Below are 72,089 nucleotides of genomic sequence, written 5' to 3' on the forward strand. Positions count from 1 at the left end.
GAGTCAAATTCCTTTTTTTCCTCAAAATCTCACCTAACTCGCTCAATTATGCTTTGGTAAAAACCAATTCACTGGTGAAATTTCTTCATGGCTTGGAAACTTTAACCTTTTAACTCACTTAAGCCTTGGAACAAACAAATTGCATGGTCTTGTCCCATCTTTCCCTGGTAGACTAACTAGCCTCACTCATTAGGACCTTTCAATGAGCAACTTTACAGGTCAAATCCCCTATTTTCTTTGGAACCTCACCAAGCTAACTAAGTTAAATCTTACTAGCAATTAATTTTCTGGTCACATTCCTTCTTTCCTTAGAAACCTTACCCAATTAGCTTCCCTAGCATTCGAAAATAATACATTTCATGGTTTTGTTCCTTACTCATTTACAAAACTCACAAATCTTATATATCTTTCTCTTTGTGACAATGAATTGAGTGGCACACTGAACTTTGACATGTTTCTTGGCTTGAAAATCTAGAGAAACTTTACTTATCGCATAACATGTTATCCATACTTGTTCGAACTAGCAGAAAGAATGCAACTGTTCCAAGGTTCTGAAGTTTAGGCTTGAGTTCATGCAATTTAACCAAATTCCCTAATTTTTTAAGGTATCAATGACAGGACCCACCTTGGGAACCCTTTTAGGATCTTCCGGGTGGTTCCGCCTAGTGAAGTTCTACCGGACAATCCTTGGAGAATATCCAATGGAACTTTACCTTAAAATGTGGACAACGGACACCAGCAATATCAATAATACCTCAATATATAAATATAAAATAATCCACAATAGCACAAGTCTACAATCGGCCTATAGTACCACAGGCTATAACTACACACAGAAGTAATATGGTCTCTACTGAGTCCAAAACATAGATCAGAGCATTCTAAGAGTGTTAACAAAGTTTAGAAGTACAAATAAGTAATAAATAAGTCCGGAGAGATAAAGGTAAGATAAGAAAAGATAAATACTGCTACTGTAGCTAAAGAACGAGGTTGCAACTGAGCGTAAGGTAAACTGCCACTAATTGCCTGGACCTGGAGGAACGAATTTAAAACAAATAAAACATGAGATAAAGAAATCTCAGTAAGTGGCATAGTATAATAGGAAAATAATAATTTATTTCTGTAAAAAAAATATTTCTCTCAAAACTTCTTATTCGTTCGAAAAGTTTTCCGTTTAAAAATCATTTCACAAAACCAGAACTTATATTCCAATTTAATATCATAAAACCGATGTTCAAGAGTATAAAGTGAACGATCATTGTAATATTATAAAATATCTTAATTAAGATATAAATATTGAGCATAAAATATTATAAATGCAGTTCCACAAAATATTTATAAACGTGTAGCAATAATCACAACATTTGAAAACCAACAATATACTCAAACATATACCATGTACCATTTGATGTACCAATCTGTAAACCGTGGGATACACCCACCTCATGATCCTTAATATCCGAAAGGTATCGTAGAAATAGTAAACCGTTGGGACGTATCCAACCTCATGGTCTGTAGCAATAAATATCCTATGAGCTGAACCCAACCTCACAATACTGTGGCAATAATAACCTGTGGGATAAACCCAACCTCACGTTCCGTGGCAATAATATCTTTTAGGCTGAACCCAACCTTATGGTACCGTGACAATAATAACTTATGGGATAAACCTAACCTCATGGTCCGTGGCAATAATATCTTTGGGCTGAACCCAACCTCATGGTACCGTGGCAGTAATAACCTGTGGGATATACCCAACCTCACGGTTCATGGCAATAATATCTTGTAGGCTGAACCCAACCTCATGGTACCCTGGCAAAACCCGCGCACTATAATATAATATAATATAATATAATACTGATCCAAGATATTGGCATTACATGGTACATCAATTTACAAATAAACAATATAGTATCCTTAAAACAATATTGTAAAAGCATATATATTTTTTTTCCAACCAATATTGTAACATTATTCAGAATAAATATTCCAATTCAATCACTTATTTAATTATTTCAAAAAAATTCAAATCATCATTTCATGAAAACCAGAAATACTACAGTGAAATATATTCACCAATAAACCAATTTTAAGCACTTAAAATTTATAAAAATATTTAAACATGCTTAAAATCATATAAATTTCAATCTACTCCTCAGATCAAATATATTCCAAATGATGTAAAATCTCAATTCAAATACCAGAATATTTAATTAACATAATTCTCAAGTTCTCTGCTTCACCTCCCCTGTAGGGTATGAACCCCCTTATAATACTATCTAAAGCTCCTTTTAGGGGAAGACGATTCTTTGGGGTGGGGGATCATCTGGATCAGATACTAAATATAAGGAAAGCTCATATCCCTCATGTTCAGGGTATGGAGCTAGCGTTGAACATCGTAAGCAGTTGATTCCCTGCATGGAGGTCATGAAGCTCATATCCCTCACCATGCCTGTGTGTAGAGTTTCAACATCTTTGAGAACAGGTATCTCGTTACTAGTTGTTACCTCTAGGAACGTATACCCCCGGCGGCCTTAAGAATCCATCTCAGGGTTAGAACTTGCAATACAAAGACTAACCATGGAGGTCATGAAGCTGCTGAATCGACCTCCGAGAAGGAAGAAGAACAAGAGCTACTGCGGTTGAGGAATAAGCTGTCGTGGCTGCACCTGTCAAGTTACACGATCTTTCTATTTGCCTGGTTTGATTAGGGTTTATTCCTGAGCACTTTTTTTAAATGCTTTGGTGGAGCTGGAGAAGCAAGGGTAGCCCTTATTAGTAAAGCTTCGGCTTTGCCTTTCTAATCGGCATCTTTTGATCGTTTCACTGTCATAATGGGAAAAATCCACTCCACTACCCTAGCCCATCTCCATCTGATCTGAAAAACTTTATGGGGTAGTTTCACTTTTCAATCGGTATATCTTTCTCACCTCAATAAGTATTTAAAGAAGGGGCAACCAAGGAGAAGAAGATCAGAAGAGAAGACAAAGACAAAGAAGCAGCTTCAAGATCTGATTGGTCCACGTGGCATGAACAGTGATTGATGAACAGTGAAATGCCACGTGTCAACTTCTGATTGGTCCACGTGGCATGAACAGTGTCACACAAGGGTTTTTATTTGTTAAAATTCTCGGGGAAGAGAGAGAGAAGAGAGAGAAAGAGAGAGAGGAGAGAGAAAGAGAGAGAGAGAGCCACCGCCGGCCACCGGAGTTTTCCACTGTTCCGGCCGAGTTACTGTACACGCACCGGACAGAAAGCTTGCCCACCTCATTTCCGGCAAAACCTCCAAATTTCACGGCGAACGGCCGCCGGACGCGCCCGGATCGGACGTCCGAAGTTTGGCGGCGATTTTTCCCCCTCCACCGCCGGCCACCGCGAATCGGCACTATTCCGGCCGATATACAGTACACGCGCCATACACCCAGCATCCTCTCCTCAAGTCCGGCCTACCCACCAAAAATCACGGCCATCGGACCACCGACGCGCCGGGATCGGAGCGTTTTCCGGCGAGGGGTCAAAAATCTTCAAACGGTGATTTCTCCGCCGTCTGACCTCCGTTTTGCTCACCGTCGGTCCCGTTGGATTGCTCTCCTCACGATCTACAAATCTGCAAAATTTCACAGCCAACGGCCACCGCTGGAAAATACTGTTCCGGTGACCGTGGCCGGTGACCGTGGCGGCCTGCCGGAAAATACTGTTCCGGCGAGTACCCGAAAATTCCGGCCAGCTCCAGTCCGCAGTGTTCGACCTCCTGAACCCAAATCCGACTTCCGTTTCCGCCAATTCGCGACGGTTTGGGAGAATTGCTGAGTCGAAACTCGAAAAGCTTTCCGGCGAGATTCCGACCCTGTCGGGTTCGATCACCGGAAAGTAAGACCGAATCCGTGATCCTCATCACGCGAGCTTCGATTCGGTATATAACTCGTAACCCTTAGATTTCGCTTGGTGTTCGCTCCCCGGGTATCTATTTGGGAATTTCCCGAATAAAATATTAATATTTTTGGTTTGTGCACTGTGGTTGTTTAGGTGCACGCGCGAGTAGTGGAGTGGATCCCGAGGAGGATCTTAGTTGATTTGCGCTCTCCAGGTGAGTGACCCACCTTCAAATTAATTTTGGGGAATTTAATTGATGAATATATTATGTGTGAATTAAATATTTGGAATTTAATTTCTATGTGACAAATATTTATTTGAATTATTGTGGAATTATTTGTGAATTTATCGGATTTAAGAAAATGTGTATTTCACCAATTTATGCCATGTGGAATTATTTTATGGTTTTGAGGATTTTGAAATTGGTGTGGTTTTAATGGTAAATTGGGCACGATTCGATTTTCAAATATTTCAAGGAAAATATTTGGTTATGTTGGTGATTTCGATTTTTATGAAATATGCCCATAAAATATTATGGGATTTGATTATGATATTTCGAGAAATTATTTATGCTTGGAAAAAATGTGGATATTTGAATTGATGGATTTGGGAGTTGGTGGATTTGAAAATCATGGGATTTATGGTATTAATTATAAGGAAATTGTGGAGAATTTCCCGGTTCAAGCGGATGGATTATGCCCGCTATGTTTATGAAAAATGTGAAATTTGTTTTATAATTTAAATTGTGGATTTTATGATTTTTAGATGCACCGTGCACGTACTGGTGTTCTGATTATGAGATATGGTATATGTGATATGGATATTGTGCACACGGATATGATTAGCGCGCAGGTGGGTGTGAGTAGCGCGCGGTTGATATTATGAGGGTGTCCTGTGGATGCCATCGGAGAGGGCGGCCACCCCCCATTGGCCGGGACACCAGGTTAGCAGCGGCGCAGTGGGATGCCACGCGACCGTATGCCGGTTTCTTTCTATAACCTCCTGTCTGGCGGTACCTTGGGATGCTGGGTACTGTTGGCGCCACTGGTATATAGTGGGTGCATCAAATGATTTTCAGAACTGTGTTTTAAAAATAAAATGTTTGGAAACTGAATTGGAATTAAAAATATAATTGTTACCGCTTCTGGTATTTAATTAATGTCTTGGTTTTCGGGGAATATGAATAAAGGGTTTTATGAAAATGTTTTAAAAGGGGAACCTTTCCACACTCTTAAATTCCGTTCCTCTAGGTTCCAGGTTGTCGGTGTTCATTCGGAGCGGACTTGATCTTCCTCGCTGTTTTATTTCGTGAAGTATCCTGTTCTTCTTTATTGCAGTTGTACTATTTCTTTCATTCTTGTTGTATTTATTATGCACTGGATTACTGTATTTATTTTGAAGTGCTGAAATTTGTGGAACCAACTTGTAGTACTGTGGGAGGAATAAGGGGACAATTTTAGAAGTGTGTTTTCAGTGCAGGTAAATTTGTGGTAAGTAAATCCCTTAGGGGAGGCTCTGCCGGATTTTCCGTTGGAGAGTTCGGTAGGGTTTCCCTGGGATCAGGGCTGTCTAGGGTTCCGGGGAAGGAATTCTGGACGGGTCCTGACAGTTGGTATCAGAGCTCTAGGTTCTAGTATTCCTAAGGGACTGTGCATTGTTGTGCATCCTATCCGTGTTTAATCTCTCGTTTTACCCATGTGAAAGCGTTCTTTCTGTTTGTCTCGAAGTAAATTCGTTGCCCGAGTTTGAATAACTCTAATCTTCGAGGGTGTCAATTAAGATCATCTAGCCTAACGGGAAATTCCTATGGCCTAGTCGATGGTCGAAGATGCCTTTTCTTTTTGAAGGTCAAGCTTATCATCGTGAATGGTATCCGTTTCGTTCATGGAGAAGAAGGATGATTGCCTAAGGATGTGTGTCGATCGATTTCAAGGCGTCAAAATATTTTCCCGATCGATTATCAAAATTTAAATGCTTTTCAAGGTGTTTTATTCAAGTATTTTTGGTTTGTGTTCATACATGTATCTGTATGTTATATTGTTTGATATTATACTGCACCATATGGAGGTGGCGAACCAATGTGGTCCATGTAGAGCTAGCCCCATGATCATGTTGCCTACGAGCCCGGGGAATTGGACGGCCAATATAGGCAACCACCCTGGTTTGTATTGGTAGCAGAGTGTCGGCGACAGTTGGAATCATGGATTACGTAACATGTAGAAGGTGTCGTACGTACCTCCATTACAAGCGTGCATATTTTATTTTATGCTATGGATTTTAAGATATGATTTTCAATGTGGAGTTTTAACAATTGCCTATGCAAGTTAGGTATATTTGAAAAATATATTTTATTATTTGTTTTATGTTATGGTTTTTCCAAAAGCGACTTAAGGTTAAGTATCGCCAATTAAGAATCCAAAGCAGGGTATCGTTGAGTTCAAAAAGGAGATCCTAAAGGAAGCACGTGATTCAATGTATGCGATACACCCCAAGGGTATAAAGACGTATGGAATGCTCACTGGATGACATGGTGGTTTGGCACGATAAAGGAAGTTGCAAGATCCGAATAAAGGTACTTAAGTCACCGACAAGTAAAGTAGGGAGATGTAAATATGGATTTCGTGCTTAAACTATCGTTCACAAAGAGAAGGTACGACAGCGTTTAGAGAATCAAGCAAGCTCCGGATAGCGACTAAAGTTCTACTTGGTGGTTGATGAGGTTAATGAGATGAGGATGATTCCTTAGGCATGGTTGGATGTTTAAGCATGGTTATTTTCATTCTAGAAGCTAAGATCTTGATATCTTATTTCCTTGGAGATTTAAGGTTCGTATTGATGGTGCTTCATCGATTCAAGGTGGTTAATATTGTTAGTGATAATTTACAATGATAAGAAGTGTGATTTTTGGGACGTAGTTAGAATTTAAGAAGTGTGGAATACTTTGTTGGGTTAAGGATCTAGTGATTTGTTCATAGTATTGGTGGTGATGCTAGAATTAAGATTTAAATTCCTTATTGCTTGAGGTGTGGATTCATGGAATTTATTTGAAATGAGGGAAACTTAGGGTTTTCAAGAATGGTATTTGGATGTTGTGAAATTTTATTCATGACCTTGATTTAGTTAAAAGAAAGATTGATGTTTGTCGAGGTTAAGACTATTGGTTAATCAATGAGGAGCAAGGGTTTTCTAATTGTAAGTACTAGGAGGGTAATCGAAGACAAGTGAATTAATCTCAACCTTAACTTGGTGACACCAGTATTTGAGGAAATTAGACTTAAGTTCTAATCTTACCTTTTAAAGTGCTGATCGAGTCACGAGAGTTGGTTGTTGGTTTAAGGATGCATGCTTTAGAAGCACCTTATGGTTAGCGTTCGACTATGACCAAGACTTGCAGATCGTGTTCTCGTGGACCAATTTGAATATCCTTAATTAGTGGGCATGAGAAGGAAAGTTGCACAAGAGGAAAGTTAAAGTCACTATTAGGGGTGATGGTAGTGTAGTGATCGTGGATAAGGCCTCTAGTATACTTGCTAAGTTACGCTGCCAACAAGTGGAAGCGGGAAAGCAGACATCGGCATGCAACGTAATTCATGTGTTGTTGCTACAAAAGAACATCGAATACCTGTCAGTCGAGGAAGTGATGTGGAAACTCGAGGCACTACTTGTATGGAGCCACGTGCCAAATCTATACCGACCACAAGAGCCTCAAGTATATTTTCACACAGAAGGAGTTAAATATGAGGCAAAGGTGATGGAAGGAGTTGGATGGAGCCCTTGTGTATAAAGGACGACTTTGCGTTTCGGATATCCCAGGACTCAAGAAGGAGATTTTGGAGGAGGCGCACAGCTCGATGTATGCGATGCATCCTGGGAGTACCAAGATGTACCGGACGCTTGTTAAGTATTATTGGTGGATTGGTATGAAGAGAGAAGTGGCAGATTTCGTATCAAAGTGTTTGATTTGTCAACAAGTGAAAGCAGAAAGACAGAAGCCTTTGGGCCTACTCCAATCTTTACCGATTCCCGTGTGGAAGTGGGAAGAACTCAACATGGACTTCGTATTCAAGCTTCCTTCCACACCTAGAAGGTACGACGGCATTTGGGTAATCATTGATCGTCTCACCAAGTCGGCACACTTCCTACCGGTACGAGAACGTTTTTCACCCGAGAAGTTAGCCCAGTTGTTCGTGCAAGGCATACGTGGGATCAGTTCAAGATGGCCTTCTCTACTGAGTTTTGTCCTCCTACCTACCGTGAAGCAAGAAGGAGAGAGTTCGAGGAACTACGACAGGGGAACATGACGGTGACAGAGTACGAGAGGAGATTCCGAGAACTATCAGAATTCTACATGTACCTAATTCCCGATGATCACACGAAGAAGGTGAGGTTCATAGACGGATTGAAAGAGAGCATCGGCTACACCCTTTCTGGATCAGTACATCCCACCTATCAGTCCGCCAGGGATGCAGCGCTCGAGCTAGAGAGACAGGAGGAGATACACAGACCCTCGAGGCGCAGATTATTCGAAGGTTCGTATAGCGGAGTACCTCGACAGGGGGCAGCCAAGAAAAGCCATAGCTCAGGCTCAGACAGTGATGGGTTAAGCCCACGAGGCAGATTCCAGAGGAGAGATAGTTATCGCATGCCCCAGCTAGCTCGCCATTCGATCAGTGTGGATGCAAGCTCGTATCAGCAGTCACGCATTAGTTCTCCGCGGATTTGTCCACTTTGTAGGGGGAATCATTCTGGGCAATGTCAGATGGATGGGTTATGCTTTCGGTGTGGGCAGCCAGGTCACATAAGGAGGGATTGCCCTTATGGTAGTGGCAGTGTGCTAGAAGCAGGTCGACGGACACAGCATACAGGGGTATTTCCAGGACAGAGTTCCCAGGGGAGTCAGCCAGTGGGAGTTTCTTCGGGATCAGTTCAGCCGTCTGCAGGATCGAGTCGAGGTAGAGGAAGGAGATCCTAGCAGACAAGTCAAGGCCGGGTGTTTGCTATGACGCAGCAGGGAGCCAGGACTACGCCCGACGATTTTACAGAAGAATCCTTGTGGCCTAGCCAGTTAATCAAGGAATGTTTCTTCTGCATCGAAGATCAAGTGATGGAAGCAGACCTGATCCTGTTGGATCTATCCGGACTTGAAGTAGTGTTGGGCATGGATTGGTTGGCAAGGAACTACTTAGTCGAGGAAGCGACATGGGAGCCCAAAGCGCAGGTGCGTGATCAGAACCCTTGTTTGTTCCAGTGACGCGCGGAAATTTCGAGGACGAAATTTTTGTAAGGGGGGAAGGCTGTAACACCCCGTCCCAAATCGCACCGGAATCCGTGCACGTTGACCGAGGTTGACTGTTGACCGTTGACCAAAGGGGTCAAAAGTTGACTTTTTGACTCGGTGGGAATTTCGAGATGACTAGGGTACCGTGGCGAAGTGCACGATGCCACGAGTTCGTAGACTGGTAGCACGTCGAAAACGGAGCTACGGTTTGGAAGTTATGGACGAAACAAGTTGCGGTCCAAACTGTCCAAGGGGTGCCGGAGTTGACTTTTTGTTTATGGGGAATTGAGCTTTGACTCATGCATGGTTGTGAAGTGCTCGTCGATACGAGTTCACAGACTAGCAGCACGCTCAAAACGGACATCCGGTTAAAAAGTTATGGACGTTTGAAGTTTACCGGATACCGTATTATTTTAATATTTTTTGGGTCGGTGAACAGTGAAATGCCACGTGTCAACTTCTGATTGGTCCACGTGGCATGAACAGTGTCACACAAGGGTTTTTATTTGTTAAAATTCTCGGGGAAGAGAGAGAGAGAAGAGAGAGAAAGAGAGAGAGGAGAGAGAAAGAGAGAGAGAGAGCCACCGCCGGCCACCGGAGTTTTCCACTGTTCCGGCCGAGTTACTGTACACGCACCGGACAGAAAGCTTGCCCACCTCATTTCCGGCAAAACCTCCAAATTTCACGGCGAACGGCCGCCGGACGCGCCCGGATCGGACGTCCGAAGTTTGGCGGCGATTTTTCCCCCTCCACCGCCGGCCACCGCGAATCGGCACTATTCCGGCCGATATACAGTACACGCGCCATACACCCAGCATCCTCTCCTCAAGTCCGGCCTACCCACCAAAAATCACGGCCATCGGACCACCGACGCGCCGGGATCGGAGCGTTTTCCGGCGAGGGGTCGAAAATCTTCAAACGGTGATTTCTCCGCCGTCCGACCTCCGTTTTGCTCACCGTCGGTCCCGTTGGATTGCTCTCCTCACGATCTACAAATCTGCAAAATTTCACAGCCAACGGCCACCGCTGGAAAATACTGTTCCTCATGTTCAGGGTATGGAGCTAGCGTTGAACATCGTAAGCAGTTGATTCCCTGCATGGAGGTCATGAAGCTCATATCCCTCACCATGCCTGTGTGTAGAGTTTCAACATCTTTGAGAACAGGTATCTCGTTACTAGTTGTTACCTCTAGGAACGTATACCCCCGGCGGCCTTAAGAATCCATCTCAGGGTTAGAACTTGCAATACAAAGACTAACCATGGAGGTCATGAAGCTGCTGAATCGACCTCCGAGAAGGAAGAAGAACAAGAGCTACTGCGGTTGAGGAATAAGCTGTCGTGGCTGCACCTGTCAAGTTACACGATCTTTCTATTTGCCTGGTTTGATTAGGGTTTATTCCTGAGCACTTTTTTTAAATGCTTTGGTGGAGCTGGAGAAGCAAGGGTAGCCCTTATTAGTAAAGCTTCGGCTTTGCCTTTCTAATCGGCATCTTTTGATCGTTTCACTGTCATAATGGGAAAACTCCACTCCACTACACTAGCCCATCTCCATCTGATCTGAAAAACTTTATGGGGTAGTTTCACTTTTCAATCGGTATATCTTTCTCACCTCAATAAGTATTTAAAGAAGGGGCAACCAAGGAGAAGAAGATCAGAAGAGAAGACAAAGACAAAGAAGCAGCTTCAAGATCTGATTGGTCCACGTGGCATGAACAGTGATTGATGAACAGTGAAATGCCACGTGTCAACTTCTGATTGGTCCACGTGGCATGAACAGTGTCACACAAGGGTTTTTATTTGTTAAAATTCTCGGGGAAGAGAGAGAGAAGAGAGAGAAAGAGAGAGAGGAGAGAGAAAGAGAGAGAGAGAGCCACCGCCGGCCACCGGAGTTTTCCACTGTTCCGGCCGAGTTACTGTACACGCACCGGACAGAAAGCTTGCCCACCTCATTTCCGGCAAAACCTCCAAATTTCACGGCGAACGGCCGCCGGACGCGCCCGGATCGGACGTCCGAAGTTTGGCGGCGATTTTTCCCCATCCACCGCCGGCCACCGCGAATCGGCACTATTCCGGCCGATATACAGTACACGCGCCTTACACCCAGCATCCTCTCCTCAAGTCCAGCCTACCCACCAAAAATCACGGCCATCGGACCACCGACGCGCCGGGATCGGAGCGTTTTCCGGCGAGGGGTCGAAAATCTTCAAACGGTGATTTCTCCGCCGTCCGACCTCCGTTTTGCTCACCGTCGGTCCCGTTGGATTGCTCTCCTCACGATATACAAATCTGCAAAATTTCACAGCCAACGGCCACCGCTGGAAAATACTGTTCCGGTGACCGTTGCCGGTGACCGTGGCGGCCTGCCGGAAAATACTGTTCCGGCGAGTACCCGAAAATTCCGGCCAGCTCCAGTCCGCAGTGTTCGACCTCCTGAACCCAAATCCGACTTCCGTTTCCGCCAATTCGCGACGGTTTGGAAGAATTGCGGAGTCGAAACTCGAAAAGCTTTCCGGCGAGATTCCGACCCTGTCGGGTTCGATCACCGGAAAGTAAGACCGAATCCGTGATCCTCATCACGCGAGCTTCGATTCGGTATATAACTCGTAACCCTTAGATTTCGCTTGGTGTTCGCTCCCCGGGTATCTATTTGGGAATTTCCCGAATAAAATATTAATATTTTTGGTTTGTGCACTGTGGTTGTTTAGTTGCACGCGCGAGTAGTGGAGTGGATCCCGAGGAGGATCTTAGTTGATTTGCGCTCTCCAGGTGAGTGACCCACCTTCAAATTAATTTTGGGGAATTTAATTGATGAATATATTATGTGTGAATTAAATATTTGGAATTTAATTTCTATGTGCCAAATATTTATTTGAATTATTGTGGAATTATTTGTGAATTTATCGGATTTAAGAAAATGTGTATTTCACCAATTTATGCCATGTGGAATTATTTTATGGTTTTGAGGATTTTGAAATTGGTGTGGTTTTAATGGTAAATTGGGCACGATTCGATTTTCAAATATTTCAAGGAAAATATTTGGTTATGTTGGTGATTTCGATTTTTATGAAATATGCCCATAAAATATTATGGGATTTGATTATGATATGTCGAGAAATTATTTATGCTTGGAAAAAATGTGGATATTTGAATTGATGGATTTGGGAGTTGGTGGATTTGAAAATCATGGGATTTATGGTATTAATTATAAGGAAATTGTGGAGAATTTCCCGGTTCAAGCGGATGGATTATGCCCGCTATGTTTATGAAAAATGTGAAATTTGTTTTATAATTTAAATTGTGGATTTTATGATTTTTAGATGCACCGTGCACGTACTGGTGTTCTGATTATGAGATATGGTATATGTGATATGGATATTGTGCACACGGATATGATTAGCGCGCAGGTGGGAGGTGTAGCGCGCGGTTGATATTATGAGGGTGTCCTGTGGATGCCATCGGAGAGGGCGGCCACCCCCCATTGGCCGGGACACCAGGTTAGCAGCGGCGCAGTGGGACGCCACGCGACCGTATGCCGGTTTCTTTCTATAACCTCCTGTCTGGCGGTACCTTGGGATGCTGGGTACTGTTGGCGCCACTGGTATATAGTGGGTGCATCAAATGATTTTCAGAACTGTGTTTTAAAAATAAAATGTTTGGAAACTGAATTGGAATTAAAAATATAATTGTTACCGCTTCTGGTATTTAATTAATGTCTTGGTTTTCGGGGAATATGAATAAAGGGTTTTATGAAAATGTTTTAAAAGGGGAACCTTTCCACACTCTTAAATTCCGTTCCTCTAGGTTCCAGGTTGTCGGTGTTCATTCGGAGCGGACTTGATCTTCCTCGCTGTTTTATTTCGTGAAGTATCCTGTTCTTCTTTATTGCAGTTGTACTATTTCTTTCATTCTTGTTGTATTTATTATGCACTGGATTACTGTATTTATTTTGAAGTGCTGAAATTTGTGGATCCAACTTGTAGTACTGTGGGAGGAATAAGGGGACAATTTTAGAAGTGTGTTTTCAGTGCAGGTAAATTTGTGGTAAGTAAATCCCTTAGGGGAGGCTCTGCCGGATTTTCCGTTGGAGAGTTCGGTAGGGTTTCCCTGGGATCAGGGCTGTCTAGGGTTCCGGGGAAGGAATTCTGGACGGGTCCTGACACCAGGAGTTGGAGCTAGAGCAAGAGTTAGTAAGCCAGCAAGGATAGAGCAAGTAGTAGAAGTCTTGAGTCCGCCAAACAACTAGTCAGCTAATCTTTCTAATCCATAAGCTAATGAGTAAGGAAGGAGATGAAGAAGCCACTGGTACTATTCATCTTTACTATATATGGATGACTCCTGCTTTCTCCCCAATGGAATGATCTGGACCCTTGCGAAAGGACCTCAAAATCCGATGGCCTTGACTGAAAAGCTCCCAATTAGGTCAGTAGCTGGCCAAGTAATTGATAGACCAAATAAGCACAGTAGCTGTTTAGAGCTGAAGGAACTCTATTTGGGATTCTATAGCCTACGCACTTGCCTTTAGGGGATCGAAGTTGGATGAATCTCTAGTAGTTCCTTCCATCGGCGTCATCGAACCACATTAGCAATCCAAAATAACTGGAAGCTCGAAACGATCAGTCAAAGGAATTGGTTCGTTTAGTTCAGGTCATGGTCAATGTCATCACTATCATCAATATCGTCACTATCAGCAATAAGAAAACCCTTTTTATCCAGGAACTTGTTCAGAAATACTGTAATGAAAGGAACATAGGAGTTTGTCACTAGGTATTTGACCAAATAGGATTGTCTAGTTCCTATAGAACCTACACTAAAATACCCTATTATCACTTAGGAGCCGTGAGAGATGAAAGTCCCATGCACAGTTTTGAATGAGAGAAAGAAGTGAGGAATCCTCTTTTCGACTCTGACTCTCCCACTCCAGTTGTTGCTTTTCTTTTTGTTACTTCCAAAGTAGCTGCTTCAGCTTCAGCCACTCGAATTTTCTATATTCCTGTCCACGAGGTCGAGTTTGACGAGCCTGAACACCCCGAAGGGGCCATCATCATCTTTCTGTATTCGGTCTCGGCAATAATGACGGTCTCCACACTAAAAACAACAACAAAAGCAAAAACATCTTTCACATAAAGGAAAAAGTTTTCTATCAAGTAAAGTTTAAAACAAAAGAAAAAAAGAGAAGGCTTGGATGCATGGCAAGATTAAATAAAAGAGAGGTATGACATACGGCAATGGTATATGAAATGAAAGGCTAGCAACAGAGTTGGAGATGAGCGCTAGACAATGGTTACTACTTCAGAAAGCACCTTAGCAATTTCCAATAATGCCCCTATCGACCTCAGTCTTGTTTTTTTTGAGCTTGAGTCTAAAACTTTACTATCTCATTAAAAGCCGAATATCCATATATATATATATATATATATTATATTTATGGAAGATAGTCAGGCCACTTCTAGCTGTTCCAGCAATTATGCCTGCTCTAGCCCTACCATCCACCCCTATCATCATAATATAAAAGGGTACTTTCGAGCTGATCTGTAACGGACAAAAGCGATCATTAGTTGGACTGGTCTGTGATTGGTCAAGGCGACCGAAAGGGCACATACCTCCTCCACATTCCACTATGAACTCGTCAAAATTTGAAATCATTAAAAATCTTATTAAAATCCACATAAAATGATAACTCGTGTAAGTGAAAGTAGATATTTTATATGCATAAAGCAACCATTTCAATCAATTTATATATACGTAAAATATCCAAAACACATATAAATTATTCTATATACTCAAAACATTTTAAAAATTATAAACATTCACTGTGCTGCAGATGCTCACTTATGCTTCTCTGCAGGATCGCCTACAGGCTCAACTCAAGTGCCTGTAATATAATAAAAATATTTCTTAGGCTCCAATAACTAAACCAAAGACTTTTTTTTTTACCACCAAATGTCTTAAATTAATTTATACTACTATAAAGTTATATAAATTGGACAATGAGCAGTCCAATTATAGAGCGTACCCTTAGGATCCGGTATCCAAAATTGGGGATTTTCATCTGAAGCCTAAACTTTCAAAATTGAACCTCCTAATGGGTTCTAATAATATCCAATTTCACTAATCAAAATTCAATTTTAACCAATTTGATCGATCTTGTCCAAGCACAGTCCAAATTTATTCAAAAATTAACTATTTGACCCAAAAATGGAAAAAATTATCAAACGATCTACAAAATTCACAAACTTTATATCAACGAAAAGCCCAAGAGACAAAAAACCCATCAATATAAAGTTTTGTTGTAGAGGCCATCATATGAAGCAATGATTTTGCTTACTCGATAACCATAACAAACAAAGGCAGGGTTATGCTTTATGAGAAGATCCAAGAAGTTTTCGTAGTCATTGACCTTTCAAGTAACAGATTTGAAGGATCAATTCCACAGAGCTTGGGGATCTTACAAGGGCTTCATGCGCTCAACCTTTCCATCAACATTCTCGAAGGTAATATCATATCATCCTTGGGAAACATACAAAGCTCGAATTGCTTAATCTCTCCAACAACAAGCTCTCAAGACATATCCCTCCATAGCTTGGCCAATTGACATTTCTTGGAGTGTTTAAGGTTTCTCATAACCATCTTAGAGGACCTATACCCCAAACGAATTAGCTTGAGACATTTGGTATCTATTCTTATGAGGTAAACATGGGATTATGTGGAAATCCATTGCCAAAAAAGTGTGAAATTTGGTACTAAAGAGAATAGCATAGAGAATGATGAAATAGAGGAAAAGCTTATTCTTTACATTAACTAATAACCAAAAATATATACACAGTGTTGTTACAAGAGATATAGTTAGCTATAATTATACAAGCTTATCCGACATTACAACAGATAGAGATAAGCACAAGATATAGAATAGTTAATCCTTATTATGCCCCCTCAAGATTATAGAGCACTGGCAAACATTAATCTTGGAATGAAAAGAAAGAAAAGGTTGCTTAGATAGAGGCTTGGTAAGCACATCGGCTAGCTGATCACCACTGGCAACATGCACAACATGTAAAGAACCATTTTGGACCCGCTCATGCACAAAATGAAAATCTGCAGCAACATGTTTCATATTGGAATGAAAAATAGGATCAGAGCAAAGATAAGTAGCACCCAGATTATCATAGTACACAACTGGTGGGTCAGGGGAAGGAACACCAAGTTCATTGAGGAGAGACCGAAGCCAAGATAATTCAATGGTGGCATTGGCAACAACTCTATATTCAGCCTCTTAAGAAGATCGGGACATAGATTTTTGCTTTTTAGAGGACTAAAAAACTGGATTACCATCAAGAGAAACAATGTAGGCAGTGGTGGAGCAACGATCATCTCTATCTCCTGCCCAATCTACAACAGAAAAGGCATGCAAAGTAAGAGGCGATGATCGGTGAAGAAACAAGCCAAGGTTACTTGTACCCTAAAGATAACGCAAGAGGCGCTTGAGAACGCTCCAATGGATTTCAGTGGGAGAATGCATATATTGAGTAAGTTTGTTGACTGAGTATGCAATATCCGGCCGGGTGATTGACAAACATTGCAAGCTGCCCACTATCTGCTGATAATTTGTAGAGTTGGCGAGCGGAGCACCATTATGTGCAAAAAGCACCTCATCGGCAAGAGGAGTAGCTACTGGTTTAGCATTAGTCGTATTGGTACGTTGCAGAAGATCAAGAACGTACTATTATTGGGAAAAGAAAAGACCAGGCTTGGAAGGAAGCACCTTACCACCTAGAAAATAGTGAAGGGGACCTAAGTCTTTGAGAGAAAAATGACCTGTAAGAGCACATATGAAAGACTGTAAAATAGGCCCCACGGGCTTGATATAATGCTCTTACAAGCCGTAAATGACTTTCTTGAGTTTACAGACATTAGTGGGATTATAAGAGTCGATAAAACCAGCAGGCTATTGCATAAAAACGTCCTCATCCAAGCTACCATTTAAGAAAGCATTGTTGACATCTAGCTGTCGAAGTGGCCAATCATTAGCCAAGGCAATGCTCAAGACAACTCGAATGGTAGCAGGCTTGATTACGGGACTGAACATCTCAGTATAATCGACACCAGGTTTTTGAGTATATCCTTTCGCAACTAGATGAGCTTTCAGCTGCTCCACAGAACCATCGGGATTACGTTTGATCCGAAAACCCATTTACTGCCTACTACATTATGCTGAGATTGGAGAGGAACAAGCTCCCACGTATCATTCTGCAGCAAAGCATTATATTCCTTATCCATAGCAATACGCCAAGCAGGAATAGATAAGGCCTTGGAAATAGATTTTGGTTCTTCAAGAAAGTCCGATGAATCAGTGGTAGCCAAGAAAAACTGGCGTTTTGGCTTGAAAATTTGGTTGAGGGACCTGGTTCTCATGGCATGGGTTCTCTTGGGAGGTGATAGAGGAGAGGATATGGAGGGTAAGGGGGACCGCAACATTAATGGTTGACTAGCTGGAGAAGACGTTGTTAGGTGTGCAGGTGATAAGCGGATGGGGCCAGACAGCAGTTGGGAGGACCCATGGATAGGTGAAGATGAATGGCGTGCACAGTTGGATCGAGAGAGAGATAATGGGGTCGAACATGGACTCTGCATGGGAGTAATATCTTATGTGGAGGAAGAAGTATTGTTTTTTGAATTGGAGAATATAGATGACTGACATAAAGAAGTAGGAGATGAGTTAGTAAATGGCACTAGTTGATGTGGTGGAGCCAAAAAAATGTAAGAGGAAGAAAGAGATTAAGTTGGAGAGGGAAACTATCCTTGTCATTAAAAAGAGATTGGAACAGAAAGATATGTTCTACAAAGGTGACATGTCGAGAGATAAAGACAACACCTTGAGACGGAGAAAAGCATCTATATCCATTCTGTGAAGGTAAGTATCCTAAGAAGACACATGGTTTGGAGCAGGACTCTAATTTATGTGAATTATATGGTCAAAGGAATGGATAACATAGACATCCAAATGTACGTAGAAAATTATAATTAGATAATTTATTAAATAATTTTTGAAAAGGATATTGATTTTTAAAGTGACAGTGGTCATCCTATTAATAAGAAACACGGCAGTGTGGAAAGCATAGGACCAAAATTTTAAAGGTAATTGGCATGTGAAAGTAAAGCTCGATGAGTTTCATGAATATGCCTATAACGACGTTCAGTAAAACCATTCTATTCTGGTGTATAGGGGGTAGTTAAAAAATGCGAAATCCCATGATTAGCAAAAAGAGGTTTTAATTTGATGAATTCCCCTCCATTGTCAGAATAAAAAAAAATTATTTTTGTTTGAAAATATTTTTCCACAACCTTTTTAAAATTTACAAAAACTAAAAAAACATCAGACTTATTTTTTAAAGGAAACAACCATATATACTTTGTAAAGTGATCAACAAAAAGCACATAATAACTATACCCATCATGAGATTTTATTTTGGAAGGTCCCCATACATCAGAATAAATAAATTGAAGTGGTCTAGAACTACTCATAGAAGACACACCAAATGGTAATTTGTGTGCTTTATTACAAACACATTCATTACAATTAAAATTTTTGGAGTGAGACACAAGAAGACAAAACTGAGACACCATGTTTCGTAAGACCTTGAAAGAGGGATGACCTAAACTAGAGTGCCAATCATACAGAGAGACTTTATTAGCCTAAAAGACAATAGGAGGGCCATTCATAAACACCATTACTGTGTGGTCCTTGAAGCAGTACTGACCCCGTCTGTAAATCCTTAACAAAAAAAAAAACAATGTGGCAAAATTCAATGGAAGTATTATTTGTCTGACAAAATTTGGAAACAGACAAAAGATTACTTTTCATTTCAGGAACACAAAGGATATCAGATAACAAAAAAGACTTTTGTGGAGTGTTGAGAGATGTAGAACCTGTATGAATTATGGATAGTTTATTACCATTTCCCACCGACATTTCATCAGTTCCATCATACTCTGAGTGAATTGCAAGGTTCTAGAAGTCTGTGGCTACATGGTGGGAAGCTCCTAAATCGAGTAACCATGTTGAATTAGGTGAAGAAGAAGTACCCGGTTGCTATCCAAGAATCCCAAGACCAGGTGGATTAACGTGATAAGCAAGAGGAGGTGGACGAGGCCAAAAACCTAGTGGATTAGATCGAGATGGCGAATATGTCCACTGTTGCTTAAGCAATGGGTAGAATCTTGCAGAATGACCGATTTGATCACACAACTGACATTTTCCTTTGTATGTGGTTGCACGACCAAAATTTGGAGGCCTCACAAATGAAGCTTAGGCAACTGATTGAGAAGATGGCTTAGATCCTTTCCGTGAGAAGGGCAGCCTAAATGAGGAACGATTGGCCACATGTACTATGATAGGAGTTGTGACAGATGAGAGAGAAAGCCATTTGAGGTAGGAATCATACTCGAGCAGTTGCTCATGAAGGTCATCAATTGAAACAGCAGAGTCTCTTATGCGATAGGCAGCAGAAATGTCTTTGAAATCAGAGGATAAGCCATTTAAAAAATAGAGAATGAGACTTTCATTCGAAACTAGTGAGCAAAGTAATGCTAGCTCTTTTGCTGTGGTTCGAATATCAAGAAGATACATTGTTATGTTCCAATGACCTTGGGCTAGAATACAATGTTCTTAAAGTCTCATTATATGAGATCCAGAGGGCTTGGCAAAATGAGTGGCCAATTTCTTCCATGCATCAGATGAAGTTGCAAGACCAGAAACCAAATACGAGACTTCCGGCGTGAGAGAGGCTTGAATATCATTGAGTAAGAATTTATCTTGCCGAATCTAGAAGGAATACTGAGGATTTGGTTTGATAATAAGGCCAGAATCAATTGTTTCAGTGATGGTCGGTGGAGGACATGGATATGATCCATCAACAAAACCAAATAGATCATAGGCAATTAAAAGAGAATAAAATTGAGCTCTCCATGGAAAGTAGGTAGAAGCCATAAGCTTCAAGGGTGCCTAAGAGGCAACATTTAGAACAACAAGATTTTGGTCTCGAATAGATGGTTTGGTCAAAACAACAACAGAGGAATTGAGATCAATTTGGACGGTAGAAGAAGGAAGATCAGATGAGTTGTGAGCCATGAGAAAGCAGGGAAGAGACGTTGAGGGAAAAAAAAACTCGTTAGAGTGTTAGGGCTGATACCATAAAGAGAATAGCACAAAGAATAATGAAATAGAGGAAAAGCTTATTCTTTACATTAACTGATAACTAAAAATATATACACACTATGCTATTACAAGAGATATAGTTAGCCATAACTATACAAGCTTATCCAACACTACAACAGATAGAGATAAGCCCAAGATATGGAAGAGTTAATCCTTATTAGGTACCACCTGCAGGTTTTCAAGAAGAACAAAGTCTGCATTGGAGTTTCATTTGACGACAATTGTACCAGGATATGTGAGTGGACTAGTGATTGGGGTGGTTATTGGGCAAATATTTGCAACTAAGAAACATGACTGGTCTGTGAAGACTTTTGGATAGGGGAAACTAAAAGGCAGAAGGGTGAAAAGGGGTCAGCGAAGAAGTTGAAGTTTATGCAATATGTCATAATTTTATGGATTTTCCTAATTTCCTTGTATCTTTTCTTTTAGTACTGTCTATCACTATATATAGATTGGATGCTTAAATTTTTATTTCAAAGAAAGTATTTCACTTCCATCGATCTAATGGATACTACATCCTGTAAAAGCAAACCAGACTCTTCTATTCATCTAATCGTTTTACCATCAGAAATTAATTACATTTACTTGTGTATTGCACATGTGTAGGACCTTTTAAATGAAACATGTTTTTGGGTTAATAGTATATGTCTCTTCACTCATTTATATGGATGTGAAGTACACATTCAAATCTCAACTCAAAGAGAGAGACATACAAAACCCGTTTAGACAAGTAGGTCTTGCGATTTTTTTTTTAATAATTTACATTTTTTTAAAAAAAAATTTCAAAATTATATAGTTAATTAACTTGGATATTATTTGACTTTTTTCTTATGTTTTTTCTCTGCATTTTTTTGCTTTAATATTCTTGTTAATCTATCATTTAATATGAAAAACATTCAAATTTATTTTCTATATAAAGATTATGGCTAATCATCAAAATCTTAAAATTTTCTGCATAGAACTCGAAGAGAACATACTTTTATTTTTCTTCATTCTAGCACTACATTTATACAAGGGAGTACATCCAATAGAAAGCTTTACATGGGCAATGTTAAATTTTCTAAGCACCAAATTTGAAAGAGAAATTCCACAAGTCATAGAGAGACTTTCTATATATCTCTCTATATATATATTTATATATGTTTTAAGGTCCCATATAAATGGAAATTTTATGGTGAGGACGGTCCGCATAAGGACCGCAGTATTAGTGATGGTTTTTTATAGTATTAATGACGGTTTCTTAGAAAATCGTCACCAATACTATGAAAAACTGTTACTAATACTGTGGTCCGCATGAAGACCGTCCGCACCATAGACGGACTGCCCATATAAATATCTCCTGCAAGAATTATAGCTTAATTTATAGCTTAGTGGAGGTGCTTTATCTTCAACCAATGTGGTTAACTTATTTATGAATAACAAAGCTTTCTGATATTTTTCCTTTAGTTATCTTATTTATTATTGTAATGAAGTAGCAACTTTAATATGCTCGAGTTTCACGTGGCCTTCAATGGTGCTGAAACATAGAATTAGAGACAAAAAAAAGGCCAAGTTTATTGATATACTCTATAGATTGTGGCCTAATTGATAATGCTTTTCAGAGTGACTTCCAATATATGTAATTTGATGGATGCAAGAATGTCAAGTTAATATTGATTATCACAATATTTGGGCATCAAGAAGATAAATTATCTTTTCAGTAGACATAAGTTTTAAAGGAAAAGAATTTCCATTTTAATTGGTCTTTTTTTTTTTTTTTGTGGAGAGGGGGGGGGGGGGGGAATTTGAAAGTTTATCCTCAAAGTTTTATACTAGTTTATATGCATCAATCTGTAGTCTCCTTATTGGTGTTGTTTTATTGATTTTACCCTTGATATTGTTATATGATTTTGAGCCTTCAAAAATATGTAGTCAATCATCTAGATAAACATTATAGGAAAATTAAAATCTCTCCTTGATGCATTAAACTGTGAGAGGACCAACAAGTTATTCGTTCTGTTTCCATCTTTTTCTAACTAGACATTTGAATGTGCATTAATAATTAATAAGGTTTATTAATGTTGAAGATATGCTTTGAGTATGAATACCCCATGTCAGAAAAAGAATACAGAGCTCTGATTGATCTAACTTAGTGCTTAACAAAATCTGTTTTCCCCTTTTATTTTTTATTTTTTATTTTATTTTTAAAATTAGCAAAGGAAACACATGCCTCTGTTTCTTTTTATTTTTTCAGTATTTCACAGTCTAACATTATCTGCTAGCTAGCCCCATAAATTTTTTTTTTTTCAGTTGTCTTCTTTCCAACCTCCATTGTTGTCTATAAAAATGGCCTTCCATTCACTCCCTCTTTCCATCAATATCAAACATTTATTCCCTAAAGCAGCATTGACTTCCTATGCATATTCCTATTCTCACTACTTCATTTTTTCCCATCATCATCACTTGCTTCGCTTCATTTCTCCAACCACTTTGCCACATTGATGACAGTATTGTTTTTGTTGGAATTCAAAAACAGCTTTTTTGTAGACAAGTTTGCTTCTAGAAACCCTTTTGCTTATCCTAAGGTTTTTGTCCTGGTCCTCCTAGAGACTAGAAGAGAGTAGAGATTGCTGCACATGGGATGGTGTAGAGTGTGATAATGAAAGTGGTCGTGTCATTGCTCTTGACTTTAGCAGTAGTTTTCTTTATGGTTCTACAAACTCCATAAGCAGCCTCTTCAATGTTTCTCAATTTTAAAGGCTTAACCTTGCTGATAATGATTTCAACTTCTCTCAAATCTCTTCCGCAATGGCTCTTCTTTCAAGGTTAACGTATCACAACCTTTCTCGTTCACCTTTTCATGGTCAAGTTCCATTGGAGATCTCCAAACTCTCTAATCTGTCTTTCCTTGATCTATCTTACTATGATTTGGAATTGAAGAATCCTAATTTGAGCGGCTTAGTTAGAAATTTAAGTAACCTAAAACAGCTTCATCTTACTTATGTTGGCACATCCTCCGCAGTGCCTAGCTTTTTGCCAAATTTGTCATCATTAACATCCTTACTTCTAAGACATTGCAGGTTGCATGGTGAGTTCCCAAATAGAATTTTTCAACTTCAAAACTAACAATTTCTGAACATACAGAACAACTCTCACCTTACTGGCTATCTACCAGAGTTTCATTCTAATAGTTCTCTTAAGGAATTGCTTCTTTGGAACACAAGTTTCTCAGGTAAAATACCCTCATCTATAGAAAAGCTTCGTTTCTGGCATAAGTTGGATTTTGGAGCATTTAGGTTTTCAGGGTGGTTCCATCTTCACTTGGTAAACTAATTGGGCTTACTTATTTGGACCTATCAAGAAACTATTTTGAGAGTCAAATTCACTCTTTTCTTCAAAACCTTACCCAACTCATTGGGTTAAAGGCTTGGTGAAAATCAATTCAGTGGCGAAAAATTCCATCATGGCTTGAAAACTTTACCCTTCTTACTCACTTAAGCTTTGGAAATAACAGATTGCACGGTCTTGCCCATCTTCCCTTGGTAGACCAACTAGCCTCACTCATTTGGACCTTTCAATGAACAATTTTACGGGTAAAATCCCCTGTTCTCTCCAAGACCTTTCCCAGCTAACTAAATTTAAACTTGGCAGCAATGAATCCATGTAAGTCTTGGCTCATATTTTTTTATGAGCCAAGTTTCAGCAAGCTAAATCCATCTCAATTACAATCTTATCTCGAACCATTCGAGCATATTTACAGTTCTAATAAACATTTTAGTACATGTAGCATTACTAAAATTTTATTCACCAAAACTAAAAACCTGCCTTAGTTATGTTAATTTTATTACATTAGTATTCTCTATAGTGTGCTCAATTGATTTCTTGATTATTTTACAAAATAATATCTCTTATATATATATTTTTTGAAGGATAATATATTTTACATAGACTTTAGAGACCAAATCAAGGGACACGATGCAACATTTCAATATGTAATCTTCAATAAGTTTTAAAATTCATAATGTGATTCCTTAGGAAAAAACAGAATGTAAGAATTCATGCACATCTCGCGGCCAAATTTATTTTGTTATTATTTTTTTGTTGAAAGTTAAGAATATTTTATTAACATGGGGAATTCACAGGGAATGCTAGGTGCTTCACATATGTATAAATATATTCATCTAGTGCTGAGTGGAGGGGCTTTTATCTTCCACCAATATGACTTTAACCTGTCTTTATGACTTTTCTAACAACATATATTTGTGGTTATAAAAGAATTGGTAAAGCCTTTAATCTTTTCTTTTTCTTTACAATATTTTCTTAGTGATGAACCGTATAGAATATGATATGACAATTACCAAGGTTTTCCCAATCTTTTTTCCTTTAATTATCTTATTTGTTATTATAATCTAAAAGTATTATTTAAATTAGCTTAAGTTTCACCTAACTAGAAATGATTACCGATGATAACCTATAAATCTTGGGTTCAAAATTTAAATGGTGAAGCATGGAATTAGAGAGAATATTAGGTCTCTATTGAAATCCTCTTCTGATTTTGTCGAAAAACTTTAAAAAAAATAATAATAATAATAAGTTTCACATACCCTCCAAGGGATTAGAAAGAAAAAAGCCTAAGTTTAAAAATATGATTTACTCTAAATTCGATTGATAAAGTTTTTCAGATTGACTTCCAATGTTGTTGATGATGCAAGAATGTGGCTAAATTTTGATTATTACAATATTTGGACACAAGGAAGATAAATAATTATTTTTTTTTTTTTCTCTAGAAATAAGTTCTATTGGCAAAAAGTTTCTAGCTGAATTGGCCAACAATTTGTTAGTTCTGTTTCCATCTATTTCTACTAGCTATCTGAAATCTGCAGTACCAATTGTACAACTCTCTAAGATGAAAAACGGTTCTTAATATTTACTAAACAAGTACGAAAGATCATTTATTAATGTTGTAATTAAATATGCTTTTTAAGTATGAAAGACCCTATTCCAGACAGAGCACGGATCATCTAGATTAGTGCTTAACAGAATATGTTTTTCCCTACAAATTTTTTATATTAACAAATGAAACAGTACCTACCTCTGTTTCGTTTTTTTTTATTTATTATTAGTGTTTCACAGTCCAACATTATCTGCTAGTCCAAAACCGCGTTTTTATTTTTTCATGGCTTGGCCACCTTTCCAAACTCCATTGTTGCCTATAAAACTGACCTCCGTTTCCCTTCCTAGTCCCACCATCAACATAAAACACTAATTTCCTCAAAAAAAAAAAAAAAAAAAAAAACATGGTATTTCTACCGCTGCTTCATCTTCTTCTTATAGTCATCACTTGCTTCGCTTATTTTGTGCAGCCACTTTGCCATAATGATGACAGCGTTGCCTTGTTGGAGCTCAACAGCAGCTTTATTATAGGCAAGTTTGCTTCTAAAAATCCTTTTGCATATCCCAAAGTTTCATCCTGGAGACTAGAAGGGAACAGAGATTGCTGCTCATGGAATGGCGTAGAGTGCGATGATGACACAGGTCGTGTCGTTGCTCTAGACCTTAGCAGCAGTTTCCTTCATGGTTCTATAAACTCCACCAGCACCCTCTTCAACCTTACTCAACTTCAAAGGCTTAACCTTGCTGATAATGATTTTAACTTCTCTCATATCCCTTCTGCAATGGGTCATCTTTCAAGGTTAACATATCTCAACCTTTCTCATTCATCTTTTTGTGGTCAAGTTCCATTTGAGATCTCAGGACTCTCAAATCTGTCTTTCCTTGATCTGTCTTACAATGATTTGGAATTGAAGAGTCCAAATTTGAGAAGGTTGGTTGGAAATTTAATAAAGCTGAAACAACTTCATCTTACTTATGTTGATATATCCTCCACAGTGCCTAGCTTTTTGGCAAATTTCTCTTCATTAACGTCCTTACTTCTAGGTGATTGCGGATTGCAAGGTGAGTTCCCAAACAGAATTTTTCAACTTCCAAACCTACAAGTTCTTAATTTGAGGAACAACCCTGGTCTTACTGGCTATCTACCTGAATTTCACTCTAATAGTTCTTTTGAGGTATTGCTACTTTACAACACAAGTTTTTCTGGAAAAATACCCACTTCCATTAAAAACCTTCATTTAATGCTTCAGTTAGATTTTGGAGCTTGTAGGCTTTCAGGGTTGGTTCCATCTTCGCTTGGCAAACTAACCAGGCTTACTTTTTTGGACCTTTCAGAAAATAATTTTGAGGGAAATCAATTCCCTTCTTTTCTTCGAAACCTCACCCAGCTCACCAATTTATGGCTAAACAAATGTCAGTTAACGAGTGAAATTCCAGGTTGGCTTGGAAAACTTACCCAATTAACTGATCTTGGACTTTATATAAATAATTTGCATGGTCACATCCCATCATCCCTTGGTAAACTAACAAGCCTCACCTATTTGGACCTTGGAGCAAACGATTTTGAGAGTCAAATCCCTTCTTTTCTTCGAAACCTCACCCAACTCACTGTGTTATTTCTTGATGATGGTCAATTCACGGGTGAAATTCCATCTTGGTTTGAAACTTTTACCCTTTTGAATCATCTAAATCTTGGAATGAATAAATTGCATGGTCTTATCCCATCTTCCCTTGGTAAACTAACAAGCCTCACCTATTTGGACCTTGGAGCAAACGATTTTGAGAGTCAAATCCCTTCTTTTCTTCGAAACCTCACCCAACTCACTGTGTTATTTCTTGATGATAGTCAATTCACGGGTGAAATTCCATCTTGGTTTGAAACTTTTACCCTTTTGAATCATCTAAATCTTGGAATGAATAAATTGCATGGTCTTATCCCATCTTCCCTTGGTAGACTAAGTAGCCTCACTTATTTGGACCTTTCAGCAAACAGTTTCAAGGGCCACATCCCCTGTTTTCTTCGAAACCTCACGAACCTTGAATACCTTTCTCTTCATGACAATGAATTGAGTGGCACATTGAACTTTGACATGTTTCTTGGCATGAAAAATCTAAACACGCTTTTATTAGGGCGTAACAAGTTGTCTAAACTTGTCCAGACTAGCAAAATGAATGCGACTGTTCCAAGGTTCCAAAGTTTAGACTTGAGTTCAAGCAATTTAACCAAATTCCCTGATTTTTTAAGGTATCAAGATAGATTAGAGCGGTTGGTTTTATATGGAAACAAGATACATGGTCAAGTACCCAGATGGATATGGAACATGAGCACAGAGACAATGGCCAATGTGGACATTTCTGACAACTCCTTGACAGGCTTTGAACAAACTCCAGTTTTCATTGCTTGGGTTCACTTGATGAGCTTAGATCTCTCATTCAGCAAACTAAAAGGCCAGTTACCGATTCCTCCACCGTCCATGGTGGACTACCATGTCTCAAACAACAAACTGACCGGAAAAATATCTCCCTTCTTCTGCAATCTGAGTTCCCTTCTAGTGCTTGATTTGTCTAATAACCAATTGACAGGTAAGCTTCCACAATGTTTGGAAAATTTCAGGAATACTTTACTGGCCTTGAATATGAGTAACAACCATTTTCATGGTAGCATTCCCCAATTGTGTCCAAATGGAAGCAATGTGAGAATGATTGATCTAAGCCACAATCAGTTTCAAGGACGTTTACCACAAATGTTGGCCAATTGTACGATGCTGGAAGTTCTTAATCTCGGGAACAATCGATTCAATGATGTTTTCCCTTCATGGTTAGGGACTCTTCCAAACTTAAGGCTACTTGTACTTCGATCCAACAACCTCCAAGGAGTGATAAGGAAACATAGCAACCCTGGTTTTTCTAGTCTGCATGTTTTTGATATCTCCAATAACAGTTTTAAAGGTGAATTGCCATCTGAATTCTTTAAAAATTTGAAGGCCATGAGATTTAAAGATGCTGCCAATTCATCGTATCTGGTGGCAAACTTTAGTTTTGTTGTAAAGGCCGTTCGATGGGGGGAGGAATTTGCTTACTCAATAACCATAACAAACAAAGGCAGGGTTATGCTTTATGAGAAGATCCAAGAAGCTTTTGTAGTCATTGACGTTTCAAATAACAGATTTGAGGGATCAATTCCAGAGAGTTTCGGTATCCTACAAGGGCTTCATGTGCTTAATCTTTCGAACAACATTCTCACTGGTAAAATCCCATCATCCTTTGGAAGCATAACAAATCTTGAATCACTTGATCTTTCAAACAACAACCTCTCAGGACATATCCCTACACAACTTGGACAATTGACATTTCTTGCTGTCTTTAAGGTCTCTTATAACCATCTGATTGGACCTATACCCCAAATGAACCAACTTATCACATTTGATGTCAGTTCATATGAGGGGAACCTGGGATTATGCGGAATTCCATTGCCAAAAAATTGTGAAAGTTCAGTACCTCCTTCAGGTTTTCAAGATGAACAAGATTCAAACTCTGCATTGGAGCTTCGTTGGATGACAATTGTGCCAGGATATGTGAGTGGGCTAGTAATTGGAGTGGTTATTGGGCAGATATTTGCAACCAAGAAGCATGACTGGTTTGTGGAGACTTTTGGGCAGGCGAAATTAAAAGGCAGAAGGGTGAAAAGGGGTCGGCGAAGAAGGTGAAGTGTAGGCAATATGTCATAATAACATGGAGTTTCCTAATTTCCTTGTATATTTTAGTAGTGTGTACCATTAAGATATTGGGTGCTTATTAATAATAATAATAATAATATCATTATTATATTAGTTTTATTTTTTATTTTTTATTTTTTTATTTTTTCGCATGCAAGAGTATTTCATTTCTATTCGTCTGATGGAAACTACGTCCTGCAAAAGCAAACCAGACACTTTTATTTATCTAATGGATTTACCATCAGAAATTAATTACATGTGTAGGACTTTCAAAATGAAAAATGACTTTGGTTCTGTTTCACTCCTTTATATGGATATGAAGTATGCTCTCACCCAGAGGAGACCTGCGAAACTTGTTTGGACAAGGGAAAAGTTGGTCTTCCAGTCAGTTTTTTTTTTTTTTTAATTATTTTTCAAAATTATATCTGTAATTAACATTGAGATTATTTGACTTTTTGTTCTCTTTTTTCTGTGCTTTTTTTTTTTTTTTTCGTTGCTTTAAAATTCTTGTCTATCATTTAAAATGAAAAATATGCAGATTAGTTTCCATACAAAGATTATTGGCTAAATTATCGTTATGAACACGAATCATGCATATATATTCTACCAACTGAGAAGAGGAATCGTAAATATTGTTTTTTTTTCTTTTTCTTTTTTTGTTTGAATCATCGAAAATATTGTTCGATTGCAACCAAGTAAAACAATTATATGTATGTTGTCCTCATTATACAGGGGAAAAAAACAAAATTAAAACAATTAGCAATTTTTTTTTTTCTGTTTTTCATTTGCAAAACAATCAAACTAGTTTTCAAAGTTCTAAAAAAAAAAGAAAACAAGATATTTCAAAGGCTTATCTATATATATATATATATATATGCTTTTATATATATATATATATATATATGTATATATACACATTAAATTTCCAGTATCATTAAAACCTTTGACAAATAAATGCTCAATAAATAAATAATCTCTCTAAAAATAAAATTATTTGGTTCCAACTCACTAAATCCATAAGATGATAAATTTTTAAAAGATGTTTTAGGACCCATTATATTTATAAATTAATAATTGATTAAATTTTGGTAAAAATAATATATATAAATATATATATATATATAGTTAGTCAAAAGTAAGGTTTATCTTACGTTATTAAATTAAGATCTAATTTCGATAACCATTGAATCAAATCAAATATTTGGATTTAAAATTTAGAAAAATTGTCAAATATGGATTTATTGCTATAATAAATTTCTATTTAAAAAAAAATGAACTTTGTCAAGATTCTGTAATTAATAATTGTAATTTTTAAATTTTAATCTATAATGTGACCTAAAGGCTTAAAAAAAAAAAAAAAACTCATATTAGACCTCATATTAAGGACTTTATTTTATCCTAATTATAGTAAAGTTCAAATAAAGTTCTTAATATAATGACTAATATGAGATTTTTTTTTTCAATCATTGCATGGCATTAAGGTGGGTATTGATATTTAGAAATATATTTATTAATCACAGATTTTAATAAAGTTCATTTTTTCTAAATAGGATTTTTATATGTTACTAAATTTATATTTAATTATTTTTTAAATTTAAAATCTTAATTTTTAATATGATCTAATAATCATTATAGGTGGATTTTACTTAAGTTTAACTATATATATATATATATATATAAACATTTATAATACATATTAGAGAAATTTTACTTAACATTTTTTATTTTTATTTTTATTTTTTCAATTTAGTTTTTTTTTTCTAAAATATGTATCTTAGTTTTTTACTTCTTCTTTATATCAAAACTAAATTCAGTATCATCTTTAATTATTTGTAACTCATACATCATTTTGGATATTTCTTCTTATTTTGTAACGAACAACTGCTTAAAATACTATAATTTGAAAGGTGAAGAAACATTGATTATAATGTAACTGTTATGTGGATCATTATTATTATCGATGATCATATTTATTAAGCCTTGAATGAATATAAAAATAATTTTTTTGAGCTTTTATGAATGTATGTTAGTATTAACTTTTATATAAATCTATTATCTATTTATATGTTAATTTTAAGGCTCTTTATGTACAAATTAATTTTTTACTTTCTATATGCACAAACTAATTTTTTATTTTGTATTTTTTTATTATTTATAAGTTATAAATATCTCTTTTTTTTTTTTAAATAGATAGTTATAAATATGCAATGGTAAAATGAAAAATACATATATAATTATAATTAGTACAATTATTTATTATAAAAATATAAATTTTTTTATTATTATTATTTTTTTAAAAATTTTATGGAGCATCGAGGTAAGTTCCGTTGGGATTAAAAGTGACTTTGAATATAGTGATCCGATGGGAGGTGAAAAGTGGAAACTTTGGAGGAGAGAACCAGAAGTATGAAACCTCTCCCCTGCTACGTTACCTCTTGGTCAGAAAGAAGGAGGAAGGGCAGGTTTTGGAGGTGGAGGATTTGGCGACGGATTTTCCAGGTGCACTCAGGTCTATAACCCGGCGGTTTCTGGAGCATTGGTTTCATTGGTAGCTCTCCCATGGTTTATAGCTCTTAATTTCACTCTTCTACCAATCCATAAAACAGATTGGTCTTTTTCTTAAAATAATCTAATTTTATTTATTTAAGAAATTAAATTTCGTAAATCAATAATTTCCAAAGGACTTTCAATCGAAGACTTTTCCATGGACCTTGGAAATTTTCTGATCTGCTAGGTGTAAGTGTAAGAAGAAGAAAAGCAAACCATTCATCGAAGAAGATGAACATTTTTTAAAATATAAAAACGAATGTAAGAGAGTTTTTATGTAATTTTACTGGAGATCCAGTGTTAGTGTGTGAGATGTGCGAGTAGAAAATTAAGTAAAAAGAACCATCCATCCAGTAGGATGAGATGGGCTTTCTTGATTATTTGGGCTTCAGAATTGAATTAGGATCAACTTTTGGATTTCAAAACAAAAACTTCAAACTACGGCCCATATTATGCTGTTGAAGGTTGGCCTTGATGCCTTTGGTGTGTTTTAGAGGTGTTTTGAATTCTTACTTTTTTTTTTTGAATTTTTTTTTTATTTTTTATTTGTGGTTGAAAAACTTGGTCGTTCAGATATCATTTTGAAGGTTTTCCAACTTTTCATGTAAAGAAAAAAGACTAACTTAGTTCAGAATTTTATTCAGCAAAAGAACTTAGGCAGTTATGCTAATTATATTATATTGTTATCCTCAATAGTGTGCTTAATTGATTTCTTGATTATCTTAGTGGATAAATATATTTTACACAGACATTAGAAACCAAATCAAGGGACATGATCATGCAACATTTCGTTAATAACTTTCAGAATACAAGATTTGATTCATTAGAGGAAAAAAAAAAAAAAAGGGGGTAAAAATTCATGCAGATCTCGCGGCCAAATTTATTTTGTTATGATATTTTGGTTGAAAGTTACGAATATTTTATTAACACAGAGAATTTACATGGAATGGTTGGTGCTTTACATATATATATATATATATATCCATCTAGTGCTTAGTGGAGGTGCTTTGTCTTCCAACAAATACGACTCTGCCTTAGGACTTTTCCAACAAGTATTGGCCAAGGTATTATAAACGATGTAGACTATAGTATTTTCTGAATGACAAACGATGTAGACTATAGTATGAAAATTACCAAGCTTTTTCCGATCTTTTTCCTTTAATTATTTTATTTGATTATTAAATAATCAAGTCCACTTTAGTTAGATCAAATTTCATGTCGGACAGTATTTGAAAAAATAAAAATAAAAATTCATGCCCTTTTGATCTTTTTTAGTGTTGTTCCGGCTATTTTTTCAAGAAAAAGATTCGCTAGGCAATTGGTTCGCCCAAGAACCACTCATTTCCATTTCTTTTCGAGTTAACTGCATGGAATCTTATCACATACGAGCTGATTCAATGGGATCTCTTCTTTCTATTCCTTTCTTTTTTAATTTAAAGAAATTGCTTGAGCAGGTTTAAAATCTTACCTTTAGCAATGGCAGGAGTCTCTCTTTGTGCATTACCTTTAGGCACCGGACAGTATTTCGGGAAAATATAAAAAAAAAATAATAATAATAATAATAATAATAATCTTTCACATCAAACAATTCAGTTGACAATGATATTCCACCTTTTTTATTTTTTATTTTTTTAAGTGATATTGGGGGTAAGAAAGTACATTTATCATATAATGTAAGGGGGTTTGTATTTTTCTATTTGGATTGACCTGTAGAAATTCCTATGTTGGTCAGCAAAATGTTTATCTGGACTTTATTCAACCCTAAAGATTTCAACCTTTTGCCTACAAATTAAATTAGAAAAAAAAAATGCGACTGTCAGGTGAGATATATATGCATCGACCAAAATGTCGTCTCTGAAAATTATCTATAATATTTAATTTTCAAATAAGCATATACTGTTGTTCATTTATAAATTTGGTTATTCACATATATCAAATTAATCACCTAGTAAATTAAAACCTACATTCTTATTGAGAATAAAACCTAAGGTGGTGCCATTAAAATTGAGAATAAAAAGCTTGGGTTTTGCAATCATGGTGGAGTTTGGGTTAGTAAACGGAGTTCATAAGACTTTAAAAGAGACAGAATAAGAATAAATGATATAACATGAATAAGATGTTAATATTTAAATAGTGAAACAGGGTTAGATATAGAATGTTAATATTTAAATGGTGGAACATGGATGGATACAGAATACCCATTAAAGGACATGCTGGGAGGCATATGCTTCTGATCTTTTTTATTTTTATTTTTATTTTTATTTTTATTTTTGGGGCTTAATGCATAACCTATTTACAGAAAAGGAAAAAAAAAAAAAAAAGAATCTGATAAAAATTATGAAATAAAGGAATCTTAATTTAGAAATATATTCCATTCAAAATTTGGAAACCAATCGCATGGAGGTCCAAACTCTTGAAAAAATAAAAAGTAAAAAATAAAAAATAAAAACTTTTCCTTTTATCATTTATAATAATTTGCACGTTTCAATCGAGTGTCTCAAACCCAAATACAATAATTTACAATAAAAATATTTCCAATAATTTTGTTTATTGCTACATTTTTTTTTTTTTTTTTGGTGTCATATTAGAGAAATAGAACATTTTCAATGGGTATGTTTAAACACTTTGTCAAGTTAATATTGCAAAAATTAATATGATTCTTTACTTTTGAAGAGTTTGTCAAATATTGCAAAGTTTCCTTAAAAGTATAATTTTCTTCAAAAATTTTTTTTATCAAAAATAAAAAAACTTGATATAATATTTGTAATTAATTAATAGTCGTAACAAGGTTTAAAATATCTAATATTTCTTCGATATTTCTATTTTTTGAAGGGGTCAAAATAAAATTTAACTTCGATATGGAAATGGATAGAATTTCCATAATATCCATTGAAATTTCTGAAATTTTGACAAAATTTCCATGAAAGTTTCCATAAAATATCTATATCAAATCCTTAACGATTTGGTTAAAAAATTTATAATTTTCATGGAAATATTCAAAATTTCCACTGAAATTTCAAAAATATCTGATATTTTTCTTTCTTTTTTTTTTTTAAAAAAAAATTCATAAATATTATTGATATTGAGTAAAACTTTTTATCAACTTAACTTCATTGATAATTAAAATTTTTTATCAAATTAAATTCATTGATAATTTTTTTTACCCTTTAATTGCTTTTTAAACATTTAGTGATATAAGCAAAATATAATGAATTGAATTGAATAACATTAATAAGTTCTATTTATTTATTGAATATTGATAAAACAAAAATACAAAGATTGTGGATTATATTTTTGAACCGTAGAAATCTTAATATTTGAAACTATAATGAAAGATGATGATGAAGAGGGCAATCAAATGTACCAATGGATGAACATGAAGGGAATCCTGATCCAAAGATTGCTCAACAAGCTGAAAAAAAAAAAGAATAAAAATTTTCAAAAAATTATTGCTGAAGAAGTAAATTCTAATAGTAGTGATTTATTTTAAAGGCTTATGAGAGAACCAACTAGAACTACTAGTGCTTCAGCTCCATCAGATGGTACACATTCACAATTTGAGACTCAGGAAATTCTGGTCCAAAGATTGCTCAACAAGCTAAAAAAAAAAAAAAAAAAAGGAATAAATGTTCAAAAAGTGATTGCTGAAGAAGTAAATTCTAGTAGTGGTAATTCATTTCAAAAGCTTATGAGAGAGCCAACTAAAATTACTAGTACTTCAACTCCATCAGGTGGTACACATTCACAATTTGAAACTCTTAGTAGTCATTCTAACTCCAGTAGTGATGAAGATTACTTTAATAAATTATTTGAATTAGAAGTTAGAAGAGGTAGTGGCCAAAGGAAATCACCAAGTCAAGAAGTTAAATTAAGTCCATTCACTGATGAATAATATTATACACATGCAATACAAGATGAAGATCATGGGAGTAGAGATGCATATCAAAGATTCAGTTCTATTGGAAAAGACTATATACGTAAAGAAAAATCTATAATGGAGATGTCACAACAATAAAAAGATTCAATTTTTATGACTTTTGGATCTATAAGGGTTGGAAGTCATTTTCATAATTCTTATTCAATAGATATTTATGGAATATCATCAAGTAGCAACTCATAGTTACCATCTCAAACTCAACCATCAGAAAGTAGTAATTATGCACATAGTCAACCAATATGCAAGATCCATATAGTAGGTATATTAATAATTATATGCAAAATTATCAGGGAGATATATTTTTTCATAACTATTTCTCACATTTTACATCTCAAAATCAAAATGAGAAATAAACAGATGATTTTCAACCACCCAAAAATTCTATGTGGTATTAAGATGACATTTATGAACTATAATATAATTGTAATAATCATTTTATATAGTTTAGTTAATAAATAATTTTATCATATATGTATTTTTTTATATATTTTTATTAATAATAATTCATCTATGATCATTAATGCTTATTATAAATCAATTCACTAAGAAGAATATAACATCCATTCAATATTTTAGCAAGTTTTATAATCAATTTGATAATCAAGCTAATTCTAAATTTTGAATAAAAAATTCTACTTTTTAAAACAAATTTCTATCATTTTTTATAATTTTTTTTTATATTCGATATTTTTTGATATTTTTATGAAAATTTTTATATTTTAAACTCTCGATATTTCTATCGATATCGATTTTTTAAACATTGGTTGTAAATAGACTTATGTATATCACTCCAATGGATTTATCTAAACACACTTGATGTGGCAAAAAATATATATATTATTAAGATCACTATTTATTTTTGGAGGATTTGTCAAACATCGTAAGTTTCTTTAAAAAAATATAATTTTTCTAAAAAGTGTTTTTTTAAAAAGAAAAAACTTAATATTATATTTGTAATTAATTAACAACCATAAGTAATTTTTTATACATTATCATTGGAGAACATTTTAAAATTAATTGTATAGTTATACCACCTAGGCTACATGATATCAATTTCTATACCATATTGATAACAATTGATATTCATTATTGAAAATGCTCTAAAACTTTTTATTTGGCATCCATATTTACATGTCTATTTCACTTTTCTTTGTAAGATTGAGAAAGTATTTTATATCACATGTATAAATTGTAAGGTGTTGCCCATTCAAATTACATATTATATATTATTATAAAATAAAGAATCTTTAATACCAAGCCGTAAATTATTTTTTATGTTTTAACTTTTTAGTTTAACCAAACCAAAGAGTATTGATTAATGGACTAAAATATCATGTATTCTTTAAATATTAAATATAATTTTAAATTTTAAACTTTAAAATAGTATAAAAATTAATAATAAAAATTTTAATAAAAGATTAACTATATAGATACATGTACACATGCGTGCGGACGTACGTCAGAATTTTATTTATTTATTTATTTATTATTATTATTTTTCTTTGAGATTCCATTAAAAGATTTAAAATTCAATACTCATTGTGCACTAAGCTGTAAGATGTGGTGGTACACAAAGTCAATCAGATAATGCCACGTGTCAATTAATTAAACATCAATGTTTAAAATGTAAATCAGTATGGCTGAACAATTAAACGCCGTTTCAAAATTTTGCCTTTTCGATTTTTTGTTTTTTTGGTTTTATGCTGACCTCTTTACTCAGATCACGAACCAAGCAACCAGATCTAAATCGCATAGCAGTAAAATTCAAAATCTAGCAAACTAATTCATTAAAATGCATTTTCATCACGACACAGCAAAAAAATTTCCATTCCACCCCCCCCCCCCCCCCCCCCCCCCCCCCAATATTTAATGTGATTCGGTTATTAGCAACCTATATCCATGGGTCCGCAAAGGCGAGAGTTTCGAATTAATTGATAAAGAGAAGAATACAAGTATATCACACCCACACTGTCCTTCACAGCAAGAACAGAAAAGTTTCGGTCTATTTCGAAAACCTTCAAACAATGCTCTGTTTTTGTTCAACCGGAAGAGCACCACTCCCACCGTTCACATATATGGATCCCAGTTTATATTTTCTATATAAAGCAATCTCACGTGAGAAACAAGAGAAGGCACATAATGCTTACACATCTCTGATTGAATTAAATGCCACATCAGCTCATACTTGTCAAAGTAAGCGTCCCAAAGGCTATGTAAGTGTGGGACGTCCCGCTGCTATACGTATGTATTGGCATAAAATTTCCTGTTCAATTGGCGGCCAACTCGTTGTTAGTTCTGTTTCCATCTGAATCTGCACTACAAATTGTACAACTCGAAATAAGAAAAATGTTCCAAAACAAAAGATGATTTAATATTAGCAAATGAAGCCGTACATGCCTCTCTTTCATTTTTGTTTTGTTTTCTTTATTCGTTTTTTTTGTTTTTTGTTTAGTATTTCACAGTTCAACATTATCTGCTAGTGAAACACTTCTGTTTCTCCATGGCTTGGCCATCTTTCCCAACTTCCATTGTTGTCTATAAAAATGATCCCTTTCCCTCCTTAGTCCCACCATCAATATCAAACACTAATTTCCTCAAAAAGACAAAACATGGCATACCTGCCACTGCTTCATCATCTTCTTATCATCATCACATGCTTTGCTTATTTTGTGCAGCCACTTTGCCATAATGATGACAGCATTGCCTTGTTGGAGTTCAAGAACAGCTTTATTATAGACAAGTTTGCTTCTAGAAATCCTTTTGTATATCCCAGAGTTTAATCCTGCAGACTAGAAGAGAATAGAGATTGCTGCTCATGGGATGGTGTAGAGGGCGATACTGACACCGGTCGTGTCTTTATGCTAGACCTTAGCAGCAGTTTCCTTCATGGTTCTATCAACTCCACCAGCACCTTCTTCAACCTTTCTCAACTTCAAAGGCTTAACCTTGCTTATAATGGTTTCGACTTCTCTCAAATCCCTTCTGCAATGGGTCATCTTTCAAGGTTGACATATCTCAACCTTTCTCATTCATCTTTTTATGGTCAAGTTCCATTTGAGATCTCACGACTCTCAAATCTGTCTTTCCTCGCTCTGTCTTACAATGATTTGGTATTGAAGAGTCCAAATTTGAGTAGCTTGGTTAGAAATATAAGGAACTTGAAGCAACTTCATCTTAGTTACGTTGACATATCCTCCACAGTGCCGAGCTTTTTGGCAAATTTTTCATCATTAACATCCTTACTTCTAAGGGATTGCGAATTGCAAGGTAAGTTTCCCAATGTTAGCAGATTAGAGATTTCGAGAATAACTCGAAACAATTTCACAATATTGAAGAACAATCTTACGCCGTTGAAAGCCAATTTTGCAACTACACATATTCTAATGAATTTTCATAAAACAAAATCCTAATTACAAACAATATTTCAACATTGAGGGTTTACCGCTGGTTTTCTAGATTTCTTGGTGGCGTCTGTTCGTGAGGTGTTTGCGTGTCCAGTTATGATCTTCTATAGTGGTAGTGGTGGCGTTGGTTTTAGCGATCGATGTTGCATTGCGTTTGGTGTCCGTTGGTGTGGTTATTCGGGTGTGAGATTCTAGGTTTTTTCACACCAGTGTCAATGGGTTTTCAGAGGTGCTTCCTCGCATTCCTTTTTGGCGTTTTGGCAAGCCATGTTTCTGCTTGCTGGTTCATTTTTGCTCGTTAGTGAGTTGTGCTGGAGTTTGTTCGACAGTGGATCCTCAATTTTCTTCGCCACCGCCGTCTTGTTGGCTTCATTTTCTTTTCGACAGCCTTCTTTTGGGATGGTCTTAAGTTTCATTTTGTACATTGAAACAGTAAAGTGAAGAGAGTAAGTGTGAGTTTTGTTTGAAAAGAGTTATTTTAGAGTGAAATTTTTGTAATTTCATCAAACTTTGGTTTGTTTTTGAGTTTTGCTGCGTTTAAAGAATGTAAAACAACTTGTGAGATTGTATAGAGAGAGATAGGGAAGATAAAATACTTTTCAAACCCCAAGAATTTAAAAGAAAATTGAACATGCATTGGACAGCTGAGGATGACATAAATAAAAGATTTACAATTGTGACGACATATGCCTTTTTGTGGCCCATGAAAGAGGCACAAATCCTACTTCCCCATATTGAATATGGATGGATTATTTATTGGGCAAATTGTGATTTCAAGAAGTGTAAGCTGTTTGCCATGAGTTTTTAGAAAAACAAAAATTCAAGAAGAAGAAAGGGATGAATGAGGCTTAGGAAATGATGTCAACCAATCACGTAACAAACAATCCAGTTTGTGTTTTATAGTTTTTCTAAGATTATTTTATTTTATTGTTTCTGTAGATCGAGTGGGTTAAGATGGGCGTTGGGCTTTAAAATTCAAATTTGGACCAACTTTTGGATTTTCAAAACAAAAAAAAGTTACGGCCCATATTATGCTGCTGAAGGTTGGCCTTTCCGGCCTTCGGTTTGTTTTAGACTTGTTTTAAATTCTTAAATAATTTTCTTTTGTTTAATTCTTATTATATTTTGGTTGAAAATCTATGATTAATATATTACCATGGGCATTCAGATATTACTTTGAAGGTTTGCTAACTTTTCATACAGAAACAAGAGTAACTTATTTCAAAATTTCATATATATCTTAAATATTTTACTGGATAATATATTTTACATAGACTTTGCAAACCAAATTAAGGGGCATGATGTAACATTATGTAATCCTCAATAACTTTCAGACTTCATAATGTGAATCATCAATAAAAAAAAGTAAAAATTTATGCACATTTAGCGGCCAAATTTATTTGGTTATTATTTTTTGGTTGAATTTACATGGAACTGTTGGTGCTTTACATATATATAAATATATTCATTTTAATGCTTGATGGAGACAATATATATATACACACACACACACATTAATTCAAACAATATGTATTTGGTGTATTAAAAGTATTGGCCAAGCCTTTAATTTTTCTTCTTCTTTACAATGTTTTCTTAATGACAAACCATATATATAGACTATAGTATGACAATTACCAATCTTTTTCGGATCTTTTTTCCTTTAATTATCTTATTTGCTATATATATAATTTAGAACTATCTATTTAATTAGCCCAAGTTCCATGTTAAATAGCCCAGTTGACATTGATCACTGGTTATATCTCTTAGATTCTGAGTTTAACATCTAAGTACTGAAATCCCCGTTTCCAAATTTATCCAAAAAAATAAAAAAATAAAAAATAACAAATACTTGTGGGGTCAAATAGTGCTGAAACATGGAATTAGAGAGAAAAAAAAGCCTAAGTTAAAAAATATATGATCACTCTGAATTTTATTGATAAAGTTTTTCATATTGACTTCCAATGTGGTAATTTGATCGATGCAAGAATGATTTTTTCAACAATATATATTTGTTGTGATAAAAGTATTGGCCAAGATGGCCTCTAACCTTTCTTTTTCTTTACAATATTTTCTTAATGACAAGCCATATCGATTATATTATGACAATTATAATGCTTTATCCGATCATTTTTTTTAATTATCTTATTTGTTACTATAATTTTGAAGTATTTTTATTAATAATTTACTCAAAGTTTCATGTTAAATTACCCAATTGGCAATGACAATTGGTAATAACCGTTAGCTTGTGAATTCAAAATATGGTGTTGAAATCTTCCCTTCCCAATTTTTCCCCCAAAAAAAAAAAAAAAAAAGTTTCATGTGGCCTCCAATGGTGTTGAAGCATGGAATCAGAGAGAAAATGCGTAAGTTTAAAAATATTATTACTTTGAATTCAAGTGATAAAGTTTTTCAGGTTGACTTCCAATGTTGTAATTTAATCGATATATACAAGGATGACTTTTCCAACAATATATATTATGGGTTGTATAAGTATGGGTCAAACCTTCTATTTTATTTTATTTTTTAACAATTGTTTTCTTAATGTCAAACCATGTAGACAATAGTATGACAATTACCAAGTATTTTACGATCTTTTTCCCTGAATTGTTTTATTAGTTATTATAATCTAAAAGTATCTATTTTAATTGGTTCAAGTTTTACATTGGACGATCCAATTGACAATGATCATAGATAAATCCTTAGTACTAGATTCAAATTTGGTGTTGAAATTTCTCCCTTCCCAAATTATTAAAAAACAAAAGAAAAAAAAAAGAAAAAAGGAAAATGGAGCAAGGAATTAGAGAGAGAGAGAGAGAAAAAAAAAAAAAACTAAATTTAAAAATATCATCATTCTAAATTTGATTGATAAAGTTTTTAAGATGACTTCCAATGTTGTAATTGATCGATGAAAGAATGTGGCTTAATTTTGATTATTACAATATTTGGAAACAAGGATGATAAATGATTTTTTTTTTTCCTTAGAAATAAGTCCTATTAGCAAAAAAATTCTAGTTCAATTGGCCAACAACTTGTTAGTTCTGTTTTCATCTATTTCTACTAATCATTTGAAATCTGCTTACCAATTGTATGAATCTCGAAAAGAAAAACGCTCCTAAAATTTATAAAAAGAACAAAAGATCATTTATTAATGTCATGATTACATTTTTTAAGCATGAAGACTCTATTTCAGAATCTCCTAGATGAGTGCTTAACAGAATATGTTTCTCCATATATATATATTAACAGTATTTCATAGTCCAATATTAGATAATTATCTGCTAGCCTAAAACCGTATTTTGCTATCTTTATTTCTTATTTTTTACTTTTAATTTACGGATTGACCATCTTTCCAACTCCATTGTGTTCTATAAAACTAACATCCATTTCCCTCCACATCCCTCCAACAATATCAAACATTAATATCCTTAAAAAAAAAAAAAAAATCATGGACTTTCTACCACTGCTGCATCTTCTTCTCAGCATCACCACTTGCTTTGCTTCTTTTGGGCAGCCACTTTGCCATAATGATGACAGCGTTGCCTTGTTGGAGTTCAAGAACAGCTTTAATTTAGACAAGTTTGCTTCTACAAATCATTTCGCATATCCCAAAGTTTCATCCTGGAGAGTAGAAGAGAACAGAGATTGCTGCTCATGGGATGGTGTGGAGTGCAATACTGACACAGGTCGTGTCGTTGCTCTAGACCTTACCAGCAGTTTCCTTCACGGTTCTATTAACTCCACCAGCAGTCTTTTCAAGCTTTCTCAACTTCAAAGGCTTAACCTTGCTGATAATGATTTCAACTTCTCTCATATCCCTTTTAAAATGGGTCATCTTTCAAGGTTAACGAACCTCAACCTATCTCATTCATCTTTTTATGGCCAAGTTCCATTTGAGATCTCACGACTCTCTAATCTGTCTTTGCTCGACCTGTCGTCCAATGATTTGGAATTGAAGAGTCCAAATTTGAGTAGGTTGGTTAGAAAGTTAAGAAACCTGAAACAACTTCATCTTAATTACGTCGACATATCCTCCACAGTGCCGAGCTTTTTGTCAAATTTCTCGTCATTAACATCCTTACTTCTAGATGGGTGCAGCTTGCACAGTGAGTTCCCAAATGGAATTTTTCAAATTCCACACCTACAAGTCCTTGATTTGCAGAACAACCCTCACCTTATGGGTTATCTACCTGAGTTTCACTCTAACAGTTCTCTGGAGGTATTGCTACTTCACAACACAGGTTTTTCTGGAAAAATACCCTCTTCCATTGAAAACCTTCATTTCCTGCATCAGTTAGATTTCAGAGCGTGTAGGCTTTCAGGGTTGGTTCCGTCTTCGCTTGGTAAACTAACCAAGCTTACTTCTTTGGAACTTTCAGGAAATAATTTTGAGGGAAATCAATTCCCTTCTTTTCTTCAAAACCTCACCCAGCTCACCAAGTTATGGCTAAAAGAATGTCAGTTAATTGGTGAAATTCCAGCTTGGCTTGGAAACCTAACCCAATTAACAGATGTTGGACTTCATGTAAATAATATGCATGGTCACATCCCATCATCGCTTGGTAAACTAACCAGGCTTACCAATTTGAACCTTGTAGAAAACAATTTTGAGGGTCAAATCCCTTCTTTTCTTCAAAACCTCACCCAACTCACTGTGTTATGGCTTGGTGACAATCAATTCAACGGTGAAATTCCATCTTGGTTTGAAACTTTTACCCATTTAACTCAGTTAAATCTTGGAATGAATAAGTTCCATGGTCTTATCCCATCTTCCCTTGGTAGACTAACTAGCCTCATTGAGTTGGACCTTCAACAAAACAAGTTTGTGGGTCAAATCCCTTCCTTTCTTCGGAACCTCACAAACCTTATATACCTTTCTCTTCAAGACAATGAATTGAGCGGCTCACTGTACTTTGACATGTTTTGTGGCTTGAAAAATCCGAGTTCCCTTAAATTGCTTGATTTTTCTAATAACCATTTGACTGGCATGCTTCCACAATGTTTTGAAAATCTCAACAATAGTCCTTTGATGTTCTTGAAGATGAGTAACAACCGTTTTCATGGTAACATTCCCCAAATATGTGCACATGGAAGTAATTTGAGAATGATTGATCTAAGCCACAATCAGTTCCAAGGACCTTTACCGCACATGTTGGCCAATTGTCTGATGCTTGAAGTTCTCAATCTCGGGAATAATCGATTCGATGATGTTTTCCCTTCATGGTTAGGCACTCTTCCAAACTTAAGGCTACTTATACTGCGATCCAACAACCTTCATGGAGTGATAAGGAAGCATAGCAATTATGGGTTTTCTAGTCTGCATGTTTTTGATCTCTCCAATAATAGTTTAACAGGTAAATTGCCATCTGAATTCTTCAAAAATTTGAAGGCCATGAGATTTAGAGATGCTGCCAATTCATCGTATCTTGTGGCAAACTTGGATTATTTTTCGGAGGCTATTTCATGGAACGGGGACATTGCTTTCTCAATAACTATAACAAACAAAGGCAGGGTAATGCAGTATGAAAAGATTCAAGAAATTTTTGCTGTCATTGACCTTTCAAGTAACAGATTTGAAGGATCAATTCCAGAGAGTTTGGGGATCTTACAAGGGCTTCATGTGCTTAACCTTTCAAACAACATTCTCACTGGTAAAATCCCGTCATCCTTGGGAAACATAACGGAGCTTGAATCACTTGATCTCTCCAACAACAAGCTCTCAGGACAGATCCCTCTGCAACTTGGACAATTGACATTTCTTGGTGAGTTTAAGGTCGCTCATAACCATCTCACTGGCCCTATACCCCAGCTGAACCAGCTTAACACATTCGATGTAAGTTCGTATGAGGGGAACATTGGACTATGCGGAATTCCATTGCCAAAAAAGTGTGGAAGTTCAATACCACCTTCTCGTTTTGAAGATGAACAAGATTCAGGGTCCGCATTGGTGTTTGATTGGATCACAATCCTACCAGGATATGTTAGTGGACTAGTAATTGGAGTGGTTATTGGGCAGATATATGCAACCAAGAAGCATGACTGGTTTGTTAAGACTTTTGGCCAGTGGAAACAAAAACGCAAGAGGAGGAAGATGCAGAGGTTTCCATGGAGATATTGAAGCTCAGGCAATATGTCATAAAAATTTAAAGTTTTCCGTAACTTGTATTCTCTTTTATTATTATTATTATTATTATTTAGCTAGAGTTGCTTAAAGTTATATTCTGGTTTTGTTTAGGCTATATCTCATAATGTTATATATAAACCAGTTGGCTCCACAGAAGTTTCCCTTTTTTTTTTTTTTTTTTTTTTTTCTTTTTGATTTTTTTAATGGTAGTAAATTACACGGTGAAATTCTAAATAGAAGTCTAAGATGACAATTCTCGATTTATTTTCTTTTTTTGGGGGAGGGGGTAAAAAAAGAAAAGACATTTTTCTTTCAATCGCTTATTTGATTTTTTTGCTTCTATTTTTTTTTTTTTTAATTGCATATTGCCTCTATCAAAGCAAAAATACGTAAATACCAATATGAGATATTTCCAGTGCAATTCCATCCATATCCAAGAAGAGATATTCACAACACAATCAGTGGGTATGAGATCCATTATATATAGAAAAATGGTGGATTGAAAAACAAACTCTCTTTCTCTCTGTTTGCAATCAATCAGATCCATATCTTTCTACTACTGTGAACTAGGAAGACCTACCACATACACAAAGCATGGCTTCGGAAGTGGTTGGTGGAGCTTTCCTATCTGATTCCCGTCAGCTGCTGTTTGATAGGATGGCTTCAAAGCAGGTGGTTGACTTCATTCGTGAAAAAGAATGTGGATTATGATCTGCTGAACAAGTTGAAGTTCAAGTTATCGTCCCTTGATAAAGTGTTGGATGATGCTGAGAAGAAGCAACTCTCTGACCCAGCTGTGAGGAAATGGCTGAATGAGCTCAAATACACATACTACAATACAGAGGACTTGGTGTATGAGATCAACACCGAAGCTTTACGATGCGAGATCGATGGTAAACATCCTCATCTATTCAGCTTCTTATCTACTAGATCTTATGCTAAATCTAATGCTAAGCAAATAAACCAAAGGATAGCCAAGATCCTTGGCACACTTGAATCTATTGTGCAAGAAAAGGATCAAATTGGTTTGAACGCAGTGTTGAAAATAAATCTTCACCTAGACCAATAATAGCACCATCTTTGGAAGATGAATCTGATATTTATGGTAGGGATGCTGATAAAGAGGCCATTTTTAAGTTGCTGCTATCGAATAATAAAGATGCAGATACTCGTAATAAAATATCTGTAATTCCTATTGTAGGCATGGGTGGGTTGGGCAAGACCACCCTTGCTAGGCTCGCTTACAATGATGTCCAAGTAAACAACTTATTTGACATCAAAGTGTGGATTATAGTATCTGATGAGTTTGATGTTCTTGACTTAACAAAAAGAATTCTCAAAGAGATCAATCCGCCAACGTCCTCTATCGATATCGAGGAGCTATACAGCTTTCAGCTCGAACTGAAAAAGGTTTTGAAAGACAAAAAGTTTCTCTTGGTCCTTGATGATGTTTGGAACAGGAATTATGACCGCTGGAATGCATTGAGGACTTCACTTTAATTTGCAGCATGCGGAAGTAAGATTATCGTGACAACACGTAGTCAAGATAGTGGATTGAAGATGGGCAGCGTTCCAAATTATTGTCTTCAAATAATATCAGATGAAGATGGCTGGAAATTATTTAAAAAACACGTATTCAGTAATAATAATAATGCAGAGCCAAGTGGATATCCAGATATAGAAGTAATTGGTAAAGAAATTGTTGAAAAATGTAAATGTCTCCCTTTAGCAATAATTTCTCTTGGTGGTCTTTTGCGCTCCAAACTTAATCCCAAAGAGTGGGAAAAAATACTAGAGAATGACATATGGGGTTTGATTGGTGAAAAGGAGTGTGATATTCTTCCAACTCTATGGTTGAGCTATTATTATTTGCCAGTGCATCTAAAACGTTGCTTTGCTTACTGCTCCATTTTTCCTAAAGATTATACGTTTGAAGAAGAAAGATTAATTTTATTGTGGATGGCAGAGGATCTTCTGCAACCACGACAAAATATGAATTTAGAAGAAGTTGGAGATGAGTACTTTAGTGATCTAGTGTTAAGGTCATTCTTTCAAGGCAAGACGACTTTATTTTCTATGCATGATCTTATGAATGATTTGGCTAGTTATGTTTCAGGTGAATTCTGTTTGAGATTAGATGACAATCATTCAAAAATTCTTTCAAGAAATGCTTGCCATTCATCACATATGAATTTTGACAAAAGATTCAAGAATTTAGAGGCTTTTTTGGAAAATAAGTTTTTCCCTACAAATTTTTTATATTGATAAATGAAACAGTACCTTCCTCTGTTTCATTTTTATTTATTTTTTGTTAGTGTTTAACAGTCCAACATTATCTGCTAGTCCAAAACCGTGTTTTTATTTTTTCACGGCTTGGCCATCTGTCCCAACTCCATTGTTGCCTATAAAACTGATCTCCATTTCCCTCCCTAGTCCCACCATCAACATAAAACACTAATTTCCTCAAAAAAACAAAACATGGTATTTCTATCGCTGCTTCATCTGCTTCTTATAGTCATCACTTGCTTCGCTTATTTTGTGCAGCCACTTTGCCATAATGATGACAGCGTAGCCTTGTTGGAGTTCAACAGCAGCTTTATTATAGGCTAGTTTGCTTCTACAGATCCTTTTGCATATCCCAAAGTGTCATCCTGGAGACTAGAAGGTAATAGAGATTGTTGCTCATGGGATGGCATAGAGTGCGATGCTGACACCGGTTGTGTCGTTGCTCTAGACCTTAGCAGCAGTTTCCTTCATGGTTCAATAAACTCCACCAGCACCAACCCTCTTAAACCTTACTCAACTTCAAAGCCTTAACCGTGCTGATAATGATTTTAACTTCTCTCATATCCCTTCTGCAATGGGTCATCTTTCAAGGTTAACATATCTCAACCTTTCTCATTCATCTTTTTATGGTCAAGTACCATTTGAGATCTGAGGACTCTCAAATCTATCTTTCCTTGATCTGTCTTACAATGATTTGGAATTCAAGAGTCCAAATTTGAGTAGGTTGGTTAGAAATTTAATAAACTTGAAACAACTTCATCTTACTTATGTTGACATATCCTCCACAGTGCCTAGCTTTTTCGCAAATTTCTCTTCATTAACGTCCTTACTTCCAAGTGATTGCGGATTGCAAGGTGAGTTCCCAATTGAAAATTTTCAACTTCCAAACCTTCAAGTTCTTAATTTGAGGAACAACCCTGGTCTTACTGGAAATCTACCTGAATTTCACTCTAATAGTTCTTTTCAGGCATTGCTACTTTACAACATAAGTTTTTCTGTAAAAATCCCCCTTTCGTTTGAAAACCTTTATTTCATGCTTCAGTTAGATTTTGGAGCTTGTAGGCTTTCAGGTTGGTTCCATCTTCACTTGGTAAACTAACCAGGCTTACTTTTTTGGACCTTTCAAAAATAATTTTGAGGGAAATCAATTCCTTTCTTTTCTTCAAAACCTCACCCAGCTCACCACCTTGTAGCTAACAAAATGTCAGTTAACTAGTGAAATTCCAGGTTGGCTTGGAAAACTTACCCAATTAACTAATCTTGGACTTTATACGAATAATTTGCATGGTCATATCCCATCATCGCTTGGTAAACTAACAAGCCTCACCTATTTGGACCTTGCAGCAAATAATTCTGAGGGGCAAATCCCTTTTTTTCGGGGAAACCTCACCCAACTCGCTATGTTATTGCTTGATGGTATTCAATTCACAGGTGAAATTCCATTTTGGTTTGAAACTTTTACCCTTTTAAATCATCTAAATCTTGGACAGTATAAATTGCATGGTCTTATCCCATCTTCCCTTGGTAGACTAACTAGCCTCAATTATTTGGACCTTTCAACTAACAGTTTCAAGGGCCGCATCCCCTGTTTTCTTCAAAACCTCACAAACCTTCAATACCTTTCTCTTCATGACAATAAATTGAGTGGCACACTGAACTTTGACATGTTTCTTGGCATGAAAAATCCAAACACACTTTTATTAGGGCATAACAAGTTGTCTAAATTTGTCCAAACTAGCAAAATGAAGGCGACTGTTCCAAGGTTCCAAAGTTTAGACTTGAGTTCAAGCAATTTAACCAAATTCCCTGATTTTTTAAGGTATCAAGATAGATTAGAGTGGTTGGCTTATATGGAAACAAGATACACGGTCAAGTACCCAAATGGATATGGAACATGAGCACAGAGATGATGGCCAATGTGGACATTTCTGACAACTCCTTGACAGGCTTTGAACAAACTCCAGTTTTCATTGCTTGGGTTCACTTAATCAGCTTAGATCTCTCATTCAACAAACTAAAAGGCCTGTTACCAATTCCTCCACCGTCCATCATGGACTACCATGTCTCAAACAACAAACTGACTGGAAAAATTTCACCTTTTGACAGGACTCACCCCGGGAACCCTCCCAGGATCTCCTGGGTGGTCCTACCTAGTGAAGTTCCATCGGATAGTACCTAGAGAATATCCAATGAAGTTCCACCGGACAGTACCTAGAGAATATTCAATGGAACCTCACTTAAAATGTGGACAATCGATCACAAGCATTATCAATAATACCTCAATATATATAAATATAAAAATAAATCCACAACGTCATAAGGTCCACAACCGGCTTACTATACTATAGGCCATAACTACCCATATAAGTATCATGGTCTCTATTGAGTCCCATATTTAAAATCAGAACATTCTAAAAGTGCCAACGAAGTTTAGGAGTACACACAAGTAATAAATAACTCTAGAAGATAATGATAAATAAAGAAAGGATAAGTACGACTGCTGTTGTGGAAGGAACAAAGTAATAAGTTGTGTATGAGGTAGACTGCTACTAGCTACCTGGGCCTAGGGAAATGAATTTTAAAACAAATAAAATGTGAGATAAGGGAATCTTAGTGAGTGGCAAAGTATAATATAAAAATAATAATTTATTTTCGTAAAAATCTTTCTCTCAAGACTTCTCGTGCCACTCGTTTGAAGTGTTCCCCATTTAAAAATCATTTTAAAAAACCCAAACTTGTATCCTAATGTAATATCATAAAAACCGATGCTCAAAAGTATAAACGAACGATCATTATAATATTATAAAATATCTCAAATCAAGATATAAATATTTGAGCATAAAATATAATAAACACAGTTCTACCAAATATTTATGAAAATGCAGTAATGATCATAATATTTGAAAATCAATAATGTACTCAAACCATATAGAATGTACCAATCGATGCACCAACTGTAAACTGTGGGATATACTCACCTCACGAGCCTCAATATAGGAAAAGCATTGTGGAAATAATAAACTATAAGCATGTACCCAACCTCACGGTCCGTGGCAATAAATATCCTATGGGCTGAACCCAACCTCACGGTACCGTGACAATAATAACCTGTGGGATAAATCCAACCTCACGGTCCGTGGCAATAATATCCTGTGGGCTGAACCCAACTTCACGGTACCATGACAATAATAATCTGTGGGATAAACCCAACCTCAGAGTCCGTGGCAATAATATCCTATGGGTTGAACCCAACCTCACGATACCGTGGCAAAAATCAGAGCGCTGTAATATAATATAATATAATAATGATCTAAGGTATTGGCACTACATGGTACATCAATTTAAAAATAACCAATATAGTATTCTTAAAACAATCTTGTAAGGTCATATATACTTTTCCCAAACGATACTATATCATAAAACATAATTTAATATTTAAATTTCACCGCTTATTTAAATATTTCAAAATTTTTAAATCATCATTTTATGCGAAACCAGAAATATCACAGTGAAATATATTCATCAATAAACCAATTTTAAGTATTTAAAAATTATAAAATATTTAAACATGCTTAAAATTATATAAATTTTCAATCTGCTCCTCAGATAAAATATTTTCCAAAATGATCTAAATTCTCAATTCAAATATAAGAATATTTAATTAACATAATTCACAAGTTCACTATGAACTTATTAAAATTTGAAATCATTAAAAATATTATTAAAATCTACATTAAATGATGACTTATATAAGTGAAAGCAGATATTTTATATGCATAAAGTAAACATTTCAATCAATTTATATATACATAAAATATCCAACCATGCATATATATTATTCTATAGCCCCAAAACATTTTAAAAATAATAACCACTCACAGTACTGTAGATGCTCACTTTTGCTCCTCTACAGGATCGCCTCCAGGCTCAACTAGAGTACCTATAATATAATAAAATATTCCTCAGGCTCTAAATAATTAAACCAAAGACACTTGTATGATCCAAATGTTATAAATTAATTTTTAGTACTATAAAATTACATAAATTGGATACCGGACAGTCCAATTATACAGCGTGTTCTTAGGATCCGGTACCCATAATTGGGGATTTTCACCTGAAGACTAATCTTTCAAAATTAAACCTTCTAATGGATCCTAATAATATCCAATTTTATTAATACAACTCTAATTTTAGCCAATTTGATAAATATTATCCAAACACAATCCCAATTTATCCGATAATTAATTAAATGACCCAAAATGGAAAAATTATCAAACGACCTCCAAAATTCATAAAATTTATATCCGCAGAAAGCCCAAGAACAAGAAACTCACCAGTATGCTTACCTCGCTCCAAAAGTTCCTCCGGTGGTCGGAAAACTTGGGTGAAGCTTCGGTCGAAGTCCAACTTGATGTATCTCTTATACGATGAGGAATATTGAAAAATGGACCATGGAAATGAGTTCAGAGAATCCAAAAATGATAGAAAAGGTCCATGGGTTGGCCTGAAACGGCCAAAAAAATGAAAATCCACCGACCCACCTCGTTGGCTGCCACCACCTTCTCCGGCTAGATCCAACTCGTCCCTCTGCCATTCGCCATGAAATTTCACAGCCAAGCTCAACTCAACATGGTCTTCCTCCCTAGATGGCGCATGTAATAGTTTGGAAACTAGAATGGGCAAAAACAACAATGATCCGGTTCGACGATAAATGGGTCGAAACGCAATTAAAACCCACTGGTCTGGGGGGAGAATTTCTCAGGTTTCGGGGATGAAATGGATATTTTGGAACTTGTTTCCTACTGGGCATGGTTTTCCATATTTTTATAAAGCCTTGGATCACTAACAGCGAAAACTGGGGACTGTTTTGGACACTGATATAAAATTTATGCTTAAAATTTCTCATGCAATATTGGCACCTCATCCAAGCTCACTATATGATTCATAAAGAGTTCCGCTAACTTCTGATGAGAAAACATCTCACGAATAGGTAGGAAATGTGCAAATTTGATGAGTTGATCAATTATCACCAAATACCATCCTGTGTTTGAATATAAAATCTATTGTATTGCACTCCTATTTTCATTCTGGAATAGGTAAAGGCTATAGAAGTCCAGAAGGCTTTTGTCTTTCTACCTTCAATTGCTGGCAAATGAAACACTTGGATACATATTTAGCAACTTCTCTCTTTATTCCTGCCCACCAATAATACTCTTTCAGGGTACGGTACATCTTAGTACTACCAGGGTGCATGGCATAAGCAGAACTATGTGCTTCCTACAAAATTTTCCTTTTCAACTCTTCATTATCTGGAATACAAAGCCTAGAACCAATCACAAAGGCTCAATTGCCTCTATTAGTGAAATTTGACTTTCTCCTTTATTTAACTTTTCTTCTCATGCTTATCAAGTAAGGGTTTTCAAATTGGGCTTCAAGAACATGATCCATAAGTATAGGTCATAGTTAAAAGCTAGCAAAAAGTGCTCCTGAAGTATGCATCCACAAATTAACATCTAACTCTTATAACTCAACCATCGAAGGAATAATGCAATCTTATCCATCTCCTTTGCCTTAAGTTCAACTCCTTCTGAGTGAACAAATACTTAATGTAACACTCCGTCCCAAATCAGACCGGAATCCGTGCACGTTGACCGAGGTTGACTGTTGACCGAGGGGGTCAAAAGTTGACTTTTTGTCCCAGTTGGAATTTCTAGTTGACCAGGGTATCGTGGCGAAGTGCATGATGCCCCGAGTTTGTCGACTAGTAGCACGTCGAAAACGGAGCTACGGTTTGAAAGTTATGGGCAAAACAAGTCGAGGTGCAAAGAGTCCAAAAGGTGCTGGGAGTTGACTTTTCTTGTTATGTAATTTTGTTTTGACTCTTGTATGGTTGTAAAGTACTCGTCGATACGAGTTCATAGATTAGCGGCACGTTTAAATTGGACATTTGGTTAAAAAGTTATGGATGTTTGAAATTCGCCGGATATCGTAATATTTTATTATATCTGGCTTAAGTGCATAGTAACGCCACGTGTCATCACCTGATTGGTCCATGTGGATGAACAGTGTCACCACGATGGCTTTTATTTGGCAAAAACACCGGGGAAGAGAGAGAAAGAGAGAGAGGAGAGAGAGAAACCGATCGGCCGCGAAAATCGTCCAATTTTTCGGCCAATTTTTGCTACACGCACCAGCCAAACGGGAGCGGCTTCCCATTTCCAGCCAAACCCCAAAATCTTACGGCTGTTGGTCGCCGGACGCGCCCGAATCGAGGTGGCGAAGCTCGGCGGCGAAGCTCGGCGGCGATTTTTCCCTCCACCGCCGGCCACCGCCGTTTGCCCTGTTTCTGGCCATTTTCAGGCTAGACGCGCTAGCCACCCCTCACCACCTCCTCAAGTCCGGCCTACCCACCAAATTTCACGGCCACCGGACCTCCGACGCGTTGGGATCGGAGTGTTTTCTGACGAGGGGCCGAAAATCTTCAAACCCCGATTTCTCCACCGTCCGGCCTCTGTTTGCCTCACCGCCGGTCCCGTTGGAATCCTCTCCCCTCGATCTACAAAACCGCCAAAAATCTCAGCCAACGGCCACCGTACGGGCCGCTGCCAGCGACGGTTGCCGATGACCGCGGCGGCTCGCCGGAAGTTACTGTTCCAGCGAGTACCCAGTTGCACCGCTGGTCCCTGTCCATTGATTCCGACCTCTTGAATCCAAATCCGGCATCCTTTTCTGCCAATTCGCGATGGTTTAGGAGAATTGAGGAGTCGAATCCCGAAAGCTTTCCGGCGAGATTCCGGCCACCTCGGGTTCGATCACCGGAAAGTAAGACCGAATCCGTGATCCTCATCACTCAAGCTTCGATTCGGTATATAACTCGTAACTTTTAGTTGTCGTTTGTGTTCGCTCCCCGGGTACCCATTTGGGAGTTACCCGATTAAAATATTAATATTTGGTTGGTATACGCGCTTAAGGTGAGTGACCCACCTTTAAAAATATTTTGGGCAATTAATTATGTTTAATTGGTGTTTAATTAGTATTTAAATTATGCTCATGTGGTACAATTTAATTATGATTTTATTGTGATTTAATTTATTTATTATGCATGAGCAAAGTATATTTCGGTAATAATCGTATGTGGTTTTAAAAATTAACTTAGGCATAATTGGTTTAAATATTTTATGAAAATATTTGTTAAATTGGTGGTTTAATTCTATAATTATGCCCACGGTATTTTATTTGTTGAACCTCGTATTACGAGAAAAATTATGGTTTTATTGGTTATCGATGTTTTCGTACCGGTTTGTTAAATAAAAATATGTGGGATGGTAAGTGTGAAGTTTTGGTATATTTCCCACGGTAATTTTGGAAAGAACGGTACGGTTGATTAAATAATTATTTTAGATGCATTCATACAGTATTGGTGTTTTGGTATATGTATATGTGGTTTAGCGCACAAGTATTATGTCTCCCGTGAGTTGCCATTTGGACCGTGGGCAGGCAAGTTGTTATTGGCCACAGCCGCCCCCCTCCTTGGCCGGGATGACGGTTTCAGCAGCGGTACTGTCGGGATGCCGAAGTGCCGTTTGCAAGTTTCTCTCTTTAATCTCCCCGCCATTCGGTGCTCAGGACGCTGGGTATTAGAGGGCATCACCGGTATATGGTGTGGTGCGTCAACTATAAATTTTCAGATAAAGTTCCAACCCCCAAAAAGTGTTCAAAGTTATTTATTATGATTTACTACATTTTAATTATATATTGGGGTATTTATTTATTTATTGTTTATCAAGTGGTTTGATCCCTTGGTTTTCGGGAAGTACGAATATCGGGTTTTGTGAAATTGTTTTAAAAAGGGAACATTTCCAACGGAGTGATTAGTGAGAGATTTGAGGGAAAATTATTATTTCCAACTGTCATTATTATTTATTTATTAATTGTTGATATTAATTCAATTTCCTTATTTGTTATATTATTATTATTATCATTATTAAAAGTGTTCAGTAGCTAGGGTCACTCATTGAGATGATTAGCATCTCACGTTTTTAAGTTCCGTTCCCTTAGGTGTAAGGGGTGGTAGACGTTCTTCCGGGGCGAACCAGTTCTCCGCCGCTATTGTGTTTCGAGAAGTACTTTTGTACTCATTCCTTTCAGTTGTATTATTTCTTTCATCTTGTTGTATTTTCTGTTGATTCGCACTTCATGAAGCTCTGTATACTATTTGGGCACTTATGTTTTATTTATGCACTGGTTTACCGTTATTGTTGTGAAGTGCTGTAAATTTGTGGAATCAATTTGTAGTTTTGCGGGAGGAATAAGGGGATGAGTATAGAAGTGTGTTTTCAGTGCAGGTAATTTTTGGTAAGTCCTACCCTTAGGGGAGGTGCTGCAGGATTTTCCGTTGGAAGGTTCGGTGGTATTTCCCTGGGATCAGGGCTTGTCTAGGGTTTCGGGGAAGGAATTCTGGGCGGGTCCTGACACTTAAAGCTCTTATGGTCGGTAAAGATTTAACAAGTAGCTCCATATAAGTAGTACCTCCAAGTCTTCAAGATGAAAATCACCGCAGCAAGCTCTAAGTCATGAGTAGGATAACTCAGCTCGTGCTTCTTCAACTATCTAGAAGCATAAGTAACAACTCATAACTTTCTAAAAGAACATCCATCCATCAATTCAAAAAGAAGGCTTAGAATTTAAATCTAATTTCTTCAAACCAAATACCAGTGTCACAAAGTTAAAATTTAGATTATTCTTTTTGCCTCCGATTACACTCCTAGAACTTGCAATTATAAGATCCATATTGCTTATTGATTATCCAATTTTCTTAACCTCGACAAATATCTTTCTTTTAACCAAATTCATCAAAGTCATAAAATAAAATTCCTCATACTTGTGCTAATGGAGGGCTTTAGATTGCTTAGAAAGTCTAATATAATCCTCAAGATTATTAACACCAAGAACTATCAAACTAAAAGATCAAGTCCGAGTCCTCTCGTCAACTTAAATATCATTCTTGAGGAAACCTCAAGTTCTTCTGATTCCAAAAAAACTCCAAGAATTTATAGCTCAAGCAATAAAGAAATCTAAATCTTGATTCTAATATCACAACCACATACTATTAATTAATTACCAGATCCTTAAACCATAGAAAACATTCATCACTTTCTTATATTCTAGCTACGCCCTAAAAATCATATTCCTTAGGAGATTAAGTTATCATCAAAAATATCAACCACCTCAACTCCATAAAATATCTTGGCATAAAATTCTCAATCTCCAAGAAAATAAAATATCAAAACAAAGATCTAAAATCATCACCCAAAAGCAGATGCCACAAAACTAATTTATGAAATTTACAGCTTAGTTCTCAACAAGTTGTCCCATACCAGATCACCAAAATACATCAACTAAACTTGGTCTGTACCAGATTCTAATATTAAGATCTTAATTTCCATGCAATAAAGATAACTACTCTTAAACATCTGGTAAGGTCAAAACAATCATCCTATGGATGTGGAACTTTTCAGGTAACACCTGAAAGGAACTGCAGTCATCCTGAATTGTGCAACATATTCACGTAAAACAAAAAGGCCTGTGGTCCTTGAGCCAATAAAATATGTCCGTCACTACCAAGCATAGATAATGTGTCTGTCACAACATCGGGGTGATTTCTGCCTCTTAACTGATCATAGCATATACCTTGCCTCTAGTAAGTAGTAGTCCTCTCTAACCTCCGCCTTTAGCTATGGATGACGACCGTTGTCCAGTGTTGGTAAAACCACACGAAGTCTAGCCTGCTTATCTATCATGTACTTGGTACCCATCAACCCGTTGAAATTGTGTGCCCAACCTTAAACCTCTAGCATGACCATGTTCTCAACAGGGTCAATCTTTTTTAAAGTGTTCTGACTGCCTATAATGAAAGCATGATCCATCCCACTATCACTGCCCATCATGAAATAATCGATAACTTTTAAAGTGAACCGTAGATCTCTGTTAGATATAATCCATCCCACTATCACTGCCCATCCCTTCTGTAGTTCTGATAATGATTTTAACTTCTCTCATATCCCTTCTGCAATGGGTCATCTTTCAAGGTTAACATATCTTAACTTTTCTCATTCATCTTTTTATGGTCAAGTTCCATTTGAGATCTGAGGACTCTCAAATCTATCTTTCCTTGATCTATCATACAATTATTTGGAATCGAAGAGTCCAAATTTAAGTAGGTTGGTTAGAAATTTAATAGACCTGAAACAACTTCATCTTACTTATGTTGACATATCCTCCACAGTGCCTAGCTTTTTGTCAAATTTCTCTTCATTAACGTCCTTACTTCTAAGTGATTGTGGATTGTAAGGTGAGTTCCCAAATGGAAATTTTCAACTTCCAAACCTTCAAGTTCTTAATTTGAGGAACAACCCTGGCCCTATCTACCTGAATTTCACTCTAATAGTTCTTTTTAGGCATTGCTACTTTACAACACAAGTTTTTTTGGAAAAATACCCCCTTCCTTTAAAAACCTTTACTTCATGCTTCAGTTAGATTTTGGAGCTTGTGGGCTTTCAAGGTTGGTTCCATCTTCGCTTGTAAATTAACCAAGCTTACTTTTTTGGACCTTTCAGAAAATAATTTTGAGGGAAGTCAATTCCCTTCTTTTCTTCAAAACCTCACCCAGCTCACCACTTCATGGCTAACAAAATGTCAGTTAACCGGTGAAATTCCAGTTTGGCTTGGAAAGCTTACCCAATTAGCTGATATTGGACTTTATTCAAATAACTTGCATGGCCATATCCCATCATCCCTTGGAAAAATAACTAGGCTTACTGATTTGAATCTCGCAGTAAACAATTTTGAGGTCAAATCCATTCTTTTCTTCAAAATCTAACCCAACTCTCTGTGTTATGGATTGATGACAATCAATTCATTGGTGAAATTCCATCTTGGTGGGAAACCTTTACCTTTTTAACTCGTTTAAATCTTGGAATGAATAAATTGCATGGTCTTATCCCATCTTCCCTTGGTAGATTAACTAGCCTCACTTATTTGGACCTTTCAGTGAATAGTTTCATGGGCCATATCCCCTGTTTTCTTTAAAACCTCACAAACCTTGAATACCTTTCTCTTCATGACAATGAATTAAATGGCACACTGAACTTTTACATGTTTCTTGGCATAAAAAATCTAAACACAATTTTATTAAGGCATAACAAGTTGTCTAAACTTGTCTGAACTAGCAAAATGAATGCGACTGCTCCAAGGCTCTAAAGTTTAGACTTGACTTCAAGCAATTTAACCAAATTCCCTGATTTTTTAAGGTATCAAGATAGATTAGAGTGGTTGGCTTTATATGGAAACAATATACACGGTCAAATACCCAAATGGATATGGAACATGAGCATAGAGACGATGGCCAATGTGGAAATTTTTGACAACTCCTTGACAGGATTTGAACAAACTCCAATTTTCATTGCTTGGCACTTGATAAGCTTAGATCTCTCATTCAACAAACTAAAAGGCTTGTTACGAATTCCTCGACCATCCATCATGGACTACCATGTCTCAAACAACAAACTGACCGAAAAAATTTCACCCTTCTTCTACAATCTGAGTTCCCTTCTAGTGATTGATTTGTCTAATAACCAATTGACCGGTAAGCTTTAACAGTGTTTGGAAAATTTCGGGAATACTTTACTGGTCATGAATATGAGTAACAACCAATTTCAAGGTAGCATTCCCCAAATATGTTCAAATGGAAGCAATGTGAGAATGATTGATCTAAGCCACAATCAGTTTCAAGGACGTTTACCAAAAATGTTGGCCAATTGTACAATGCTGGAAGTTCTCAATGTTAAGAACAATTAATTCAATGATGTTTTCCCTTCATGGTTAGGGACTCTTCCAAACTTAAGGCTACTTGTACTTCGATCCAAAAACCTTCAAGGAGTGATAGGGAAACATAGCAACCCTGAGTTTTCTAGTTTGCATGTTTTTGATATCTCCAATAACAGTTTTAAAGGTGAATTGCCATTTGAATTCTTTAAAAATTTGAAGGCCATGAGATTTAAAGATGCTACCAATTCATCGTATCTGGTAGCAACCTTTAGTTTTGTTGTAAAGGCCGTTCCATGGAGAGATGAATTTGCTTACTCAATAACCATAACAAACAAAGGTAGGGTTATGCTTTATGAGAAGATCCAAGAAGCTTTTGTAGTCATTGACGTTTCAAATAGCAGATTTGAAGGATCAATTCCAGAGAGTTTCGAGATCCTATAAAGGCTTCATGTGCTTAACCTTTTGAACAACATTCTCACTGGTAAAATCCCATCATCTTTGGGAAGCATTACAAATCTTGAATCACTTGATCTTTCAAACAACAACCTCTCAGGACATATCCCTCCACAACTTGGACAATTGACATTTCTTGTAGTTTTTAAGGTCTTTTATAACCATCTGACTGGACCTATACCCCAAATGAACCAACTTATCACATTGATGTCAGTTCATATGAGGGGAACTTGGGATTATGCGGAATTCCATTGCCAAAAAGGTGTGAAAGTTCAGCACCTCCTTCAGGTTTTCAAGATGAACAAGATTCAAACTCTACATAGGAGCTTCATTGGATGACATTTGTGCTAGGATTTATGAGTGGGCTAGTAATTGGAGTGGTTATTGGGTAGATATTTGCAACCAAGAAGCATGATTGGTTTGTGGAGACTTTTCATCAGGCAAAATTAAAAGGCAGAAGGGTGAAAAATGGTCGGTGAACAAGTTGAAGTGTAGGCATTATGTCATAATAATATGGAGTTTCCTGATTTCCTTGTATCTTTTAGTAGTGTGTACCATTAAGATATAAGGTGGTTATTAATATTATTATTATTTATTTTGTTTATTTTATTTTTTCTCATGCAAGCACTATGCAAAAATTGATATCTAGCGACATTCACTTAGCGATGCTACGAAATAAACGTGTCTGAAAAAATAAAATCGCGACTCTAAGGTTAACGCGTCATTAAAAATTCAATAATTATACAACGTATCCCAAAACAGTCGATGTCAAACGGTCGCTAAAACAACAACACGCGACACATCCATTAAGAGTCATTGAATATGCGGCTGAACAGAGTCGCTTTTAATACTATGCGTATATTTTATCTGAATTGTATTGTTTAAATGCTAGACTTATGAAAAATGATTAATCATTCACTTTTCTATGTTTATATAATAAAAAAATTTAATTACACGAGGTTGTTGTTCAATTATGTAATTTTTTATATACAGTTTATTCTTGCAAATCTCTTAAATAGTATTCTTTTTTTTTTTTTTTTAAAGATATTGGTGACAGGCGACACACAAAAATCATTCTGTGTCTCCTGTTCCTTTTTTTTTTTTTTACATCAATATGATTTTCTTGAAAACTTCAAATAACCAGTGAAAATATTTAAGCAACATAACTGAACTGATTTTTTTTTAAAAAAGAAATATAGGTAACAGGCGACGCACAGTCTTCTTTATGTGTTGCCTGTCCTCTTTTTCATTTTTCATTTTTTTTTGTTCTTTTAATAAATCTAATGTTATTCCAACTTCAAATAACCAGTGAAAATATTAAAGCAACATAACTGAGCTGTTTTTTTTTTTTTTTTCTTCTTTTAATCAATCTAATTTTATTTCAACTTCAAATAACCAGAAAAAAATTTAAACAACATAACTGAGCTGATTTTTTTTTTTTTTTAAATATAGGTAACAGGCGACCCACAATCTCCTTTATGGGTTGCCTTTTTTTTTTTTTTTGGTTCTTTTAATCTATCTAATTTTATTTCAACTACAAATAATCAGTGAAAATATTATAGTAACATAACTGAGCTGGTTTTTTTTTTTTTTTTTTTTTTTAAAGATTTTGGTAACAAGTGACATCACGCACAATGAAGATCGTGTGTTGTCTATTCTCCTTTTTTTTTTTTGTTTTTTTTAGTCTATCTAATTTTATTTCAACTACAAATAACCAGTGAACATATTAGAGTAACATAACTGAGCTATTTTTTTTTTTTTTAAGATTTTGGCAATAGATGATTTGCATTATGCGTCTCCAATTAGTAATAGGTGACATACATTGTGCGTCTCCCATTAGTAATAGGCGACTCTAGTAATAGGCGACGCACATTGTGCGTTACCAGTTACCAATATATATTAAAAAAAAAAAAAGAGCTCAGTTATATTGCTCTAATATTTTCATTGGTTATTTATAGTTGAAATAAAATTATATTGACTAAAAGAACCAAAAAAAAAAAAAAAAAAAGGAGAACAGGTGACACACAATGAAGATTATGCACCGCCTGTTACCAAAATCTTAAAAAAAAAAAAAAAGAGCTCCATTATGTTGCTCTAATATTTTCAGTGGTTATTTGTAGTTGAAATAAAATTAGATTGACTAAAAAAAATAAAAAATAAAAACAAAAGGAGAACAGGCGACGCACAATCTAAATTTTGTGATTGTGCGTCGCCTATTACCAAAATTAAAAAAAAAAAAAGCAGCTCAGTTATGTGGCTCTTACATTTTCATTGCTTATTTGTAGTTAAAATAAAATTAGATCGACTAAAAGAACCAAAAAAAAAAAATGGAGAACAGGCTACGCACAATCTTCATTGTGCATTGCCTGTTATCAAAATCTTAAAAAAAAAAAAAAAAGGAGCTCAGTTATGTTGCTCTAATATTTTCACTAGTTATTTGTAGTTGAAATAAAATTAGATTAACTAAAAGAATAAAAAAAAAAAAAAGGAGAACAGGGGACGCACAATCTTCATTGTGCGTCGCCTATTAACAAAATTTAAAAAAAAAAAAAAAACCAACACAGTTATGTTACTCTAATATTTTCACTAGTTATTTGTAGTTGAAATAAAATTAGATTGACTTAAAGAACCAAAAAAGAAAAAGAAAAAAGAGAACAGGCAACGCACAATCTGCATTGTATGTCGCCTGTTACCAAAATCTTTAAAAAAAAAAAAAAAAGAAACCAGTTCTGTTATATTACTCTAGTATTTTCACTAGTTATTTGTAGTTGAAATAAAATTAGATTGATTAAAAAAAAAACAGTTGATGCACAATGAAGCATGTGTGTTGCCTGTTACAAAAATCTAAAAGGTAAAAAAAAAAAAAAAAAAAAAAACAACTCAATTATGTTGCTCTAATATTTTCACTGGTTATTTGTAGTTGAAATAAATTAGATTGACTAAAAGAACCAACAAAAAAAAAATTGAATCCAGAATCTCTTACACTCTGAAGGAATCACTACATCGACAGGCCAAATAACTTGGATGTAATAATACAATAAGAACTAGCTAATATAGTTTTAGGCGATGCATTCTTTTAACAAAGAGTCGCCAAATAGATGAAAAGGTGATGCATTTGGAACAATGGCATCGCCTTTTCACTTAACCAATTTTTAACTTTTTTTGAATTTTAAAGTTTTTTGAATTTGAAAGTTGTCTTTAGTAATTTTTTTAATTTCGTAAATATGCTTTTTTTTTTTAATTTATAGATGAGCAATCAACAAAACAATTAAAGGTTAAAAATAATAATAATAAAACATGGAATAGGTGATGCGTTTTAATAGAATTGCATCGTTTGTTGCTTCAATTTTTTTTTATTTTTTTTCAGAAAAAGCAATTTAATAGACTTTCAATTTTTAAAAACAAGTAAGCTATCATTGACCATAAACACATATAAGTTAAGCTCATTTAACATGCTTATGTAGATAAATTGGTCAATAAATGCTTGTTGAATTAGAATTCTATATTCGGTATCCTATCTCAAATTAGGTCTTGAGATGTTTTGTGTTTCGTCTATACACATATAAGTGAATAATTGAGAAGAGCATTGACAAAACTATTTTTTGTTTTTAGATCAATGGAGTTTATGTTCATTGGATTGCTACATGAATATATTTGTAGATGAACAATTAGAAAACCATTTAAAGATTATAAAGAAAATATAAAAATTAGAACCAGCGACGCTTTTCGACCATAATGCATCACTTTATCTCACAATTCAAGAACAAGCGACCCTTCTTGAAGAGAATGCGTCGTCTGTTCTCTCAATTAAAGAAACAAAAATTTTAAAAGACATGCAAATTTTATAAAGAATAAAGGTGTACTTGAAAAAGAGAAAAATAAATAGCAATCTTTGATATTTTGCTTTGCATTTTTATGAAATATTTTCATTTTTTATTTGTAGATGAAAACTAAAAAATGAATCAAAGAAAAAAAAAATTTGAGAGAAAAGGTGTGTTTTTGCCATTTTTTGAAAATTTTTGATGCATTTTAAAATTTTGATGTGTGCCTTTGAATCGATTTTCTTTTTAAAAACTATATCAAGTACACTATCTAATAGATATTACATTTGGAAGCAATCTAAGAAAGACTTGAAGAGTGGGATATTTCGGGTTTCATTTTTCATTTGCCTATGTTGTAATCGGCCGGGAAGTTGGATTTCTATGTGTTCCGTGATTTTCTGGTTTTCTTCTTTCTTCGTCTCCATCGTTTAGGTGAGTTTGTTTTTTCTTTGTGGTTGGCGGAGACATGTGGTGGGTTGGGTTGTTTTTTTTTTTTTTTCCTTTTTTTTTTTCATTTTAACCGCAGGTTAGGGTCGTTGGGTTTTATTAATCTTGCTTTTGTAGAAATTTTATTTGTGATACTGCTTGCCATTGTTTGCTAAATTCAACAAGTATTTTATATTGAAGATCAATTTGATTTGAGATGATCTGTTGTTTTAACTTCACCACAATATCGTACTTTTGTTGAAGAAGATGTTCTTGGAGATACTACGATGGCTCACAATTCATTTGTCATATAGTTGCCAAGTATCGATGAAAATGATAATAAGGATGAATGTGAGAGTGGCTATGTTTGTAATGATTGTAAGGGGATATGGATAAACAATATCTTCTAAATAAATTGGTACGTATATTTATTAACTTATGTTTTAAGTAATATTTATAACATTTACTATTATTTATTTAATTATTTTTTGATCCACTTCATTATGTGTTTTTCACTTTTAATTAGGAGAAATGCACCTCACCAAATCTTAAGAACGATAGTAATATTCTTTAAATTTTCATGTATTAAATTATAAATTTAATAATGATTATTATTTTATTTATTTTGCATAAGTGTTAATAAGTTTTTAAATTTTTCCATATGCAGTATGAGGGTGTACATTAACTTCCATCTCAATGAGTGTACATTCATGGAAGTTTAATTAATATTAAATTTGTTATGAAAAAATACAATAGTTTACAAATTATGTAAAAATATGTCAATGAGATAATATTTAATTTATTTGATAATTAATTTGTTATGAAAAAATATTTGTTTTAAATTTTTGTATTCTAATTATTTTGGAAGAAGTTAGTTTTAGTTTTTTTGTATTTTAATTATTTTTATATTTTTACCATTTTAATCACTTTTCACAAAAAAAAAGGCACAGAAAAAAGAAAAATTATATTTGTAATTAACATGTAGATTATTTGATTTTTTGTTCTCTTTTTTCTGTGCCTTTTTTTTTTTTTTGGCTTTAACATTCTTGTTAGTCTATCATTTAAAATGAAAAATATACAGATTAGTTTCCATAAAAAGATTGATGGCTAAATTTTCGTTATGAACACGAGTCATGCATATATATTCTACCAACTAAGAAGAGCAATAGTAGATATATATATATTTTTTTTTTGGGTTCAAAAAATCAAAAATATTGTTCGATTGCAACCAGGCAAAACAATTATATATATGTTGTCCTCATTATACAGGGGGGAAAAAAAAACAATTAGTAATTTTTTTTTCAATTATTCATTTGCAAAACAATCAAACTAGTTTTCAAAGTTCTAAAACAAAAGAAAAAAAAGATATTTCAAATGCATATATATATATATATATATTAAATTTCGAGTATCATTAAACCTTTGATAAATAACTGCTCAATAAATAAATAATCTCTCTAAAAATAAAATTATTTGGTTCCAACTCACTAAATGCATAAGATGATAAATTTTTAGAAGCTATTTTAGGACCCATTATATATATAAATTAATAATTGATTAAATTTTGGTAAAAATAATATATATAAATATATATATAGTTAGTCAAAAATAAGGTTCATCTTATGTTATTAAATTAAGATCCAATTTTGACAACTATTGAATTACATCAAATTTTTGAATTTAAAATTTAAAAAAATTGTCAAATATGGATTTATTGACAGAATAAAATCATATTTAAAGAAAATGAACATTGTCAAGATTCAGTAATTAATAAATGTAATTTTTAAATCTTAATTCATAATGTGATGCAAGGGCTAAAAAAAAACTCACGTTAGACATCATATTAAGGTCTTATTTGATCCTAATTATAATCAAGTTCAAATAAGGTCCTTAATATAAGGATTAATGTAACACCCCGTTCCGAAACACATCGGAAATTCTAAAATTTGACCAAGGTTGACCGGGTTTGACTGTCGTTGACCGAAATGGGGTCAAATGTTGACTTTTTGTTCCTGATGGAATTTCACATTGACAGAGATACCGTTAAAAAGTACACGTTGTCACGAGTCCATAGACTAGTAGCACGTTGAAAACGGAGCTACGGTTTGAAAGTTATGAGCAAAACAAGTTGAGGTCCAAACTATCCAAAGGGTGCCGAAGTTGACTTTTTGTTCACGCAAAGTTGAGCTTTGACTCATGCATGGTTGTGAAGTACCCGTCGATACGAGTTCATAGACTAGCGGCATGCTTAAATAGGACATCTGGTTAAAAAGTTATGGACATGCGAAGTTTTCCGAATACCGTAATATTTTAATATATTTGGCTTGAGTGAACAGTGTGTGCCATGTGTCGCAATTTCAGCCAATCCCGTGAGTGAATAGTATCACCCACGGGTGGCTTTTATTTAGGCAAAAATGCATGAGCCGGCGGAAGGAGAGAGAAACAAGGAGGAGAGAGAGAGAAAGAGAGAGCTAGAGAGAGAAACCAACTGGCCATCAGAACAGTACATGCGCCACCCCACCTTGAAGCCCACCTGAAAACCGACCGGCCAGCCAAAAACCACAGCCAGCCGGCCGCCGACGCGCCCACATCGAGGCTTTTTTGGGCGACGGCGCCGATTCCTTCAAACCTCGATTTCTCCCTATTCCGACCACTGTTTGCCTCACCTCTGGTCCCGTTGAGTTACCCATCACCAGATCTACCTTCCCACCAAAAATCACGGCTAGTGGCCGGACACACCACCGGCGGATGTATTTGGTATTAAGAGAATTTCCATCTAAATTATATTGCCAATGTATGTTGTTTTAATATATGTTTGGGTGTCAAAAATATATTTGGGAACTAAAAGAAATTGTGATTTAATTGTATTTATTACGCATGAGCAAGATGTTTTCATTTAATTAATTGTATTTGGGTTTTAATATTATTTTTGGGCATAATTTGATTTTAAATATTTCAAGAAAAGTATTGGTTTAAGTTTGGTGGTTTCAAATCATATAATTATGCCATTGGAATATTATTTGATTGATTTTATGATTTGGGGAGAATTATTTGTATATTATTATTAATGGATTTATGCTGGTGTTGTTAAAGAAAAATGTGGGATGGTGAATTTGAAAAAATGGTATAATTCCCATGGTGAATTTTGGAACAATTGTTATTTTTTTAAAAATAATATGGTTATTTGTTTTAGACACACTCATATAGTACTGGTGTTCTGTACTATGTATGTGGATGAGCGCGCAAGTTATAATGTCTCCCGTGAGTTGCCATTGGACCGAGGGTAGGCAAGTTTGATATTGGCCATAAGTCGCCCCCCTCCATGGCCAGGATGACGGTTTAAGCAGCGCCGCTGTCGGGACGCCGAAGCGACCGTATGCAAGTTTTTCTCTTTAACCTCCCATTACATGGTGCTTGGGACGCTGGGTATCGTGGGACATCACTGGTATATAGTGTGGTGCGTCAAGTAATTATTTTTCTGATATAAATTTCAATTCCTAAAGTTTTAAAGCAGTATTTAAATTAGAATGTATTTAATGTTGTTTTTATTATTTATTTAAATTTAAAGCTTTACACAAATTTTATGAAATTGATATCGTAATTTTATTACCTATTCTCATAAATGTTTAAAAGTTATTTGCCTTGATTTTATCATTTAAATCGTTTGGTATTTTAAAATAAATTCTATTATATTTTTATCATTTGTTTTATATCGATGTTTAAATTGATTTAAAATGTTTCTTTGATTATTTCATTGATTTAATTAATAAATTTTATAATTTATATATTGGGTTTATTTTTGTTCTTATGCCAAATTTCTTTAATATAAGTTTATTTATGATTTTATTTATTGTATCCAATGATGTCTTATTCTATATTTCCATTATAAATTTGGATCCTTAAATTCTTGTATTTTATTTGAAAGTTATTTGATTAATTATTCCTTGATTTTTGGGGCATAAAAGATTGGGTTGAAAATGTTTTAAAAGGGGAACCTTTCCAACGGAGTGAATGGTGAGGGTTTTGAGAGAAAATATTATTTTTAATTAATTATTATTTATTTACTTATTTATTCTTAATTAATCAAATGTACTATAATTTTTGTTACTATTATAATTGTACAGTAGATAAGGTCACTCACTAAGATGATTAGCATCTCATATTTTTAAATTCCATTCCCCTAGGTCCAGGTTGGGAGACGTTGATCGTCCGAAATGAACTCGACGTCTCAGTTCATTGCCGAAAGTCCAAGAAGCATTTGTTTCCTTTTTTCCTCTCCATCTTGTATTGCTTCTTTATCTGACATTGTATTAATTACACATTTATTTGTATAATGCTCTGTATACTGTATTGGACATTTAGTTATTAATTATGCATTGATTTCATGTTATTCATTTGGAATGCTGTAAATTTGTGAAATTAAATTGTAATAATGTGGGAGGAATAAGGTGGTGTTTATAGAAGTGTGTTTTCAGTGCAGGAAATTTATGGTAAGTCCAACCCTTAGGGGAGGTTCTGCCAGATTTTCTATTGGAAGGTTCGGTAGGGTTTCCTTGGGATCAAGGCTTGTCTAGGATTTCGGAGAGAGAAATTTTGGACGGGTCCTGACAATTAATGTAAGATTTTTCTTTTTTCAATCATTGCATCACATTAAGAATTGATATTTAAAAATATATTTATTAATCACAGGTCTTGATGAAGTTTATTTTCTCTAAATAGAGTTTTTATATATCAATAAATTCATATTTAATCATTTTTTAAATTTAAAATTCTAATCCTTAATGTGATTCAATAATCATTATGGGTGGACTTTACTTAAAGTTTAACAATGTATATATATATAAACATTTATAATACATATTAGGGAAATTTTACTTAACAATTTTTATTTTTATTTTTTCAATTTAGCTTTTTCTAAAATATGTGTCATCTTAAATTATTTGTAACTCACACATCATCTTGGACATATTCATTTTATTTTGTAACAAATAATTGCTTAAATTACTACAGTTTGAAAGGCCAAGAAACATTGGTTAAAATATAACTGTTATGTGGATCATTATCATTATGGATGATCATATTTATTAAGCCTTGAATGAATATAAGAATAGTTTTTTTGAGCTTTTGCGAATGTATGTTAGTATTAACTTTTATCTATTTATATGTTAATTTTAAGGTTCTATATGTACAAATTAATTTTTTACCTTCTATATGCACAAATTAATTTTTTACTTTGTATTTATTTATTAGTTATAAATATCTCTTTTTTTAATAAATAGTTATAAATAATAAATTATTCATTTATCAAAAAATAAATAATCTGTTTAAATTAATAATTTTTTTATAATCACATGAGTATATTTTGGGTATTTTATTTTAGAGGTTTTAATGCATAAGGTTTGGGTTCTCGAACATCTTGTGAAAGCAAACAAGTCATAGGGCGTTGGAAGGGTCTCAATGAACTCAACTTGTTCAATAATAACATTCACAGTGGTGGAATACCACCATTTTTTGGGAACTAAACAGAGCAAAAATTCTTGGATTTTTCTCAGAATAAACTCTCAATAGAGATACCCCAAAACTTGACAAATCTCCAAGTTTCTTCAAGTCTTTGATGTCTCGCACAATCCTCTCTACAGGGCGTATACAAAGGAAGTCAATTTGACACACTTGACAGCAGTTCATACGAAGGAAACTTGGGATTGTGTGGTAATTTTGTGGATATTGGATATGGATCGTGTGCTAGCAATTGGATTATTTATTGGGCAAATTGTGATTTCAAGGAAGTGTAAGCGGTCTGCCAAGTGTTTTAGAATAAACATTAATTCATGAAGAAGAAAGATATGGGTGAGGCGTAGGAAATGAGGTCAACCAGTCACGTAAGAAACAATCTTCTTTATTTATTTATTTTTAATTATTTACAATAATTTTTTTACATGACCGTATGTGGGGCATCGAGGTAAGTTCCGTTGGGATTTTCCAGGTGCACTCAGGTCTATAACCCGGCGGTTTCTGGAGCACTGGTTTCATTGGTAGCTCTCCCAGTGTTTTTAGCTCTTAATTTCACTCTTCTACCAATCCATAAAACAGATTGGTCTTTTTCTTAAAATAATCTAATTTTATTTATTTAAAAAATTTAATTTCGTAAATCAATAATTTCCAAAGGACTTTGAATCGAAGACTTTTCCATGGACCTTGGAAAATTTCTGATCTGCTAAGTGTAAGTGTACGAGGAAGAAAAGCAAACCATTCACTAAAGAAGATGAACATTTTTTTAAATATAAAAACGAAAGTAGGAGAGTTTTTACGTAATTTTACATGGAAGTCCAGTGTTACTGTGTGAGATGTGCGAGTAGAAAATTTTCGTTTTCCAATTTATCACCAAAAAAAAAGAAAAAGAAAAAAGTTTCATATGGCCTTCAGTAGTGCTGAAGCATGGAATTGAAGAGAAAAAGCATAGATTTAAAAATCTGATCATCATATGAATTCCACTTATAAAGTTTTTCAGATTGATTTCCAATGTTTTAATTTGATTCATGCAATGACTTTTCCAACAACATATTTGTTGTAGACCAAGCCTTTAATCTTTCATTTTCTTTGCAATATTTTCTTAATGACAAACCATATATAGATTATTATATGAATTACTAGCTTTTTTCTGGATCTTTTTCCTTTAATTATCTTATTTGTTATTATAATCTAGAAGTGTATATTCCAATTAGCTCAAGTTTCTCATCCAACAACTCAATTGGTAATAACCATAATGATAACCTCCGGGACTTGGGTTCAAAATTTGATGTTAAAATCCCCCTTCCCAATTTATTGCAAAAAAGTATTTAAAAAAATTTCACATGTGGCTTGCAATAGCAGTGAAGCATGGAATTAGAGAGAAAAAGTCTAGCTTCAAAAGTATGATTGTAACACCCCGTCCCAAAGTACGTTGGAATTTTTATATGTTGATCGAGGTTGACTGAGGTTAATCGTTGATCGCAAAGGTCAAAATTTTGACTTTTTGTTTTCGATGGAATTTTGCATTGGCCGAGGCACTATTGCAAAGTACATGTTATCCTGAGTTCGTAGACTAGTAGCACGTAGAAATCGGAGCTACCGTTTGAAAGTTATGAGCAAAACAAATTAAGGTCCAAATTGTCCAAGAGGTGCCGAAGTAGACTTTTTGTTCGTATAAATTTGAGCTTTGACTCATGCATGGTTGTGAAGTACTCATTAATACGAGTTCATAGACTAGCGGCACGCCTAATTTGGACATGTGGTTTGAAAGTTACAGACCTATGAAGTTTTTCCGAGACAGCATTTACTATTTATGGATCTGTATGTGTGTAAACAGTGATGCCACATGTCACAAAAAATGGACCCACCCATGAGTGCACAATGGGACCCACCCATGGCACCCACGGGCGTTTTGACTGGCTGAGAAGGGGAGGGAGGAGAGAGAAGGAGAAGGAGGAGAGAGAAAAAGGGGAAGGACCGGCCAACCGCCGTTCACCTATTTTCAGCCACCAGAACAGTACACGTGCCTAACCACCATGACCCACCCATCAAAACCAGCCGGCTAGCCAAAAATCACGACCAAATCGCCGGTGACGCTCCCGGATCGGGGTGTTTTTCGGAGAGCGGCCTATTTCCTTCTCCAGCCGACTTCTCCCAAACCAGACCTCCGTTTGCCTCATTGCCGGTCTCATTGAGTCCACCATTCCCCAATCTACCTTCCCACCAAAAATTACCAGTAGTGGCTGCCAGACGCGTCGCCGGCGGTGATGGGTTCCAGCGACCGCGGCGCCTCGTCGGGAAATTGACTTTCCGGCAAGTTCCTAGTTACACCGCCCATCATTTTCCACTAGTTTCGACCCTCTGAACCCAGATTTGAGGTTGGTTGCCTTCAACTCGCTACGGTTTGTGAGATCCGAGGATCCAAAACCCGATACCTTTTCGCGAGATTCCGGCCACCTCGGATCCGATATTCGAAAAGTGAGTCCAGATTCGTTATCTTCGTTTCACAAGCTTCTATTCAGTATATTACTCATAAATTTTGGTTGTCGTTTGTGTTCGCTTCCAGGGCACCCATTTGGAAGTTACCCGATTAAAATATTAAAATAATTAGTTTTCTGTATTGTGGATATTTTAGGTATACGTGTGGGTAATAGAGTTGATCCTACAGAAGATCTCGATTGATACATGTGCTTGAGGTGAGTGACCCACTTTCAAAATTATTTTGGAATGTTAAAAAATATATATATATATATATATATTTTTAATTAGTTATTTGAAAAATATGTTTTATGTGTTGAATGTTTAGTAA

The 72,089-nt window shown here is 35.3% G+C and overlaps 2 protein-coding genes across 2 annotated transcripts; both read left to right on the forward strand.

The window, feature by feature from the left end:
- Positions 1-23,150: 23,150 nt before the first annotated feature.
- LOC132803534 (receptor-like protein 7) lies at positions 23,151-39,141 on the forward strand. Its single transcript, XM_060816742.1, has 5 exons — positions 23,151-23,303; positions 23,487-23,666; positions 25,706-28,938; positions 38,224-38,702; positions 39,035-39,141. The coding sequence occupies exons 1-5, from the start codon at positions 23,151-23,153 to the stop codon at positions 39,139-39,141; spliced, it is 4,152 nt and encodes a 1,383-aa protein (XP_060672725.1).
- Positions 39,142-42,284: 3,143 nt separating this feature from the next.
- On the forward strand, positions 42,285-46,460 carry LOC132803535 (receptor-like protein 9DC3). The gene is made up of 3 exons (XM_060816743.1): positions 42,285-44,935; positions 45,633-45,853; positions 46,162-46,460. The coding sequence occupies exons 1-3, from the start codon at positions 42,285-42,287 to the stop codon at positions 46,458-46,460; spliced, it is 3,171 nt and encodes a 1,056-aa protein (XP_060672726.1).
- The last annotated feature ends 25,629 nt before the right edge of the window (positions 46,461-72,089 follow it).

The sequence above is a fragment of the Ziziphus jujuba genome, chromosome 4, assembly GCF_031755915.1.
Source record: "Ziziphus jujuba cultivar Dongzao chromosome 4, ASM3175591v1".
Lineage (NCBI taxonomy): Eukaryota > Viridiplantae > Streptophyta > Magnoliopsida > Rosales > Rhamnaceae > Ziziphus > Ziziphus jujuba.

What these genes read in the sequence shown, in the direction of transcription:
- LOC132803535 (XM_060816743.1), top strand. Translation starts at nt 42,285, where the DNA reads ATGGACTTTCTACCACTGCTGCATCTTCTTCTCAGCATCACCACTTGC. An exon ending in AAGAGGAGGAAGATGCAGAG is followed by an intron (nt 44,936 to 45,632) that starts GTTTCCATGGAG and finishes GCTTCAAAGCAG; the next exon opens with GTGGTTGACTTCATTCGTGA. An exon ending in TTTACGATGCGAGATCGATG is followed by an intron (nt 45,854 to 46,161) that starts GTAAACATCCTC and finishes TTCCTATTGTAG; the next exon opens with GCATGGGTGGGTTGGGCAAG.
- LOC132803534 (XM_060816742.1), top strand. Translation starts at nt 23,151, where the DNA reads ATGGCTCTTCTTTCAAGGTTAACGTATCACAACCTTTCTCGTTCACCT. An exon ending in ATCCTAATTTGAGCGGCTTA is followed by an intron (nt 23,304 to 23,486) that starts GTTAGAAATTTA and finishes CTGAACATACAG; the next exon opens with AACAACTCTCACCTTACTGG. An exon ending in AAGGGATTGCGAATTGCAAG is followed by an intron (nt 38,703 to 39,034) that starts GTAAGTTTCCCA and finishes GTGAGATTCTAG; the next exon opens with GTTTTTTCACACCAGTGTCA.